The sequence below is a fragment of the Gossypium raimondii genome, chromosome 5, assembly GCF_025698545.1.
Source record: "Gossypium raimondii isolate GPD5lz chromosome 5, ASM2569854v1, whole genome shotgun sequence".
In the NCBI taxonomy this organism is placed as follows: Eukaryota; Viridiplantae; Streptophyta; class Magnoliopsida; order Malvales; family Malvaceae; genus Gossypium; species Gossypium raimondii.
Window position 1 is genome coordinate 22430805 of NC_068569.1, and position 72089 is coordinate 22502893.

At 33.4% G+C, this 72089-nt stretch overlaps 5 protein-coding genes and 1 long non-coding RNA gene across 11 annotated transcripts in view; 4 read left to right on the top strand and 2 right to left on the bottom strand.

Annotated features, from left to right (window-relative positions):
• The first annotated feature begins 17141 nt into the window (after positions 1-17141).
• On the top strand, positions 17142-17981 carry LOC105770862 (oleosin H2). Its single transcript, XM_012592214.2, has one exon. It carries the CDS (start codon positions 17209-17211, stop codon positions 17806-17808), a length of 600 nt encoding a protein of 199 aa, XP_012447668.1. The 5' UTR covers positions 17142-17208; the 3' UTR covers positions 17809-17981.
• A 13742-nt stretch (positions 17982-31723) lies between these two features.
• Positions 31724-33048, top strand: LOC105769996 (uncharacterized). The gene is made up of 2 exons (XR_008196018.1): positions 31724-32264; positions 32391-33048. It is a non-coding gene; the product is annotated as an uncharacterized LOC105769996 (long non-coding RNA).
• Positions 33049-35344: 2296 nt separating this feature from the next.
• On the top strand, positions 35345-40082 carry LOC105769994 (cyclin-B2-4). Of its 5 annotated transcripts, none has more exons than XR_008196128.1 (13): positions 35346-35539; positions 35721-35803; positions 35894-36029; positions 36303-36359; positions 36455-36500; positions 36585-36713; positions 36798-36932; positions 37019-37108; positions 37193-37414; positions 37498-37596; positions 37689-37867; positions 37949-39647; positions 39718-40082. XR_008196128.1 is itself a non-coding variant. In XM_012591013.2 (12 exons), the coding sequence occupies exons 2-12, from the start codon at positions 35749-35751 to the stop codon at positions 38085-38087; spliced, it is 1284 nt and encodes a 427-aa protein (XP_012446467.1). In that variant the 5' UTR covers positions 35345-35539; positions 35721-35748; the 3' UTR covers positions 38088-40082. The 5 variants fall into 5 exon arrangements, 3 of the variants coding, with proteins under 3 accessions (XP_012446467.1, XP_012446468.1, XP_012446466.1); XR_008196129.1 differs by having other exon boundaries at positions 37949-39576; XM_012591013.2 differs by having other exon boundaries at positions 35345-35539; positions 36801-36932; positions 37949-40082.
• A 35-nt stretch (positions 40083-40117) lies between these two features.
• On the bottom strand, positions 40118-44703 carry LOC105769995 (WD repeat-containing protein DWA2). The gene is made up of 13 exons (XM_012591015.2): positions 44539-44703; positions 44382-44465; positions 44132-44264; positions 43725-43836; positions 43520-43619; positions 42654-42781; positions 42268-42337; positions 41438-41526; positions 41195-41240; positions 40905-40978; positions 40743-40816; positions 40607-40665; positions 40118-40480 (listed from the first exon to the last, which is right to left on the bottom strand). Exons 1-13 carry the CDS (start codon positions 44581-44583, stop codon positions 40439-40441), a joined length of 1056 nt encoding a protein of 351 aa, XP_012446469.1. The 5' UTR covers positions 44584-44703; the 3' UTR covers positions 40118-40438.
• A 2439-nt stretch (positions 44704-47142) lies between these two features.
• Positions 47143-49087, bottom strand: LOC105770562 (uncharacterized). Its single transcript, XM_012591821.2, has 2 exons — positions 48687-49087; positions 47143-47400 (listed from the first exon to the last, which is right to left on the bottom strand). Exons 1-2 carry the CDS (start codon positions 48797-48799, stop codon positions 47193-47195), a joined length of 321 nt encoding a protein of 106 aa, XP_012447275.1. The 5' UTR covers positions 48800-49087; the 3' UTR covers positions 47143-47192.
• Positions 49088-64971: 15884 nt separating this feature from the next.
• The window catches only part of LOC105770000 (ubiquitin-like domain-containing protein CIP73), a 7569-nt gene continuing 451 nt past the window's right edge, over positions 64972-72089 (top strand). Inside the window, exons 1-17 of one of the 2 annotated variants that reach the window (XM_052631307.1) lie at positions 64972-65259; positions 66000-66151; positions 66281-66398; positions 67012-67119; positions 67224-67342; positions 67488-67568; positions 67944-68111; positions 68192-68258; positions 68337-68491; positions 68939-69103; positions 69187-69258; positions 69994-70114; positions 70228-70479; positions 70595-70683; positions 70771-70983; positions 71066-71620; positions 71810-71965. In XM_052631307.1, the coding sequence (XP_052487267.1) occupies positions 66023-66151; positions 66281-66398; positions 67012-67119; positions 67224-67342; positions 67488-67568; positions 67944-68111; positions 68192-68258; positions 68337-68491; positions 68939-69103; positions 69187-69258; positions 69994-70114; positions 70228-70479; positions 70595-70683; positions 70771-70983; positions 71066-71620; positions 71810-71965 (2568 nt within the window). In that variant the 5' untranslated portion in view covers positions 64972-65259; positions 66000-66022. Of the gene's footprint in view, positions 65260-65999; positions 66152-66280; positions 66399-67011; positions 67120-67223; positions 67343-67487; positions 67569-67943; positions 68112-68191; positions 68259-68336; positions 68492-68938; positions 69104-69186; positions 69259-69993; positions 70115-70200; positions 70480-70594; positions 70684-70770; positions 70984-71065; positions 71621-71809; positions 71966-72089 lie in introns of both variants that reach the window. The other variant, XM_012591020.2, reaches the window with a different exon arrangement.

Sequence of the window (72089 nt, forward strand, 5' to 3'; positions counted from 1 at the left end):
ATAATATGCAGCAAGTTAGATTCTTAAATATATATATGATCCGCCGGCTGACCTTCCAGCAATAGCATGTTCTACTAATATTATTATATTAGTGTTTTACTAATTTAAAACCCCTATACGTATGAAACAAATTTAAACAAAATTGAACAGTCGGTGTCACTACTTTTTTTTCTGCTTTTTGATTAATCTTATTCAAACCTCTTTGAACTTTAAGTAGGTTGTGCAGAAAAATAAAAAAGAAGGAAAAGGGAGGGTGTGAGTTTGAGCAGTAGCTTCGTAGGTGGTGAGACCCAGCTGGCTAGAGCTAGCTTGCTCCACCTCCCATTTCCATGGTAACAGGTATTTCAAACAGTGAGTCACAGTTACTGTCGTCATTGGATCCGATATGTAAAACCATTGGTTTACTCCTTGTTGCATGGAAGGTTTGTTTCAGCTTTTTCTTCCCCAGCCATTTCACTATTAGCAATTAGGATCCCCCCACATCACATTAACCTACACTACAACAGTAGAACCCCATTCACAAAAAGTCTCGACACTCTCTCTCTCTCATAATTTTGCACCCTTCCTGTTTATTTTTCTATTGGTTTATATATACTTTTTTAACGTTGTGATATATTGTTTTTTTGTTTAATATATGATAGGTATAGCCTCGCTAATAATATGAATGGAAGCCACAGGGAAGAAAGCCAGAAACTTAGGAAGCTTAGGGTTTTTACATTACAACACATCACCCTACGCTTATAGTTTTTTTTTTTTTTGTGAAAGGTCAGAAGAGGCAGTTGAAGCATCATATGTCGTTATCAAACAAATTAAACTGAGTTATGTCCTTAAAAAGGAAAAGGGGGTCTCACTCACTTTTGTTTTTCCTCCAAATTAACTAAGCTGTCGTTTTCAAAAAATTAAACCAATGTCAGCAAAGATTTTTGAAGACAATAATTATTAATTTAGGGTTTGAAGGGAAGGGGGGGTTGTTTTAAATTTTGATATCCTTGACTTTGGAATTTCCTTAATTTCTTCGACTGTCTAATTCATTTCATTTCATTTCATTGCCAGCCAGCCACACGCTTGCATTCATGTGTCGTTGTGGAAAGCTTTCATCAGTAAGAACGACGACCATCTTCTGGTACTCCCACTTTTTGTCAGCGCATACTATTGATCTAAATCTACCTGCCCACAGCTGAATGCTCAATATATCTCTCCTCCTATTCCATCAAACTTTCAAAAACACACATATATATTATTGCTGCTATATGTATCTGTATTTCTACAGAGACATAAGTACATGATAAGATACTATACTAATAAAGAAAAAGTTAAGACTGTCCTCTCCTCTCCTCTATCCCGTCTCTATCATTCATGGCCTCTGGGTCTGCCAGTTGCAGTGAGAGTCACGTCTTTTGTCCTCCAATTCATCGCCTCCCCATTCATCCCAGTACTGCCCACTATTTTAGTCCGTTATCATTTGGCCTCATTTCACCATTACCTTATACTAATAATTTTTTACATCAATAAAAAGTAATCATTATTATTAATTAAATTAAAAGAATGAATTTGATAGTTGTAGCTATGGTACTGTTAGGTTTCAGAAGGTACTCTGAGATCAGAGGGCAAGTAGGGCTTTTCTGAAGTTTAAGTTTATTGGAGTAAAGCTTTCTGTTCCACTTCTGCATATACCTGAAGAATGAAAAAGTCATTACTGAATTGAGAATCCATCAAACCTTACCCCATCAATCTTTCACTGCAAAACGTGAAAAAGAAGCAAAGAGCAGGTTAAAATTGACAGTGGGATTTCTTTTCTTAAAAAAAAAAAAAGGGGGGGGGGAATTGTAGCAAGGGAAAGGACAAATAAATACTGGGTGTGCGGGTCCTATTTAATTAAACCAACAGCCTATGCCCCCCCCATCCACACAAGAAAAACTCTTACAAATGGTTGTGTCCGGACGGGGAGGGACTCATCATTTGTATCTTTTAGGTTGGATGTTTTTGATGTTCCAAGACACTGAAAAATGTTGGGATTTGGGAATGTGGGTTCTTGCTTTTTCTATTTACTTACTGCATTCATTCGCCATCGAGATCATATATGATACACCAGAAGAATTTTTAAAAAATTAAAATTGAATAAGTGTTATCATCTCAATATTATATAACATAAATATTTTCAACAAATAAAAATACTTCCGCCAATGCATGGTACACTACTTATATAGCTTCAGCAAAGTTTCAGTTACTGGTATTTTGTCGGCTCCTACAGAAGATAAGTATGTGTGAATGACTAGCATTTACCCTATTAAGAACTTCATTTCAGATGTAAAATCAAGGTTACATCGAAAAAACGTTTCACTTTTAATTTTGATTTTATAAGCATAGATGGAAAATAACAAAACCGTGACATCACCACTAATTCTTTGACAGCAGGTAAAAGACAACACATATTCTTTCCAATAAATCTATTTGGAACAAATCATCAAAGAATAAAGAGATATTTTTCGGCGGCAGTTTGTAAGAGATTTACTTTCTGAATTTCTTTTTCTTCTTTCCTTCATAATTAATTCATCAATGCAATTAATAAAAAAGGAATACACTTTATTAATTTATTACTTTATGGATTGCTTCCGATTTCCAAAAGACCCTAACGTGTCTTCAGATGCTCATCATAAATTCATAATGCAATTTACGTAAATTAGACTTAGGAAAAAGGAAATATACCTAAACACTTGTCTTAACAAATATATAATCAAAAAAAAAATTAAAATGTGGGTCGTGATGGTGAAGTTAAACTTTGAATCTACCCTAAAAAATGTGGAAAACCATTAACAAATAAACTATGGGTCATGGTCCTTACTAATATTAATCATGTTACTCTTTTGTTCGCAACCGCCATTAGATATGATGCTGCAAATGCATCATTACCCAAATCTAATGGGCGTGCTTTTTTAAGTTTTTATCTTATTATATTTTTTAATGATAAATAAAGGATAGGGATTGTCCAGAAATTCAATCCGAGATCAGTCTACCATTTTTTTATTTTCTTAATTGAGTTAATGTATATTTTATACTCGTTTAATGAATTAGAGGATGATTCATCATCTAAAATTTCTAAAAGTAAACCTATTGATTATATATTACATTATCTAATTCACTTTTCGTGCCTAGCATTACAAATTGTTAGTACATTAAATATAAATATTTTTTACCTAGAAGAATTATGAACTCTACAGCCTGCCAATATTTTTTAAATAAATATTTTGCTTAATTAAAAAATTCTCTTAAGGATTTATTTATTAAATAAATTTTAAATAAAAGGACTTTACCTTATTAATTAATTACATTATGTAATCATGCGATTAATAAATATAATTTAGTTTTTACAAGTATAACCACAATTGTAATAATAAATATTGCATCTGAAATTATAAAGTATTATTAGACTTAAAACCAAAATATCTCTAAACCTAGACTAAAATAAATAAATAAATATATATAATATTCATATATTGTCATACAGGCCGAAAATTCATACATAATTTATGTAAAGTAAAACTTAAGCTTAACGTCTTAAAGTTCTTAAGAGTCTGTACAATAATAAAAAATAAGAAGAGAGTATATTTATTTTTATTTACAATTTAGTCAGTAAATAAATATTAAAGGGTTTTTATGAAACTTGAAAGCAATAAATGTATTTTATAATAAATTTGAAGGAGGTATAGAATAGGTGTCTTTTACGTTAAGCATGCATCTAAGCAACCTAAAAATGGCAGGGCATTGAGATACGGGGCGCATACAAAAGATACGTTGCGAAAGAGAAAGGATAAATATATGTGGTTAACTTTGTTTGTAGATTTCTTTATCATTTTACGATTAATTCTTTGTAATATTATAAAAATGACAAAGCTGAAAGGGCTTCTTTTGTCAGATTGCCAATGATGATAGTCATCATGGGTGTTATTACAACTAATACAGGGAGATTATGGGTTCAAAGAATTGCGCTTTTGTCGGATACATAACATATATATATAGTTTTTCAGTCGTCCAAATATTCTTTAGGGAAGCGAAGAAGAAAAGGGAGATCACAGCCGAATTGCAGTTCAGAATTCAGAGAGTACCATTTCTTGTGTTGTTATGTGAACATCTTATAAATAAAAGAAAAGCAAAAATAATCTGGATATGAAAGATTGCAAGAATATGTTGCAGCGGCGCTAGCTGAGTATTAATTATACTTGGGGAAAATGCTGTTTGGAAGCGAATAAATAATATTTAAGGAATGTATTTAATATTTCTCTAATCATATGAGCATAAAGTGTTAATATCTCGTCTCCTTCGATCGAATATGTGCAGGTTTTGACTTGGGGAAAGTGGCCTGCCCAGTGCGCATCAACCATAAAGTTGGCACCACTTCTTTTCTTCTTTCTATTTTTTTTTTTTTACATTTACATTTGTGATGTATATTATATTCAGTATAATTATAATTATAGTTATAATTTAATTTGATACGTTATCATATTGGTTCTATATCCATCCCATAACTATATTCCACTTGATTTTCCATTTGAAATTCATCATTGAAGCAAAGCATATTCTCTTCAACTTGTGAATTCTAATATCTCAGTTTTGTTTGATTTTAGCATTTTCCTAACGAACATTGCATTTCACAAGCCCTCCGGACCCTGAAATTTCAAGATATAATCTATTATTCTTATTAATCAATAGTTATTTGTTAATCGAGTTTTAATTCAGTTAATCACTATTGTTGTAATATCAAAGAGGACATGAGTTTAATTATGCTTAAGCATATTACCATCTGATTTAAAGAATAGAAAGTTAAGGATAATTTAGGAATTGTATCAAAAAAAATAATCAATAGTTATTTACACAGAAGGTTGGATTTCTCCTCCTCAAAACTCTAAAGCAGAATAATCATTCCTATATTGATTTCAAAACAACAACAACAACCAATGTCGCTCATTCACATCATATCATATCCTAGCATAGCACATTTTAGACCAACATGACACATTTCTTGAACTATCTAGGACTATACCTCAATCTATTTACAAAAGGGTGTAGGTAATCCATCCTAATTCACAGTGCATACCAAGGAAGATAGAGATTGTATCACCCAACCTTCAATACTTGTCTTCTCTTTGTATTGAGTGCAACCAATCAACAACCTTATTTGTATTACATCTGATCAGGTTGAAATCAAATCATCAATCATTGTTCATCGGCTTATCAATTAATTTCCTAGAAAATTATCTTAGCCTTTATCTTTGCCTCACTTTCTTCTTATTTTGTTGACGGTTATCTAAGAATCAATTTCCAAGATCATCTTATCGTGGTTATTTTGGTTAGCCAAATCTATCAATGTTTTAGCCAATGCATCTACCATCTTGGAGAATCACCCATCAAATTCATTCCTATTTCACCTAAAAATCTTCCATTAGCATCTTTTCCAGTCATCCCTACCCGTGCTTGCTTCAATTTAGAGTTGAACATACCATCATAGTTTATTTTAACCCATCATTCACTTGGCTTTTGCCATTGTATCATAGAAACATCTGCCTTATTTCCCTCAGGTGTAACGATCACTTTAGTAGCCTCTTAAAAATCCAACAACTCATGGGCAATCCCAACTTGGTCAAAGAAAGTGGAAAGTTCTATATTTTTCAAACATATTTCTATAATCACTCTTGATTTTGAAGACTTTGCTAATCACATGTCCTTTCTTATTCATTAGTCTTATACACAATTGTTTGAAAACCCCAAAAGATTTAGATTTCTCCTTCAAAATTCAACTGGACGTATAACGTAAGAGATCATCAATACCAACGAATACATACATTTTTCCACCGAGACTTTCTACTTGTATTGTCCCATAAAGGTCTATGTGTAAAAAATTTAATGGATTTGTTGTGTTGATATGTTGCAACACCTTATTAGACATAGGATATTTCTTTCCAATCATGCATTCATCATATGGACTTTCCACTACTCCACCAAGTTTTGAAAACCCACAGACTAAATCGTACCTAGCAATTTTATGAAGTCTTCTGTAATTCACATGATGAATGCGTTGATGTTGTGTCTCTAGATATTGTGTAGAAACTTTGTTGCACTACAATAAGTCAACAACTTTGTAGTTGTTACCGAAAGTCTTAACACCCGTTCTAACCTACTTGTTCACTCATTCTATCACGTCACAACCTTCTTTGATGAAATTAACATGTAGCCCTTGATCATGCAACCAATTAATAATGATAATTTAGCCTTAAGCCCTTCAACAATAAACACATTCTTTAACTCTAGGCTTTTTGTTGTGTTGCAACATGGAAGCATGTAACATATTGGCTTGATATGACCAATTACCTAGCAATAGTGAAATACATGTCTATTTCCTTTCTTAAGATGATTTACAACAAAAATTTGTCCGTTCTTCTTCTTCTTTGAAACTTTTACTACACCTTTGGCTTTTACAAACACAATGGTTAAATTAAATGACTCACTTATGTCTCTTAGCCTTTTATGGTTGTCCTGCTACTTCATGCAACAAGGATTTTATCAAGTTTTTCACTTCTAGATCTCATTTTCTTCAAGATGATTTAGGTAGCTACCATCTCCTTCTCAATTTCATTCAAATTGGTTCTACAATATGTCAATTAAACATATTTTCCTTCTACTAATTTAACCAGTCTCTAATTCTCCCTTTTAAACGAAGTACTTCCTCTTATAAATTCTCATTAACTTTACAAATAAGATCCCATTATCCATTATGTCTCTATAAGTTTCTTTTATCTGGATTTCAACCCTATCATCATCACTATCATAGTTAATGTTTGAGTCTATTTATTTGCATATTGCAATATTGGTAATTGTACTTGTAGTCATTCTAAGTAAAGCAATGTAATTGGTTATATGCTTTGCATTATCACTCTTTTTGTCTTTGTCACTTTAAGTTACATTAAATGACTTTTTTTTTCTTAAGGGTGTTCATTTATTCTGCTTAAATGTGCCATAAGCTTCACACTTATGGTATTGGGTTCCTTTCTTTTGTTTAGGCTCAATCTCTGTGCGTAGAGACTTCTGTCATGACGACACTCACTGTTTTGTAAAAGTCGTGAAGTCTCACAACTCCTCCTCGATAATTTTAAATTTTTTTATTTTAGTCCTCAATCAGTCTCAAGTTATCGAAAGAGCTTTTGTAAGCTTGTTTAAATCTCGGATATGATTATATAACATGTTGTAACTATGTATTGAACATAATAGTATATATAAACTATTGAATTGACACTACACCAAAACAGGTCTTTAGCGGCATATTTTGTGGCGCTTGGACGAACAACGCCGCTAAAAACCGAGCATTAGCGGCGCAAAGACCTAAACGCCGTAAAAGAACATCATTAGCAGCGTTTACCACAATACGCCGCTAAATCTCTTAACCAAAACGCTGTGTTTTCGTCTTGATGTATCTTAAAAGTAGTGGCGTTTACGCGAAACGCCGTTAAAGGACAGTAATAGCGGCGCTTTTTGGAAACGCCGCAAAATAGCTTAACAAAAACGCAGAGTTTGGTCTTGAGGTATCTTAGAATTAGTGGCGTTTATAGGAAAACGCCGTTAAAGTACAGTAATAGCGGTGCTTCACGGAAGCGCCGCAAACTATCTGAACCGAAACACATCGTTTTGGTCTTGATTTATACTACAACTAGTGGCGCATACGGTCAAACGCCGGTAAAGAATAGTATTAGCGGCGATTTGTGTCTAGCGCCGCAAAATATCTTAACAAAAACGCAGCGTTGTGATCTTAATGTATATAAAATTAGTGGCGCTTATGGTAAATCGCCGCGAAAGATATTAATAGCGGCGCTTTGTGAGAAGCGCCGCAAAATATTTTAACCAAAACGCATAATTTCGGCCTCGATGTATAGTAGAATTAGTGGCGCTTAGTGAAACGCCGTTAAAGCATAGTATTAGCGGCGCTTGGGTAAAAGCGCCACCAAATATCTGAACCAAAATGCATCCTTTTGGTATTGATGTATACTTGATTTAGTGGCGATTTCGGTAAAACGCCGCTAAAGCATAGTATTAGCGGCGATTTGTTGCTAGCGCCGCGACATACCATAAACAAAACGCAACGTTTTGGTCTTAATTTATACTAAAATTAGTGGCGCTTTGTTGAAAGTGCATAAAATATCTTAATGATTTTTGGGTTTTAACCATGCATTATATAATGTAGGTTACTATATATTTAGTTAATCATATTTGGTTTAGGTATAGGGTATTAGGGTTCATTATATAATGTTTAGTATTTTTGGATTACAGTGTAAAGTTTAAAGTTTAGGGTTTACGATGTAGGTTTAGGGTTAGAGTATTAGGGTTCATTATATAATGTTTAGTATTTTTGGATTACAGTGTAAAGTTTAAAGTTTAGGGTTTACGATGTAGGTTTAGGGTTAGGGTATTAGGGTGTTAATTTAGGGTTAGGGTATTAGGGTGTTTTGGGTTTAAGGTTTAGGAGTCTGGGGTATAAGGTTTAAGGTTTGGGGTTTAGGCTACTTTACTCATGTTAATAGGTTAATTATTGTTTCAGATTTTGGGGTCTGGTTATTGGTTTTAGGGTTTAGATTTTAGGGTTTAACGATTTAGCAGCTTAAGATTTTAGGGTTTAGAGGTTTAGAGGTTTAGGGTTAAATCCCAAAAGCATGCATGAACAACGGTTTAATGTTCAATTGTATACATGAACTTTAATTTGATCTAAATATTGTAAAATATTAACACAATTATTGATATAATTAACATCATTTTTCATTTATATATTGCATACATAAATATTTATATTTATTCAATATAAAAATATATTTTGATGTAAAAATTTTTATAGATCATGAAATAAATTTTTAAAAATGCATTATTCTCCCATTTTTTATTAATTGATAATTTCATTTTATAAATTTTGTTTTAATTTTGGATCAATTTGGCTTGAATCTTGGATGAAGGCATTAGCGGCGCTTGAGCAAAAGACGCCGCTAAAGGTGATGTATTACCGGCGTTTTATGAAGAAACGCCGCCAATTTCCTTAAGTGTAACAAAGACACGGTGCCATTTTTTGTTTTCATTTAGTGGCGCATTTGGAAAACGCCGCAAAAATTTATAACGAGTTGAGGAAACGGCGTCGTTTCCTATTTTTATTAGTGGCGCTTTTGCTAATGCGCCGCAAAAATGTTACGGTATATAAGTGAAAACGGCACCGTTTTATTCTGAACTTGGAATTTTAGTGTCGTTTTTATTTAAAACGCCGCAAGTGTGGACTCAATAACGGTGTTTGTTCTCAACGCGCCGCAAATCTGACTTAAAAATTTCTTAAACGGCGTCGTTTCTTAAGAGGACATTTAACTTAATACCTTTCTGTCGTCCTCCAAAAGCAGAAAGAGTGAATTTGCAGAAAAGTTAAGTGCAGACCTCAAGTGTCGAAAGGGAACAAATTTCAGACTTCTTACAAAGGAAAAAAGAAGGTCGGGTCGGTCTTGAAAGAAGTTTGGCATAGTCTGAGATTTTTCGATTAAATAGGTAAGGCGTTTACATTATTTTTGGATTAAATTTTTAGGGTTTAGGTCATCCTAGTTATTTGGGGTTTTAGGGTTTCAATTAAACAACTTCAACAATGTACTATTCCGATTAAATATGTAAGGCGTTTCTGTTAAATAGGTAAGGCGTTTCTGTTATTACAGCCACTTATGGATTTGAGTTTCATATTCCGATTTCTGGTATTGATTTGTGGTATTGAAAAAATTTATATTACAGCCACAATATTGATTTGCGGTATCAATTTACTATTCCAATTTAGATTATAGCAGAAAAGAGGTTGGCAAAATTTATATTCCGATTTAGATTATAGCACATGAATTGGAAGGGATGGATAAAAATAAAAAATGAATTGCTATGGATTCTCTACAGGATGTAAAATCCGAATTGGTTGGTCAATTAGAATTAGATTATGTTGTTATGTGCAGAAATAATTGAGTGGATTTGAAATAAATTTTTTTTGATTATGTTGTTATGTTCTGAAATATGCTTTGGATTTGAAATAATTTCTGAGTCTGAAATAATTTGTTTTTGATTATGTTGTTATGTTCTGAAATATGCTTTGGATTTGAAATAATTTCTGGGTCTGAAATAATTTGTTTTTGATTATGTTGTTATGTTCTGAATTATGCTTTGGTTCTGAAATCTGGATCTGGTTTTTGTCTGCGTTGCTTTCTTAGCTTGCTGGGTTGGAGCTCGTTTCATTGCTGCCAAATTTGGATATTCTTTGGTGTGGAGGTAAATTTTGTAAAGGTAAATTTTATGTTGCAAATAAAAGGTTTTTAGTTAATCATCTTTAGTTAATCGTCTTGCTGTTCGTGGTAGTTATATACCCGTTGCATTTTGGTCAGCCTGTCATGTATTATGCAAATCCCGAAATGGTTTTAAGCAAGTGGACTTTGTTTATTTAGCTATGCACATAATACTTTCATATTTTATTTGTTGTAGAAGTTGATATCTCACAGTTTCTCATCAAATGTATGCGAGTAGTATCGAATGCAAATTGTTTTAATGACCATTTGATCAATTGTTACATTTTTTGTAATATTCCTTTATAACATATTGGAAGATATGTTATGTTTTAACTTAATATATTTGAAACATAATATCTTATGCCTCACAAAATCCAATTTTGATGATTGTCTTATTTTAAATAATGCTTCCAATCAATGGTATGTGTATTATTTAAACAAAATCCACGAAATAAAAATTACTTACTAAAACTTGTAATTCAAATTTTAATTTCAAGTCCAAATTAATATTTTACTTAAATACATTACTTACAATTTAATTTAACTTATTAATAATATATATATTGTTAAGTAATAATTTTTGAAATTTATATCTTACATTACTTAAATATATATTTTTAAGTATATTTTACATGACTTACATTACTTACTAAAACATATTTTTACTAAAATTTACTTGAATGAAATTGGTTTAAATTTTAAATACATTACTTAAATATATATTACTTACTAAAATTTAAGTATATATTACATTACTTACATAACTTGTTAAAATATATTATCATTTCAATTTTTTTAATATTATACATATATTCATTTACGTTATGTAAGCTATATTTAAATTTTATTAATAATATTTAAACATATTTTGTTGTCAAATCAGTGACACATATACCTCTCCACTAATTATTCAGTGGAAGATTAGTTTAAAAGCAAAGATTGCTTATATAAGCTATATTTAAATTTTATTAATAATAAATTTATAACTTAAATAAGTATTACTATATTTTTAATATTATACATATATTCATTTACATAACACATAACTTACATAACCTACTTAATATATAACTTGCATAACTTAAATAAGTTACATAATAATACATAATACACAACTTACATGTGTAAATAATACAGAACTTACATAACTTACATACCCTACATAAATTAAATAAGTTACATAATAATACATACCCTACATAAATTAAATAAGTTACATTATAAGGTTTCTATATTAGTATTAAATTTATTACTATTAAATTTATAAATAATTATAAATATTGTTTTAATATCTATATTAGTATTATAAATATTGTTTTAATATAACCTATAAAATTTAAAAGTTTTCTAAATAATTATAAATATTGTTTAAATATTAAATTTATTAGTATTAAATTTTTAAGTTTTCTAAATAATTATATATAAGCTTATATATCTTACATAATACATAAGTACATAACAAACATAATAAAGAACTTACATAATAACACATACCGTACATAAATTAAATAAGTTACATGATACACCAAAAAAAACTTACATAACTTAGATAATATCCTACATAATAAATTACATAATAATACATACTTACATAAATTAAATAAGTTACATAATACACAATGACATAACTTACATAATACATAATTTACATAATACACAACCGACATAACTTACATAATACATAATTTACATAATACACAACCTGACATAACTTACATAATACATATTTTACATCACTTACATAAGACATAACTTACATAAGTTTCATAATACACAACCCACATAACTTACATAATACATATTTTACATCACTTACATAAGACATAACTTACATAAGTTTCATAATACACAACCGACATAACTTACATAATACACAACTTACATAAGTTTCATAAGACACAACTTACATAGCTTACATAACTTACACAACTTACATAACTTACATAATAAATAAGTTATTCCTAAATCCTAAACTCGTGCAATTTATTGTCAATGTCGACTTCAAGAATTAAGAAATGGACCGTTCTTGGATGAATTTGTCAAGGGTTAGCAGTTATCGAAATGGGGTGCAGAGTTTTCTAAATTTTGCATTTCGATATGCAAGCCAAGAGAACATGATTCTTTGCCCATGTAATAAGTGTGTCAACATAAACTGGCATTACCGTGAGGTTGTATACGAGCATCTAATTGTTGATGGGTTTGTTAAGGGTTATAAGCAATGGCTTTTTCATGGAGAATGCCCTAGAAGTACTTCCTCTTCAACGATGGATGTATATTATCCTGGTACTGCTTACCATCAGTCTGATAGAGGGGATGACATGGAAGGTATGTTGCGGGATGCATTTAATATCCACAATCATGGTGTGCAATCGTTCCCAAGGGATTTTATGGCATTTGATGATTGTAATATTGGTGGAACTGCTTTTACCGAACCGGGAAGTAGTGTACCTCATGAAGAGCCAAATGGAGAAGCGGCGAAGTTCTACGCTCTACTTAATGACATGAACGAAGAACTGTATGAAGGATCAAAATTTTCAAAAATGGCCTTCTGTGTTCGTCTTTTTCAGTTAAAATGTTTGGGAGGGTGGACCGGAAACTCGTTGACAATGCTATTAGAGTTTTTGAGAGAGATGTTCCCGTTTGCAAAAATCCCTCAGTCATGCAAGGATATGAAGAAAATGATAAAAGATTTAGGCCTTGGGTACAACAAAATCCATAGTTGCCCAAATGACTGCATGTTGTATTGGGGTGATCGGAAAAACCAACAGTGCTGTCATGTATGCGGCCAATCCCGTTGGATAAATAAAAACACAGAAGACGGGAACGACGATGAAAATGATGCACAGTCGAGGAAGAAGCCAGTTAAGATTTTGCGGTATTTTCCTTTGATACCAAGGCTTCAAAGGCTTTTCATGTCATCGAAGATAGCGGAGTCAATGACGTGGCACCATGATGGACGAACCGATGATGGATTACTAAGGCATCCGGCAGATTCTTTAGCTTGGAAAGCATTTGACAATAAATTTCCAAACTTTGCAAGTGATCCTAGGAGTGTGAGGCTTGGGCTAGCATCTGATGGATTTAATCCTTTCAAGATTATGAGCACTACCTACAGTACTTGGCCAGTAGTGCTTGTTCCTTACAATCTGCCTCCATGGATTTGCATGAAGCAATCTTCCCTTATCTTATCTATGATTATCCCTGGAGAGAAAGGACCCGGGAATGATATCGACATTTATTTACAGCCACTTATTGAAGAGTTAAAACAATTATGGGCTGGTGTCGAGACATACGATGTGCTAAGAAAGGAGAACTTTAATTTACGTGCAGCTTTGATGTGGACCATAAATGACTTTCCCGCTTATGCCAATTTATCCGGTTGGAGTACTAAGGGTCGTTATGCGTGTCCTTGTTGTGCTGCACAAACATGCTCGCAATGGTTGTACAATGGGAAAAAGTTCTCTTACATGGGGCATCGTCGGTGGTTACCGGAAAATCATAGATTTAGATTTCAGATTTCTGTATTTGACGGCAGTGAAGAGTTCAGAGAAGCTCCTTCCCAGACCAGTGGCTCTGAAATCGTGTTCATGTTGGAAGATATGAATTTCATTTATGGGAATATGAACCAACCACCAAACACGCAGATCAGAAACAGAAGATCAAATGATGAAGCCGATGAAAGCTCCGACGAAGAGGGCGATCCTAATGAGGCAGACTTGTGGAAAAAAAAGAAGTATTTTTTTTGAGTTGCCTTATTGGGAGCATAAGCTTTTACAACACAATCTTGATGTTATGCACATTGAGAAAAATGTCTGCGAGAACATTGTGGGTACAATTTTGAACGTCGACGGAAAATCAAAAGACAATCTTCAGAGTCGACTTGATTTAGTCCAAATGGGAATTCGGCCTGATCTACATCCCAATCCACTTTCGAATGGGAAATATCGGTTGCCGCCTTCTATTTTCTCAATGTCCAAGACGGAGAAAGAACTATTTTGCATGGTGTTGAAGGATATAAAGGTTCCGGATGCGTATGCATCAAATATATCTCGATGTGTTAGTGTTAAAGATCGAAGATTACTTTTAATAAGCGCCGCTATAGAACATTACTTTTAGAGGCGCTTTCTTCCAAAGCGTCGCTAAAGAACATGATCTTTAGCGGCGTTTTTTCCAAAGCGCCGCTAAAGAACATGATCTTTAGGGGCGTTTCTTTCTAAGTGCCGCTAAAGAGCATGATCTTTAGCGGCGTTTTTTTCTAAGCGCCGCTAAAGAACATGATCTTTAGCGGCATTTTTTTATGTAAGCGCCGCAAAAGTTAGTGACGTTGTCATTAGCGGCATTTTTTGTGGCGCTTCTATAAGCGCCGGAAATGGAGTTAGTGGCGTTAAAAAGCGCCGCTAAAGACCTAAAAAAAGCCGCTAAAAACCTGTTCTGCTGTAGTGTGAATTTCTATTAAGATCATCGTTGCACCAACAACAAATGTAGTATCTCGTAGCTCAGACCTGACAATCGGGTCGGGTATAGGGTGTTACACTTTCCCTTATTTCTACTTGTAAAATGGCCACTATTGTCACTCATGTCCTTCTTGGTAAACTTCTTAAAAGCTTTGTTGAATTTTTTTTGTAAGGAAAACTAACAATTCTTCTAAATCCTTTACCGAGATAGTTGTTGAAGTGTTTATTGCAAAAACTATTTTGGTATTCAATGCCACACTCTTTTCAACCTTGACTTTTTTTCTTTTTGGTTTCTTCTAGGTTCATTTCAAAAGCTTGTGAGGGACCAATTAGCTATGCATTCTCATTGTGTTAACATCTTTTTTCCTCTTTTGTTATTGTGCCTTTGATTTCAAATCCCTTAAGATCTCAACACTTTTTAAACCTTTTTCTCCTTAGAATATCCCTCACAGAGAGCAAAAACCTATTTAGTGATATCACATAATTTAGCATATAGTTCAACTAATATTTCATTTTTCTATATCCAAAGAATTCCAAACTTAATCTTAAGCATCTGTAATTTTAAAATTTTCACTCTAGGAATTCCCTCATTATTCATCTCGAGAATCATAAATCTTCTTCGACAGATACGAACTTAGAAATACATCTAAATGCTTGAGGATCAACATTATTGAAAATGGCATTTAGAGCTTTTGAGTTATCATTTGTAGCCTTGTCCTCATCTGTAGTCCATGTTGCTCTAGCTTTACCACTCAAGTTCATTTGTATTTATAGTGTAAGGAGGCTCCCAACCAGTCAAGATAGCCTTCCAAGCCTTTTCATCAATGGACTTGATAACACTTTCATTTGAGCCTTTTAATAGGCATTGGTAGAGTCATCTAATATGAGTGATCATGAGGTTGAGCTTCCATCTTTCATGGAGTCCATTTTTCAATAACCAAGCATAACACACTAGATAATTTAGGTGGTAGGGTCTAATACCAAATGAACAATGTCTAATTTTTGGATTGTTGTGCATGTTGTTGCAACAAAGAATGAAAGAATAAGGATGAATAAAGTAACCAAAAAATATAGATATGAATCTTCACGATTGAATCGCAATACAAGCTTTAATTTAAGCCCAACTAATCCAAGGATTGTTGCAGATTTATCCTCATATACTTGGTATAAATTCTCTCCCCAACACTCAATTTTTCCTACTAAAAGTTGTGACACAACTCTCAAAAGGATAACGAGAAGCTCAAAATAAAATGTTACTTTAATTTGAATTGAATAGTTCTCCCTCTAAGTGTATCAAACAGATGCTTCCTCATACAAACTTTCTTCTTCGCTTAAAATGTAGGCGATATACCAATCTCTTAGAAACTAGGATAAGATAGACTATGTTTGAAATCCCTCAATTTTTTCGATCACCATCTTTTCAAGGATGAAAAGTAGAAACCCACTAAATTGTGCTACTGCTAAAACAAGGATTATTCTAAAAAAATTTACAAAGTCAAAGTTGTGGTTGTACTGTTGCAACAATAGTTTGCAGTAACATACATCATTCAATACATTGTGCTAGAAAGTGATGCTATTCTCAGTCAAAATATGATTTTGATTTCCATATTATATTTAAATTTAAGATTTAATTTATAATAATTTTATCCTCATTAATGATTTAAATAATTAACACTATTAATTATTTCAATTCAAATAATTAGTCTAAATCTTAAGTTTGAGCAGTAATGACGTTGCAATTGCAATGGGCTGATTGTGGGTAAGAAACCTTCTATTGATAGTCCAAATTAATAAACCACATATGGAACAGAATCCCAAGCCCACCCAAAATCTTGATCACATGACTTTTCAGAGTTGCCGAAAAGGAGGTTCTCCTACCGGAAACTCTCGTAAGCGTAACATCATTTGAGCTAATCAAGCAAAAAGATTAAAAGACTAACAAGTATACTTAATTAATATTTAAAAAATAAAAAATATACAAATATCTTTAATTAATATTTAAAAAAATTAAAAATATATAATTAAGAAATCTGCGGATCATTTAACCTACCACCAGTAAGTTGATTCATTTTACAGATAGAGGCGTTGCACATTGTACAAGACAAGAGGTTGAAAATTTTATATTCATGCATTAATGATCTATGTATTTCAACAAAGAGTCGAGCAGTACCACTTCATCATAAAATATTATTCCTATTTATAAGAAACGACAAAGCGGCAGAAGATACTTAGGAACACATGTTTTCATGCAGACCACTTTACACTATCTATCAAACAACTGTCGTCAAACTCCACGCGTCAACCCCCTTTGTTTCCTTAAATCCACTGCTCATCCGCTCATTCCCTCACCCTTCCTTTTTTATTCTATTTTCATTTTAGTGAAGGACAAGAAAAAAATTTAAAAAAAAAAAAAAAAAACCTCTGCAGCCATGGCTGAGCATCGCCAGCAATTGCGCCGAACTGATGACATGAAGAATTTCTTCCATGAAAATGGACCCTCAACATCAAAAGTTCTTACGGTTGCCACCCTCCTTCCTGTTGGTGGCACCCTTCTCTTGCTTGCTGGTTTGAGCCTTATTGGATCCCTCATAGGTCTTGCTATTGCCGCTCCACTTTTCCTGATTTTCAGCCCTGTTTTGGTACCTGCTGCTCTTCTCATTGCGGGTTCCATAGCCGGATTCTTGACCTCCGGAGCATTTGGGATCACTGGACTGTCATCGCTGTCGTGGATTGCTAATTATATTCGTGGAAGCAGGATCTCTATGTCTCAGGGCCTAGACCCAGTGAAGTGGCCCTTGCCGGACACGGCAGTGAGTATGGAGCAGAAGATCCAGAAAAGGAGCCAAGGAGGAGGAAGGATCTCTGAGGGAGGCAGAGAACAGGAAGGTGGCAAGAGTACGACACAAGAAGGTGGCAAGAGTACGACACAAGAAGGTGGCAAGAGTACGACACAAGAAGGTGGCAAGAGTAAGACACAAGAAGGTGGCAAGAGTAGGACACAAGAAGGTGGAAACAAGACTGTGGGTTGAAGTTTCCTGTTGTAGCAGTCGGCTGATATGCTAGAAAGTAATCTATCAATTTTGTTGCTCTGTTCTGCTTCTATGCTTATGTCCTTGTGCTGCTCTATGTGGTTGTATATTGTAACTTGTAAGCAGCTCTCTGTATTCAAATAAATTCCTGGTCATTTGCTTTTCGTTTTCAATTTCTGGGTTGTAATTCAAAGTAGTTGCACTACAAAAGCTGCGTCTCTTGCAATTTGTCTTCCATTTTAAGCTCAATCTCCGACAAGTTTTTTGACTGCCTTCTCAACATTAATCGCTGCTAAAAACGTCTTAGGTAGTTTAGTGATTTATTTAATCTCATATTGCTGTTATATTATTTAAATATTATTATTTATCTAAAAACTGGCCAGTGAGTTAACTAAGAAACTTTTTATTAGTTATTAGATACAGTTTTAGATATGAAATTGTAGTCACATCTGTCTTGAGATAGATTTTAGAAAATCGTAAATATGGTAGAAAATTATAATGAGATAATTACAATTACTTGTTTCCGAGGGCGTTCATTTTTAACAAAGAACTTACAAAGGATTCTTATGAAGGTAAGTACTATAACAAAACGAATGGATGTAAAACTCAACTATAAATATCGGGTGCAAGAAGAGAGCACATGAATGATAAAAAAAAAAAGAAGCTTTTTATCAACATTGTAATACGATTCTTTAACCCTCTAGTCACTTTGTTTTTGCTATAACAGTTAAGTTATAGAGAGGGTTAGGGTGAACAATGATCGTAGATGGTAGACGGTGGTTCACCGCAGAAGACACTAAGGATGATAGTTTGAGTTAGAAGTGGTATTTGAGTAAGGTGTAGGTTGTAGAGTTCAACTTGTTCTCTCCTCTTCTTGTTTCGGTGTTAAAATGACGTAATTATGGAGGAAAGATGGGCTCGATGTGGGTCTTATCCGTCGAGCAATTCACTTCATAGCTACCTTCACTTGATACTACAAACTTCACTTTATAGCTGCAAAAGTTAGAGCAGCGAATATGAACTAGACACTATTGGAATCGACATGAGGAGATTAAGTGAGTTGTTTAGACGTATGTCATTAAATCTAGGGAGGTGATGAATTAAGAGATGCTAGAGCTTTTCTCTATATATCTTTTTGGTAATATGCAGGCCCATTTTATTGACGTGGTGCTCTAGTGAGATGATATTAATGTTATCCTCCTAGCAAGGCCACAAAGTGAGCTTCACCAAGTTCTTCTATTGTTGGGGCATGACAATTGTCCCCATGGACGAAAGGCAAGATAAAGGGATTTGGGTTTACTTGAATCTTGGCTAAGGCTTTTAGGGGTTATGGTGAGGCCTAAAGTGATTTTAAAATGTCATGATTATTGTCTCTGTCATTGTGTCTTTGTATTAATTAGTTCCAAAAATGTGCTTGCTTTTCATTGGAATTAAAAAAAAAAAAATTCTCTTGGAGTGTGGTTTCAATTTCTCATCTAAATATTTATAAATAGGGCTCTATTAGAGTGTCACTTCTCATTTTCTTCAATCTTCTTTCTTTGTTTTTCACCCAAGAATTTTTTTCTTCTTATCTCGTCTTTTTGCTTTTGTTGTCTTGCGTTCGAAAATGGACAACAATTCTTTGAGATTTCAAGTGAAATAGATGACAACCATGTAACACCCTAAACTCGGCCTAAACATTAGGGTCAAATCTGGTGATTTCACATTATAACACATCTTACCCGTATTCAACGCTGGAATAGGGTACGAGGCATTACTAGAATAAATACACTTATAGACATATTAAACCGAGTTATAAAATTTTATCCAAATTAAAAACTTTCAAATTATTATCTTCGAGTCGCTAATTAGGGTATACGAGGCCCAATACATACCCATTCATATGCTCAATATATTCGTTAAGTCAACCCAATATTGAAGATGTAACACCCCTAACCCGTATCCTTCCCCAGAATAGGGTTATAGAGTATTATCGGAGTTTACAAATTAATTTTCAGACATTTTATTTCATCAAGCATTCATATTTATAACCAATCAAAATCAAAACATTTATGAGCTAACATTAACCAATTTAACTTATACAATAACCAGAATCAAATCATCCAAAATTTTCGATAGAACCAATAGATTATGTGATATATCTCCGAAAAGCTTCCAACCCAATCGAGCTTCCGATAATCATTTCAAAACATCCAATAATAATTCATTCCAAACACACATATATATAATATTCATTACCAAATAGCATTCAATTCAATTAAAATTATACAAAATATAGTTCATACGAACTTACCAAGATAAATTGCAGAAATATCAAAATTCGGGGACATTTTGAAAAATTTCTATTTTTCTCGAATTTCCACCCAATATTGATCTAAATTAATATTTCATTCAATTTAGTAATTTAAATAATAAACAATTCATTTCATGCAATTTTGGTCATTTTTTGACATTTTTCCAAAATTGCCCCTAAAGTTTTACTTTTATTTAATTTAGTCCTCGAGCCCAAATCATGCAAATTAACCATTTGAAATGCAAATTCATGCTAGCATAATATTCATAAATTTATTTTCCTCCTCCTCCTCTCCATTCCACATCCTTAATTTACATAACATGCTTATAAGTAACATTATCTATAATTTCACTACTTTCTTGTAAATTTATTCAAAGCTGTCCATTTGAGTCATAGTCACTAAATCATTTATATCTTGAGCTACAGAAATCCAAATTAAGATCCGTTAATTTTATCTGAAACTAGACTCACATATCTTCTTGCCATAAAATTTTCAGAATTTTTGGTTCAGCCAAATAGTACAGTTTATTCTTTAAAGTTTCCCCTATTTTTCTGTCTAACAGTTCCGACCACTCTTCACTAAAAATGAATTATCTAATTGTACAGAATTTGGATAATGTTTCCGTTTATTTCATTTGAAAATAGATTCATTAAGTATTCTAATCATATAAATTATAACTCATAATTATTTTTATTCAATTTTTTATGATTTTCCAAAGTCAGAACAGGGGAACCCGAAATCATTCTGACATTGTCTCACAAAATTTATTATATCTCATGATTTAAAATTCTATTACTTACACCGTTTCTTCTATGAGAAACTAGACTCAATAATCTTTAATTTCATATTTTATTCATATTCTAATTCAATTCCCACAATTTTGGTGATTTTTCAAAGTTAACCTACTGCTGCTATCCAAACTGTTTTAGTGTAAAATATTGATTACTAAGTTTATAACACTCTTATTTTCTTTCTCTACACTATTTCTCATCACTTTCTCTTATTTTCTCTTCACTAACATACCAAGAACATAAAACCTTATATAATAAAACTCTACATTAACATCAATTTCATACCTTTTCAATAATATCAAACTCAAAAATATATTGAAATCTTGATGTTCTTATCTTGCTCAATTGATTTCAATCTTTAACTTGATTTTCTCTCTCCTCCAGCTTCTATTTCTTGAATCTAACTTGATATTCTAGCTCCCCATAGTCTCCTTGTTATCTTTCTCTCTTGATGGATATGGAAATTCTTTTGATTTCTAAGTGAAAATGGTGAATTTTTTATAACAGGACCAAATTGTAAAGAAAAGAAAGTTTCTTTCTTTCTTTCTTTCCTCTTCATACGTTGGTTGCATGGGGAAGAAGATGATAATTCCTCATCTTTCCTTTCATATATATACTAAATAGAATAATAATAAATTAATAAAATATCATTTAAAATCATATTAAAATATTAATAAATTAATATTTATTTAATTAATTAATCTAAAATATCACCAACATCATCATTGCCTTCTAGATTTCTCTCTCTTCTAATTGACCATTTTTCCCTTCATAATCTTTTAAAATTTCATCATTGAGTCACACTTAATTTGGTAAAATTACGATTTAGTCTCTCATAATTCTTATCTTATTCAATTTGGTCCTAATTCATCCATTTTCCTTAGTTTCTAGATCATTCCACCCTTAAAATATTTACACCTTTGGTCCTTCAACTTTTTCATATTTACACTTTAACCCCTCAAATTTTGAGTATTTACTCTTAGGCAACAATACTTTTCTCACTTTTGCGATTTAATCCTTCCTTGCCTTAATATGTCATAATATACTTCTCAATGTTGACATAACTCAAAATTTCCCTTTTTGTTACTTTATTTCCTTATTTTACTATACCAAGGATAATATCTTACTGTAGAAATTTTTAAAATATTACATTTGTGGTCCCGAAACCACTGTTTCAACTAGGCCAAATTATGGCTATTACAGAAGAATCCACTTTATGTCAGAATCAATATTAATAACAATTATAAATCTTTTCATGTTAATTTCATATATCACTTACCGAACTTCGAATGTTAATTTACTAATATGTAATTCACTAACACATTCTGGTATACACAATGTTTAATTGATGAAATCATTTAATTGAGCTAAATTTCATGTTCATTCCAAATTTTCTTCTAAATCCATAAATGCTTCCACTTACCATTTACCTAATCAACTTCTCGAACCAAGCTATTACACAACAATAATACATCACTTGTGCTTCATGAATTCAATATTCGATTCTTATCACCATCAAATACATGTCATTCGAATACTTAAAGTTTATTCAAGCATATATTATTATGTTTCATATACCAAGCATATGTCAAAATTACGAATACATAATTAATTCATTTGTCATTTATTTGACTAGCAAATTAACCTCAAAATTTATAACATTCCATTACTTAAGATATGCCATAAAATACTCCTTTAACAAAAACTAGCACCATAGCGAATTTTCATTATGCTATTTATTACCCTTTTCCGAATCACATAGCAAAATATTACAAATATGTATATATTTGAATCCTATAATTATGCATCAACTTACCAATATGAGTTAATTCATGAGTCACTCATGACATCACTTCATGCCAAATATACTGTAATACCCGAAAATCTTTACAAGAAGATATTATCTATGATATAAGAAAATAAGAAAATAAAGCGTCAAAAAGGGGAAATTTTGGAGTTATGTCAACATTGGGTCGTGTATTATGACATATTAGTTCAAGAAAGGATTAAATCGTAAAAGTGAGAAAAGTTTTGTTGCCCAAGAGTAAATACTCAAAAAAATTAAGGGGTTAAAGTGTAAATATGAAAAGTTGAATGACCAATGGTGTAAATATTTTAAGGGTGGAATGATCTAGAAACTAAGAAAAATGGATGGATTAGGACCAAATTGAAAAATGTGAAGAAGTTTGAGGGACTAAATCATAATTTTACCAAATTAAGTGATGACTGAATGTGGAATTTTAAAAGATCATGAAGGGCAAAATGGTCAATTAGAAGAGAGAGAAATCTAGAAGATAATGATGATGTTGAAGATATTTTAGATTAATTAAATAAATAAATATTAGTTTATTAATATTTTGATTTGATTTTTAAATGATATGTTATTATTTTATTATTTTAATATTTAGTATATATATATATATGTGGAAAGAAAGAGGAGAAGGATCGAACCCACCATCTTTTCCATGCAATTCATGTTAGAAGAGAAGAGAAGAAAGAAAGTTTTACTTTCTTTACAATTTAGTCCTTCCACCAAAAATTCATCATTTTTATCTAGAAATCAAAAGAATTTCCATATCCATCAAGAGAGAAAGATAACAAGGAGACTATGGGGAGCTAGAATATCAAGTTAGATTCAAGAAATAGAAGCTGGAGGAGAGAAAATCAAGTTAAAGATTGAAATCAATATGACAAGGTAAGTACATCAAGATTTTAATATATTTTTAAGTTTGATATTATTGAAAAAGCATGGAAATGATGATCATGTAAAGTTTTTGTATATATGGTCCTATGTTCTTGACATGTTAGTGAAGAGAAAATAAGAGAAAGTGTTGAGAAATAGTGTAGAGAAAGAAAATAAGGGTGTTATAAACATGGTAATAAACATCTTGCACTAAAATGGTTTTGGACAGCAACAGTGGGCTCACTTTGAAAAATCACCATAAATTATGAAAATCGAATTAGAGTATGATTAAAATATGGAATTAAATCTTATTGAGTCTAGTTTCTCATAAAAGAAACGGTGTAAGTAATGGAATTGTAAATTATGAGATATAATAAATTTTGTGAGACAAGGTCAGAATGAATTCAGGTTCCCCTGTTCTGACTTGGAAAAATCATTAAAAATTGTACAAAAATAGTTATTGGTTATAATTTATATTTTTAAAATCCTTAATGAGTATATTTTCAAGAGAAACAAATGGGGACATCATCCGAATTCTGAACAAAGAGATAATTAATTTTTAGTGAAGAAGGGTTGGAATTGTCAGACAGCAGAACAAATGTGACTTTAAAGAATAAACTGTACATATTGGCTGAACCAAAAATTCTGAAAATTTTATGGTAAGAAGGTATGTGAGTGTAGTTTCAGGTAAAATTATCAGGTCCTAATTTGGAGTTCCGTAACTCAAGATAAAAATAATTTAGTGGCTATGACTCAAATGGACAGCTTTGAATAAATTTACAAGTAAATTGTGAAATCATAGATAATGTTACTTATAAGCATGTATTATAAATTAAGGATGTGGAATGGAGAGGAGGAGGAGGAAAAATATATATATGAATATTCAGTTAGCATGGATAACTTGCACGTTTTAGACTTAGGGACTAAATTGAATAAAAGTAAAACTTTAAGGGTAAATTTGTAAAATGTCAAAAATTGATCAAATTGCATGAAATGAATTGTTTTATTATTTAAATGAGTAAATGGAATGAAATATTAATTTAGATCAAGATTGGGTGAAAATTTGAGAAAAATAGAAAACTTCCAAAATATCCCTGAATTTTGGTATTTCTGCAATTTAGTATGGTAAGCTCGAATGAGCTATATTTTGTAATAATTTTAATTGAAGTGAATGCTATTTGGTAATGAAAATTATATATGTGTGTGTATTATTATTGGAATTAAATTATTATTGGTAATATGTATAATTATTTGATACATTTAGCTGAGTATCGGAAGCTAAATTGGGTTGGAAGCTTGTTGGAGATATATCACAGTATCCATTGGTTCTATCGGTAATTTTGGATGATTTGATTCTGGTTATAATGGCATGTATAATTTAAATTGGTTAACGTTAGCTCATTAATGTATTGATTTTGATTGGTTATAAATATGAATGCTAGATAAAAATGAAATGTCTGAAAATTAATTAGTAAACTCCGGTAATGCCTCATACCCTATTTTGGTGTCGAATACGGGTAAGGGGTGTTACATATACCACACACATATGCTATGAAACTTTATTTTCTCTCATGAGCGTACTATGATCAGTAATGCACCAATATAAACATCACTCCTATTTCAACGTTTATCGATTATAATTAGGCATATAACCAATTATACACAATTCATTCATATACTTTATTGTCCTCCTCCTCCTCTCCATCTCACATCCTTTATGTATATAACATGCTCAAATAGCATTATACATAATTTCACTATTCACTTATATTTAAATTCAAAGCGGTCTATTTGAGTCAGAGTCACTAAATCATTTTTATCCAGAGCTACAAAGCTCCAAATTAAGATTCGTTAATTTTTCCTGAAACTAGACTTACATATCTTCTTACCATAAAATTTTCAGAATTTTTTACTAGGCCAATTAGTACAGTTTATTCTTTAAAATCACCCCTGTTTCACTACTCAACATCTCTGACCTCTCTTCACTAAAAAGAATTATCTTATTGTACAAAATTCAGATGATATTTCCATTTGTTTCCTTTGAAAATAGACTCATAAAGGATTCTAAGCATATAAATTATAACTCATAATTATTTTTGTACAATTTTAATTATTTTCCAAAGTTAGAACAAGGGATTCTGGAATCAATCCGACCCTGCTCACTAAAATTAAAATATCTAAAAATATATAACTCTTTTGCTTGCTCTGTTTCTTTTATATAAAAATAGACTCATTAAGATTTCCTTTCACATCTTATTCACTCTCTAATTCAATTTTCACCATTTTGGTGATTTTTCAAAGTCACACAACTTTTGCTGTCTAAACTATTTTGTTGTAAAATGTATTCTTTCATAATTTCACTTTTCACTATCTCAATTCCATTGAATTTTTCACATCTCATTCCAATAGTTCATTTCAATTCATATACAATTCATTCAATTTATCACTATATTCAAAGCAATCCAATTTCTCATTTCCAATTTCAAGTCAATCTTCAATTCAATTCCACATATATTCATCACTCAATTACACTTAGTCAATTTCCCGATGAACACTTCGGAATAATAACAGATACACGGTGGAATCAACACATAGCAATTACCTTATAATAAATGATACCCGGTTCACATAGTAGACTGCACATAGTACTACAGATGTGACCATTTTCATCCAACACACGTAGTAGCCCGCACATATTACTACACACGTGATCGAAGCTATCTGGTACGCATAGTAGCCTGCACATAGTACTACACATGTGACCTATCATTTCGGTACACGTAGTAACCTGCACATAGTACTACACACGTGACCTAGCAACTTCACTCGTATCTCTTTCATTCTGAAGGTTCAACCGGGAATTTTCACTTTTTCTCACTTTTTTTTACCAATCAATGTCAATTTCTCTTCTTTCTCGATTTATAATAACATATTTAGCTTATATAACATCCAAATTATTCAATCCAGTCCAAAAATCACATTTTAGAAAAATTACATTTGTGCCCCTAAAGTTTCACAAAATTACGATTTTGCCCCTAGGCTCGGAAATTAAACTTTATTCCACTTTCTTATGTTTTATAACATGCTGAAAATTTTTCCCTTCTATAGAAACATCAAATTCTTGTATAACATGCACTTATAAACAATAATATTTTTTTACCGATTATGTCGTTTCACTTGTTTTCACTAAAAATCGCTTAGCAAAAATTATTTAACACAATTTCAAGCTTCATATTCTACCATAAAACATCAAAATAAACACATTTCACCTATGGGTATTTTTCCAAATATAAACCCTAGGTTAAATTATTGCTAGAATAAGCTAAATTAAGCTACCAGAAATTCAAAAACATAAAGAACATTAAAAACGGGGCTTGGAATCACTTACTATGGATCTTGGAAGCTTGAAAACCCTAACCATGGTTTCCCCCTTGCTATTTTCGTCCATCATGGAGAAGATAGACAAATTTTTGGCTATTTTGACCTTTTTAATTCTTTTAATTACTAAATGACCAAAATGCCCCCAACTTAAAAATATCCTATTTCACTTATCTCTTGTCCATTTTTGTCCAACAAGTTAACCAATGGTCTAATTCCATTTAAGGACCTCCAATTTAAAATTTCATAACAATTGGACACTTCTAACATGTAGAATTCAACTTTTGCACATTTTACAATTTAGTCCTTTTGGCTAAATTGAGTGCCCAAACGTCAAAATTTTTGAACGAAATTTTTACAAAATTATTCCGTGAAATTTAGACCATAAAAATATAATAAAAAATATTTTTTTCCTCGTTGAATTTGTGGTCCCGAAACCACTGTTCCGACTAGGCCTAAAATCGGGCTGTTACAAACCATGCTGCAATTGTTGTGTTTCAAATCTCCTCAGTATAAATATTATTTCTTAATTACATCAAGATCATAGAATGAGCTAAGGTACGATCAATGGGAAAGGCTTTTATTTCTCGTTGTATTCGTTGGAATGGGGCTTTCTCTTGCCTCTTTATTCATGGTTTGTAGAGAGATGTCGTGACTGTACAGTGTTATCTCTAACTACTATCAAGGACTATCAAACGCTTACTGGTATACATTTTTTCTTGTTGTTGTAAGAAGTGTTGAGAAGAACCTTCTTCAATTAGTTTTGAGAACATGTTTACCCTTACCTTTGAGGGTTCTCCTAGCGTATGTTATTTTGAGCCACAAGAAAATTTCTCAAAAGTATTGTTGGAATATTTTTCTTCTCTCTTGAGTGGAGTCTTCCTTTATATGTGTTAGCACCTATGGCGAATTATCAATGTAAACTAAACTGAATGAAACTAAGCTAAGTATTGAAAGAATGTATTGAGTAAAGAAATAATTCTTTTGTATTTAGTCTTGTATTCTGGTATGTACATCCTAACAATAGTACTTATAGGACATATGATTAACTGTTATTGCTTAACAACTTAACTTTTTGAATAACAAACTAACAGCTAGACTAGGTGAATAACAGATATAGGTAGTACTCTTAACATTCACCTATCTATTCGACAGGTAAAACCTGAAGGAGATCTCGAAATCTAGCAAACAACGACACGAAGAGTGGCTTGGTACGAATATCAGCAACCTGTTTACAGGCAGGAACTTCACCAACAATAATGGAGCCATCTGCTACCTTTTCACGAATAAAAAATAGATCAAGCTCAACATGTTTGAATTTGGAATGTAAGACAGGATTAGCGGCTACAGCAGCAGCACTAGAATTGTCACACCAAATGGTAAGAGGATCGATACTTTGAAGGTGTAACTCCTTTAGAAACGAGACCAACCAAGTAATATCACTGGTAGCTGTAGCAAGACTTCGATATTCAGCCTCAAATGTAGACCGTGAAACTACCTGTTGTTTCTTGGAACACCAGGAGATAGGGGTGTGACCAAAATACACACAGTATCTTGTCGTAGAGCGTCGATCATCAAAGTCAAGCCCCTAGTTAGTATCTACATAGCCAACTAACGAAAGCCGGTCAGACGGATGAAAAACAATCCCATAGTCAAGTGTACCACATAAATATCGCAGGATTCATTTTAAAGCAACTAGATGAACAGTAGTAAGGGCATGCATGAACTGGCAGATACGATTTACCATATAGGTAATATTAGGAGGAGTCAAGACCACATACTGTAAAGCACCTGTAAGACTTCTGTAAACAATCTCCGTCATTCTTGGACAGAGTAGACGAGCTAATCATTGGAGTATGAACACTCTTCGTATGAGACATAGAGCTCCTATCAAGTAGATCGCGAATGTATTTTTTCTGACAAAGATGAAGACACCCTGTGGACGAATAAGTAACTTTAATTCCTAGAAAACAATGAAGATCACCCATATCTTTAAGTGAGAATTCTTCATTCAACTGTTGAACAAAATTATTTATACAGTTAGGCATATTTCCAGTAACGATAATGTCATCCACATACACAAGAACATAAAGAGTGGAGTCAATCGTAACTTTAACAAATAAAGATGCATCAGATTTGGATATAGCAAAGCCAACAAAAAGCAGAAAACACTTCAATTTATCAAACCAAACACGCGGAGGTTAACGAAGTCCATATAGAGCTTTCTTCAGACGACAGACTAGAGGTCTTCCATTTGAATTATATTGGACATACCCCGGAGGTTGTTGCATGAATACCTCATCAACAAGAACATCATTTAAAAAAGTATTATTCACATCTACTTGACGGAGTTGTCATCCTTTAGAGACTGCAATAGACAGATGACGCGAATAGTAGCAGGTTTTACCGCTGAACTGAACGTTTCTTTGAAATCCCACCCAGGCACTTGAGAACACCCTTTTGCTACTAACTGAGCCTTTCGACGAACAATAGTACCATCAAGATTTTTTTTTGACTTTGAAAAGCCATTTACATCCGATTGCCTTGCGAGTGGGTGGTAACGGAACAAGATCCCAGGTGGAATTATTAATGAAAGCATTATATTCTGTTTGGGCTGCATCACACACTCTGTGGTGAAAAAGGCTTCTTTAATTGTGTGAGGCGAAAGAGCCTCAACAGACAATGCCTTGGGCTTAAAAATGCCAGCTTTAAATCGAGTAATTTATTGAAGGCGTAGAGGACGACAGAACAATAGGAGAGGATGAAGCATCAGTGGTAGGTTCAATAGAACTAGGAACGCCACCATCAGTGGGTAAGGAGGAAGATCTATGTGGCTCATGTTCAAAGCCCACCTCAGTCTGAAGATTGGCAGGGACAGAGGGTGAAGGGCAGAAACCAGGAGATGAAGATGATGCAGGCGAAATAATAGGGGAAACCTCCAGAGGCTGAGAAGGGACAATTTTAACAATAGGAACAAAAGTCGACATAGTACCAGATGAAGTCATTAAACCACTTGTAGCAGGCGAAGGAGCCAAGAACCTTTGTTCACCAAATACAATATGACAAGAAATAATCATCTTACCATCTAGCATAAGACATTGATAACCTTTGTGTTGAGGACTGTATCCCAAGAATGTACACAGTTGAGATTGAAAATCCAACTTATGACGCAGAAATGGTCGTAAATATGAAAAACAACAACACCCAAATATCTGTATATGATCATATGTGGGATCCTATCCATAAAGAGCCTTATATGGAGTCTGGCCTTTCAGAGCTAAGGTAGGAAGACGATTGATGAGATGAACAGCATAGCAAAATGCATAACCCTAATATTTCATAGAGAGATTCGCTTGCGCCAAAAGTGTGGTGCCCATGTCAACAATATGTCGATGATTGCGTTCAGCCACCCCATTCTATTCGGAGGTATGTGGACAAGAAAACTGATGAACTATCCATTGAGTTGTTAGAATCGACGTAAAAGCACGAAACTCGTCGCCTCAATCACTTTGAAATTATTTAATATTTTTCCCAAATTGAGTTTTGACTAATTACTAATTACGAATAAGATAAATCCACGTAAATCGAGTGCACATATCAATAAAAGATACATAATACCAATTATGACCACATGCAACTGATGCATGCCACCATAGATCGGAGACAACCAAAGTAAATGGATCACTATATTCAGCAATAGAGTTGAGAAAGGGCAATTTATGATACGTCCATTTTTTACATGTAATATAAACATTATCAAAATAAATTTTAGTAGAAGCAATATTACATTTATCTAAAACAGATTTAACAACAGAAGTAGATGGATGACCAAGTCATTTGTGCCACAGAAAAGACAGCTTCATTGTCACATTTATTCGGGAGGAGAACAGGAGGATCAAAAGAAGCTTCAATAGGCTGAACAATCCCAACTGGCAGAGAAAAGTGATAGAGCCCATCACGAATGTAGCCTCTCAGTAAAATATCCCTGGTCACGATGTCCTTAGCAACACACTACGTCGGATGAAATTTAAAAAATACGTTATTATTAGTGGGATACTGATATATAGACAGGAGATTCTTTCGTATATTCGATACGCACAAAATATTAGATAACTGTAGCAACTTAGACTGTGTAGGTAAAACTGAATTATCGATGTACGAAATTTTAGTGAGAGTCCCGTCACCCATTAAAAGAGAAAAAGTATCTGAGTATGGTGTAAAGTCATGCAAAGCAGAGACGTTGCGACATACATGATGCATAGCACTTGAATCGGGATACCAAGACGCAGTTTCAATGGGCATAAGAATATAGGAATCAGTGTCGTCACAGTTTGAACCTAATTGAGTGGCATTAATATGAGACTCGGTAGAGTCAAAAATGTCAGAAACATGCAAGTCGCGTAGACGAGGGAGCCCAATGCAAGGGTCGGACCCAGTGTACACACGAGCCCTTGGTTTGGTTCGTCAAGGAACAGACGGCCCAGGCACATTACAAGCACCAACACCCAAGTCCCCAAGGTCTCGTCTATGACCAAGAGAAGCAACAAATTCTACACAATTTAAAGTTGGCCCATTTAGAGGTGGATGATCTTAAGGCCCAAAAGAAAAGGAAGATCTGCCAAAATCTTGACTAGGGCCAGACGGTAATAGCCCATTATAACAACCAGGCCCAGTCGGCCCAACATGAATATGTCCATTAAATGAACTAGGCCCAATCGGCCTAATAAGCAAACCTAGGCACATGGTACATGTCATGCTCAACACCACATTAAAATTTTGACCCAGCATAGAGCCCACCATAATGACCGTTAGTTCTTTGTAAAACAGGATTAGAAACCTTGTGCAGTCAAGATGAAAATGGCGCAGCTGACGGCCAAAAATATCCTCCCACATCATTATCTTGCATCTCTGCCGAGCCATGAAGCATACCAGTCGACAACTGAAATGACACACCAGGACCAGAACAATCTACTGGATTTGATGCTCGAACAATCGACGACGACAACGGGCCATAATACTCATGATTATAATGAAAGAAGTATCTCTGGGCTAAATGTTCGAACCTACCGCAGATCTGACACTGGATGCGAGACCGAAACCCTCTCTCGCGGCCTCCAGACGGTGGATGACCACCACAAACCGAACCCGCCTGCGACGAAATGACTTCCAAAAGATTCACACAAATAGGTACATCCTGTATCGCACACACCGACCGACTCTCATATTCTAGCAGCACATCAATTAGACGCTAAAGCGGCAGAGGCTCCGACGAGAACAACGCGAGGGTGATGACAGCATCGAACTCTGGAGGTAAGCCCGCAAGCACGATTTCGACTTTCTTTGCCTCCGAGATCCGAGATCCAAAATCTTCTATCAACGCACTTGTGTTTTGAATTTTCGCTACATACTCCTTTACTGATAAGTTGCCTTTTTTAGTTGAATAAAGGTCAAGACGAAGACGAGAAAGTTTCGTACCTGTAACGACAGTAAAGAGACAAGCGGTGGTGTTTCAGACATCACACGCCGTTCGAGCCTCTATAAAAGATGAGGAAGCGATGAATTAATTGTAGAAAGTAGCCAGGAAATAAGTAACATGTCCTGTTGAATAAACGCCGAGGCATCCAGATTCGGAACGAGCGAGCCCTCTAGAGACTGCAAAAATCGCAGTGGAGCAGGTACCGTTCCATCCAAAAAACCAGTTAGCTCGTATCTTTCAACTATTAACCTAACATGCTGCTTCCACTGAACGAAAGTGCCTTCACCCAATTTGACAGTCTCATGACGCGGAAACGAGTAAACGAGCCTAGCACCTGTGAACGCTGAACCTCTATGTTCGACGGCGGCAGAATCAGCAGAAGCTATGGTGGTCATTAACGCAAACAGAAAACAGGTCTTCAGCACCTTAGACGACTGATACCATGTTAGCACCTACGGTGAATTATCAATGTAAACTGAATTGAATGAAACCAAGCTAAGTATTGAAAGAATGTATTGAGTAAAGAAATAACTCTTTTGTATTTAGTCTTGTATTCTGGTATGTACATTGTAACAATAGTATTTATAGGACATATGAGTAACTGTTATTGCTTAACAACTTAACTGTTTGAATAACAAACTAACAGCTAGACTAGGTGAATAACAAATATAGGTAGTACTCTTAACAATCTGCACAACATTTGGCTCCTTCGTTAGATAAATCATCACCGAGATTTAATACCATTGTCTGAGTTTAAAGTTCAACAAGGTATGGTACTTAAGCAACTTTTGGAGGTTTTGTTTTATTGGGTGTAGCTCCAATGGTGCGACCCCAGAAAAAGTAGCTAGGCTTTTTTATATGTTGAATGATAGCACTTGGCATATTTTCAATCTGCAGTGAGGACTTCTTCGCAAAGCTTGCGTTAAATTAGATTCTAAGTACTTGAAAAAAAATATATCTCAATAAGTTATGTTATTATAAAAAAGTATAGAACCCAAATAAAAAAATTTGTTTACAATATTTTTGTATGTAATATGGTTGTTAAAATAATGAAAACAAATGAGTATTTCGAATACAAGTTTATCAAAAAATATAGGCATAGAATAGTTGGTTAAAATAGAAATACCTAACGGTGAAGTTTCTAAATTAATGGTTTAAACATCTAAAGGTATAAGTACGTTAGGATACAAATGGATAGTTTTGCGAAAAACACGGTAAGGAAAATGAAGTTTTAAGATATAAACTACAACTTATAATATAAAGATTTTCCCAAATCCTTACATTGATTATAAAAGGATATAATGTTCTGTTGTAGTTGATACAATAATTTTAAATATTTTGTTAATATAGCCGTTCATGAAAATTTGGCATGTGTCGATGAATGTTTATCTGGTTTTTAAAATTTCTAAAGGGCATAAAATATTGGAAGTATATAGAATTTTCCAAAAATTGTTAAATACATTTACATAAATATTTATATGGTAAAGTAGACTAAGTGAAAAATAGTTGAAAGAGTCTAACATGTCCATACATACTTTTATAAAAGGATCATGGTTAGAATTTTTCTTTTAATAATTATTATTGGAATTCTTCAATAGATCACAGAATAATAAGTTATTTAAATAAAATATTTGAGAAATAATATTAAAAATTAAAATTTTATCTAAACTAGCAAATCTAGCCCTTAATGTATGAAACTTTCAGATATAAATTGATATATACCAAAAGACCTAAAAGAACTTAATATGAATAAAGCATGTCTATTAAATACTCCGTAATTATAAAATTACTCGATATAAATATTGTTTTTAAGAGAATGAGTAAGAAACCTTTGATCCATTAGCATCATATCTTAACTAGTTTAGAAATATTATATTGTAGTTCTATTATCTCATTTGATGTATTAACGGTAAGAAAGATTATTGTATACACGTTCTATTATCTTATTTGATAGGAGTATTATCTTAGTTGAACATTAATCTCATTATATGTTTCTTTTGATACAATGCTTAAAATTATTTATAACCCCTTCTCAACCCTTAAACAGTAGGATAATGCGCTTCAGCGCACTCGAACTAAGTCTTCCCACACTAACAACAATATCAATGCTAATCGGGTTAAAATTCAGTCTTCTTTTTTTTTACCAAACTTTAAAAATTCACGTTATTACAACTATTAGAGTATTTATTATGTATTAAATCAATTTTTTGTTGTGTTATTGCACAAATTAGCCAAAGAAGGTATAATTATTTATTCTCAAACAAAGGAATAAATAAAAGATTAGTATTAGATTAACAAACGAGAAACAGGAGTCAGTGAACTTACTGACAAACCTACCTGCTAATTAAGTTAAACCCTAACAAACAAGGATTGATTAATGAAAAGACACGTTATTAAAATCATCCGTCGGTAGACAAATGGTCAACGTGGCAGAATATTATTACTTGGGTAAATAAATGCTTAAAATATTAGTTTCTCTATTCTTTGTCTTTTTATTTTTACAATTTTTCATATTATAAAGTTTAGGTCCGATTATTACTATAATTAAAGTTTTATTAGATTTGTTGGTATAATATTTTAAATTAACAAAAACGTTCACTCTGTAGTTTTATTATAAAAAAATGAATTTTATTTTAAATATAAAAATAGGAGATTAAATTTTTGCTAAATTTTAAATATACAAAAAGTAGGAGGAGGTAAAGCATATTATAACCTAAATATACAAAAGGAAGTTTTTTTATATATAGAATAAAAGAAAGAATAACGGTATAGTCATATTGGAAAGAAGCCAGAAGGGGAAAATTTGAAAGCACATGATAAGGTTACCGTTGAGGATGAAAGTCCATCTAGAAATCGAACGGCTGAGATATGCTAGCCGTTAGTTTTAAAAATAAAAATGTGCCGACAATACATATATCATCCGCTCATTGCGTCTCCTTTTCTCTGAGTCAAAAAGCCTCACCTGCCCGATCAAGAACAGCAAGACATACGTTCCATTGCTTCGCTGCTGCTCAGCCTCTCATGTCATTCTTTTGACTAATCTCTTTCTCCTTCTCCCAATTCGAACGGCGTTTTACAACATCGTCCGGCTAAAACTCTTTTCACAAAGGTTCTTGAAATTTTCTCCTCCTCTTTTTTTAATCTTATTTCTTTATTTCTTTCAGTTTTAAATATTTTGACCAAAAAAAAAGAGAAAGGGATTAATTTTAATTTGGATTAAAGGGGTGTCTTGATTATCTTTGGCTATAGTTTGGGGATATCTATCTTAAGCGGATTCTTGTTGTTTGCAGTTGTTGTTGTTTGTACATACCGGAAATAATGTCTGTATCGGACGAGAACAATCCTGGAGTCATCGGAGCCTCCCGATATCAAGGTGATTAGCTCAACCCCATTTTCTGTACCCTTTCTTTTAATGTTTAAGTAGAACTTCTAAATTAAAGTAAAATTTTGATAAAAAAAAAAGGGGGCTTACATGCTGGCGAAAGAGGGAAGCTCGTGGCGGCGACTGGGCAGAATCGAAGAGCATTGAGCACTATTAACCGGAACCTAATTGAAGGCCCACCTTTCCCTTGTGCAGTCAGTAAGAGACCTTTATCCGAGTGAGTACTTCATTAAAATTCTCTCTCTGTTTTACTGCTGAGAACTGAAAAAAAGTAGATCCTTTTGAATTAATTTTTTTTTTTTGAAACAATCTTTTGAATTAATTATGTAAAATGGGGAAGGGGTGTTTTGTCTTGGTATTTCAATGATCCAAAACAAGACCGTTTTTTTTCACTTTTAAAATATAACTTTTTTCTATTGCTCTATTTCTCTCAGCAGCATGAAATTGAAGTTTTGATTATCACTTCCAACGTTTTTTTTAATCTTGTCAGAAGAAATGCAGTCTGTGATAAGATCCCACCCATACCTCAGCATAGACCAATTACTAGGTTAGCACCTCCTTTTAGTTTAATGATGTCTCTTTTGATTGCCAAAACAATATCATCTTCTTGATCCTTCTTGTTTATGGTTCCTTTTTATTCAGGAAGTTTGCTGCCCAGATGGCTAACAAGCAGCAAATGGAACCTGAGGTACCATTTTTTCACAATAAAAAACTTTGGTATCATCCTCTATTATTCTGTCACGTTATATAAGTAGTTAATTACTCTTAACAGGAAATTAAGAAACCAATCCAGTCAGTGCCAGATTCAAATGAAGATTGCAGCATCATAGATGTGGATAACTCGGATGTGCCAATGTTTGTGCAACACACGGAAGCTATGATGGAGGAGATTGAGCGGATGGTAGGGAAACAAACCTCCTTTACTTTTTCTTTTTCTTTTTTTTATGGTTGAGAGAATAACATTGATTCTATGTGTCCCCTGCAGCAGGAGGTTGAAATGGAAGACGTGGATGATGATGATGATGATCCTCTTGTGGACATTGACAATTGTGATAAAACGAATCCGCTTGCAGTTGTTGAGTATATTGATGATTTATACCAATTCTACAAGAAAGCAGAGGTGATTCACGTGTCTGATTGCAACTTAAAAAGAAGTATTTTTATTGGGGTTGATTCACTCAACTTCGTTTATTTAATTTTTTGCAGTGTACTGGTTGTGTTCCTCCAAATTATATGGAACAGCAATATGATATTAACCAAAGGATGAGAGGTATCCTCATTGACTGGCTGGTAGAGGTAACATACAGATGATTTGCTAATTTCCTTGCATCCTCGTTATAGATGAAAAACCTATCATTAATGAGAATAATGGGATGCCAGGTTCACTACAAGTTTGAGCTGATGGAGGAGACCTTGTATCTCACGATCAATCTAATTGATAGGTTTTTAGCAGTTAAGCAAATAGCAAGGAAGAAACTTCAGCTGGTTGGAGTAACAGCCATGCTTCTAGCCTGCAAATATGAAGAAGTTTCTGTTCCTGTTATTGAGGATCTGGTTCTCATTTCTGACAAGGCTTACAGTAGGCAAGAAGTGCTTGATATGGTTTGTAATTTAAACCCTTTTTTTGCCTCATTTTAATGATTTGATGGCTCAATAGGAAATAGAAATGACATATTGATTTGTAGGAGAAACTGATGATCAATACCTTACAATTCAATCTATCGGTCCCTACGCCGTATGTGTTTATGAGGAGATTTCTCAAAGCTGCTCAATCAAACAAGAAGGTACGGTGACAAGGAACTTTGACATCTTTGCATCTATTATGCATGTATCCAACAATGTTTGAATCTGAGATGGGTTTGTTGAAACCTTGCAGCTTGAGCTTCTGTCATTTTTCATGATCGAGCTTTGCCTAGTTGAATATGAAATGCTTAGGTTCCCACCTTCTCTATTAGCTGCTGCTGCTATTTTCACTGCTCAGTGTAGTCTTAGTGGGTGTAAATATTGGAGCAAGACCAGCGAGTGGTATACTACCTACTCGGAGGAGCAGCTTATGTAAGTCTCTTTGGGTTCTTTTTCTGTCTCTTTGTTGTTGTATTTGCAGTTGAAACTAAGTGTAGCAAATTTCATCTGTAGGGAATGCTCAAGAATGATGGTTAGGTTTCACCAGAAAGCAGGGACAGGGAAACTTACAGGCGTACAAAGGAAGTACAGTACATCTAAGTACGGTTATGCTGCAAAAATAGAGGCACCAACTTTTCTATTGGAGTCTTAAAGTTTCTAGCACAGCTTGCTGCTTAGCATTGCCATCCTTTGATAAAAATCCAGCCTAACTAGGAATTGTGCCCCCTCCTGCAACTTAAGTTGCCCCCCTCCCCTTGAGTTTATAAATATTTCATTTCTTTTGAAAATATTGTAGAAGTGATGATATGGTTTGATGTTTCATTTCTTTGGTACCAACTTCATTCTTTTACGTGTCAATGCCACCATCCATCATCACTAACGCCAGATTTTAACTTCTGCAAATAATGAAAATTCCTTCAAATATTTTATGTTGTAAGCGAAAGTTGTTACCATCGGTGCCCATTTAAGATTATCCTTGGAACGAACGTGGTGTTAGGATTGACAGCTAGCCAAAAGCTTTAGACTTTTTGTAAAGCTGGAAAAAAAAAGTCTCAGATAGCCGTTGGTGAAGCAATAAGAGGAAACAAAGGAGCAATTAAAAGTAAATGAAAAGTTGTCATTGCTGGGGCACATAAAGTGATTCCCAGCTTATGCCGTGGAGAAATGCAGTGTGGTATGACACTGATCAATTGGAGAATTTAGAGAGAAAATAGGGTTCGAGAGGTGAAAAGATTGAGAAGAGAATTGCTGATTTCATTTCATAATTCTACTTGTCCTTACAAGGAAAATGCTGTCGTACCAGGAGGGTTATTTTTATACAGCTGGCATAACAGAAAATAAAACAGCTAATAGCTGAGTCATCAATAACTCTGGACCGTCTCTTTTTGTTGGACTGAGCCCATCAATAGATCTGCTCTAAATAGGCCCATATCTCAGTGTTGCGTGATCGATCAACTGAAGGCCCTCTTTCTTCATTTCTATCAAATCCCTAATTCCCTTTTTACTCGATCGATTAGGGTTTTTTTTCCTCCAATTTCCTTCCACCTTTCTTCGTCTCTCTGATTACTTTCCAATTTCGTGACATGCAGCACAAAATTTATTAAAAGTATAAGCATGTCAAAGATTTGAAATAAAGTATTTTTATTTGCGTACCAGATGCTGGCGTTTATTGTGGCTTTCTGCATTAAGATTTGATTGTGATTGAAATCCACTCCCCAGCAACCAACATTGAAGGCTATGCTTAAATTCATTCACAGTGGGGAACTCAGTATTGAGGACTTTGGTACCTTGTTAATTGTTGCCCCAGTTCCTTCCGTTGTCTGACAAAAACATGGAATCTCTCTTCTTCGTCAGGACTGCTGCAAAATGCATTTAGAATGCCTCTAACAGCTACCTTACTAATTTATATGCTCTGAAATAATTTGATTTGGGTGTTTCGCTAGAGTCATGCATATATCTTTGGTTATGGTTTTTTTTTTTTTTGGTATGAATAGAAATAAAAGAACCGGCGAAGTAAGCTGCGGTTTCTTTGAGTTCGGTAAAAACAAGAAGAGATCCCTTTTTATAATAGCCGATTATAAAAACAAGATGTGTACATATTACATGCACTGCAGGGATGGAGTTCCTCCAAGTGGAAGATGGTAATACAACATGAGTTTTTATCCATTATGCACAAGTTCAATGGACAGGAAGTAACCAACATTGCTGATATGTTAGTTTCCCTGCAAGTGAGCACAATAAGGCTGTTGTATTGTGTAGCTAACAACTGAACTTTGCTGCAGGACTCTGCCCCTCCAATTCTTCAAGTGAATTCATCAATCCCATCATGTAAACTCGTCCAGAAAACTTGTGAAAGGATTTCTGGAATGCACTTTGACTACTGCACAACTTTTCGGAATATTATTCTGGTGGGTAAGTTTTTTGTAAGGGTTGCGTTTGCTTATTAAATTTTGTGAGTGGGAAGCAGTGAATGAGAGTGATAAATGTGCAAAGAATGTGTAAGCCGAGTCGGTATGCATCATGGATTGCAATTGGACCAAATGCACTGCTTCTGCTTCCTCGAACACTAGGGGTGACTTCAACTGATCATGTATTTTTTTATGAGTTTTGACTTGAGAGAATCCACTCTTCTATATCGTTTACTTCATTTTCTGTTGGCTTTTAAACTTTAGAGTTCCACAATTATTAAACTTTTGTTATGTATTATTAACACAAACATAACAAAACAACAAAAGCATGATTCAGTATTCACGGAAAATAACAGATGTCAGATGGTCCTGATTATAAGAAGCAGATATACTATCTCGACAGGAAAAAAAAAACAAAAAAAAATACAGTGGCCGGGCTGGCAGGCCAGCAACAAGTCATAAAAAACACTTAATTTGAGTGCTAATGCTACCCCTCTTCATTTCAAGTCACTTTGAGCACTGCTGTTGCTACTTGGAAACTTTCCACAAAAATTGCCATAGTAGCCCATAGGGACAACAAATAACACCTTCATTTTCATTTTCTTGAAAGGAATGGCTTAACTGATTCTACCACCACCTGGATTAAATGAAAAGCCATCATAAATCAAATTGATTTTACAACCCAACTGTTACTCTTGTATTAATGGTTTAGGGTTATATATCTATGTTTCTTCTGGCTTCCTGAGTTGCAGAAAGTTCTTACCCTGCCATCATACGATAGAGAAGCAAATATCCAAGGCTCACGAGAACTCCAAGCAAGGCCTGACAATATGGTTGTTAGATTTCTATCATCTTTTAAAAGCATGGCATAAAACACAGGTGGAAGTTAGGACAGTTACCGTATACACTGTCTTCATAATCACTGTAGGAATTAAGCAATGGGTCGGCCTGTTGATTGAGTGGTTCAGTTATGCTGTTAAAAGATAAATAAAGTATCAGAGTCAACCAACCAATAAAACATGAAGTCGTGCAAAGCTTCAGACAGGGGCTAACAAAACAACCTTTCAGATGTTGCTTTATCTTCTGCAGATGTAGGAGCTTGCCACAAGTTAACAGTTGAGTCTGTGCCAGCACTCTGCAGAAGGGAAATTCTTGTCCAAGAATTTTCAAAATATACCATAAACAACAATTTGCAGTTTCTATTAGAGTGGTATCTAAGGATATGCCTAGTTGATTCAAATGAATATTTTGTAATCAGTTTAGTCCAACTGAGACCCTAACGCCCATACCTAAAAACTAATCTAGTTAAGATGAATGCTCAGAGAGAGAGAGGGAGGGAGAGAGAGAGAACCAGAATTAGCCCATCATACTCAGGGTTACAAGTGACAGCCCATGTCCTGCCAACATTATCAAACATGTCACAATCAGTGAACTAAAAGTACCTGAACTTAACCCATTTCTTTCTAGGAGTCAAACAACTCAAAGCATAAACTGAAATGAAATTAACTATAAATCAATTAAGTAGGAAATACAAAGAGTAAAATTCCTTAAACATAAATAAAAAAGACCCACAAGAGAGGAGCAAGTCAATTACCAGTGTGTATGTCCAGGAAGCTCTTTGGCAGGACTTTTGGGCTTTCTAAGATCCCATATGTGTATCCCAGATTCATCTTCTGCAGTGACCTGTGATAAAAGAGACCATAACTTAGAAGTAGTAACCAGAAGAAATACCATCTCACATAAATAGGTGCATTCACAAATCACAGTCACCATTTCTATATTATTCACCATTCTTTTACTGACCTCAACAGCTATCATTTATAGGTGAGTGTCTCTTATGATGGATAAATGCAACGGATCAACTTCATTCCATTAAATCCCCACATACCAGTAAAAAAATAATAGCGTGATTCAAAATTGCTAAATATCCTTCTAGAAAATGGAATGAACATCTGAATAGTCGATATGTAGTTTCATCTATGTAAATCATTCAGGTGCAAATTCAAAGTGTCGTAGGTGCATTGTGCATGGCAGATTTTTGACAGGGAAGTTCCGTGCTTGGCCACGGCTTTGACCAAGTTCAAAGTATAGCTTAATTGGCCAGTAAATCCTTGCAATTTCTCAACCTTACCACATCATATTGACAATCATAATTTATATTACCAGTGTATACATATATTATCTAGGTATAACAGGTGAAAGATCTAGAATTCACATGGAAGTTTTGTTTGATAGAAAATAGCATTTTAAAATGCCAACTCATCCCCCCCCCCCCCAAAACACACACACAACAAAAGAAAAGGTATTCTAAAAATCAAGGTTGCAATAGAAATAACAAAAATGGCAATAGAAAAGCAATAACGCAATGACCAGTAAATTTTTATGATGATGTTAAATAGTAAAATATTCAAGTTATATCCTTACAAGTATATGACTTTTCTTCATATCATAGTTAGCATTGCGGATGTGGGCACGCTCAATTGCATTTGTCTTCCTGTGAATACATAAAATTGTTGTCAAGTACAGCATAACTCTAAGCGCAATCAATAGCTTAAGCATTTTAAGAAAAACGATCTGCAAAGAAACTAAATAGTTAAAGGTACAAGCAACGACATTAGTCCTCCCTTACCCTCATTTCTTCAGTTAGTGGAAGACAGGTGATGAAATAGTAAATATTTGAATTATGGTCCATGAATTTTAGAAGGACTCAATTCACAAGGGAAATGGAACACCAAATTAAATGACCAACAGCATAATAATTAGACAGTTTTGAAATAATCAGGAAACTAAGATATGCAGAGACAACATACTTCATTGTACGTAGATCCCAAAACTGGACTGATGATTCACAAGTCGTCGCAACAGCATTCATGTCATGTGGATCCCATGCACCACCAGATAAGTAATGAAGCATACCAGATGACTCTTTAGATTGAACCTAGATTTCCACAATAAGATCTGAATAAGCATCACAAAGAGACTCAAAAATTATACTATGTTGTAGCAATCAATGTTACATGGACTCTGGTTTGGATATCCGACACAGATTAATCTAAGGGACAGATATACCGTTTGCTAAAATAATCATCTGCCATCTTTAACCACTGTCGTATTTTCACCAAATTTCACACACAAATACTGCTTTGCCTCCTATTTCCATTTTGCCACTTGCTCTTCCTCAGTTCCTTCTCACCACTTTGAAACCCCAAAACGTCCCCCGCCACCAAGAACAACCTCTGCAATGTTGTTGGTTGATATGTTGAAATACACAGCAAGGAGTCCAACACATTTCATGTTGGTACCCATGTCATGTCAATACAGACATGACACCCTAAAGAGCTGAGCCCATGTAACATAGATAGGCATTTAGATAATTTTGTTTTTAATAACAGCCACTGATGTGTGGCCAATGTCTTTGCCAGTTGGATAAATGCAAAGTTTCCAATTGTCAAAATATTTACTATCAGACACTATGAAGCGATATTAAATAATTGAGATTCTAAAAGATTTGTGAGAAAATAATGCTACCAATTACAAATTTATGTCAGTTGTGTCTTTGAAGAAGGTATTATATTAACTATGTACTAATTTCACAAATGTAAAACCAACAGGTTGAGCATTCACATGCTAGTACAAATATCATGGATTTTAAGAAGAAATACATGCAGAATCTAACCTGGGCAGCCTTTTTTGAACAATCTAAAGTCCACAAGAAAATATTTTCATCATCAATGCTGAGCAACTTATCATGTCTTCCAGATGGCCACCAGAGAACACTGTTAATAAGTATGCCAAAGTAAATTTCACAAAAATGACCAGAAGGAAATGCAAAGAATATAGAGTTTTAATAACTTAGGGGAAGTTTTGAAGCAGGAACTTACCAATTAATCTTAGCAACATGTGCATCAAGGGAGGCAATTCGTTCCAACTGTGGTGAATTTAACTGTCCATATAATTCAGGTATCTGCCATATTGCAGCCCCATAAGATTCACCTTCAACAACAAAAAAAACCTATCAAGCCAGTCTCCCATCTTTAAGCCACAAAACTTTTGTTGCTGTTTCTAATTAACAAATTACTGCAACAGCTAATTCAACTGATAGTAAAACTAATACATACAGAAAAGAACAGTCAAGGTTCCTGAAATGGCCTAAATAGGGGGATCTATTTGTTCTTCTATCGCTTAGCCTTAAAGTCACAAAAACCAATGAACTAATACTGGAGGCAGACAATATCAAGTGCACCAAAATATGGAAGAAATAGACGTAAATCAAGGTCAAAGAAGCTACCGGTTGAAAAAACGGTGGAGAAAATCCGTTGATCGAAGGGACAGGAAGCTAGGTCCCAGATCTCGTTAGGGTGGGAAAACAAGCCCTCACAAATGAGCTCGGTTCCACCAGAAGATAGCCGAATCAGATGCACCTGGGCAGATTTCAGTTGAATTAGCTAATATGACATTTAGAAAGTAAAAAAAAAAAAAAAACACAGTGATCATGAAATTTAAACCAGATCAAAATTAATTCAGAAGCAAAACCGAACCTCATTTTCTTCCCTGAGACTGAGGGTTCCCGTAATGAAGCTGGTATGATCCGTGTCTGCTTTGACATCCGAAATGCATCTTGCCTGCCAGCTTAAAATTATGTAAGGCTCTTAAACCTCGAGATAACATAGTAGAATTGAGAATTTGAGGGTGAACCTGATACTTGAGGCCGTAGCCGATGCCAGAAGATCCTCCTTGCATCGTTGCACCACCAGGAACACCCGGATTCAACGAGCAACCGCTGCTTTTCAAGTGCTTCGGTTCAACTCCTCAATTTCTTGCTAAAACGCACGCGTTTTGCCTCGGCTGGGACAATGGGACATAGATGCGCTACTGCTTGGAGAATGGGTTATTTGTTTGACAGTCCAATTGGAGCCCAATAGTCTTCAAAAGGTTATTGCAGAGACTTAGGCCTGTAGAACGGACTGAGTTATTCACCACTAGTTTTTTTCATTACATGCATTTCAATTTATATATAGGACTTAGAAAAAAAAAACTAAAAAATCGAAAATTAACATAAACCGAACTGTTTTCATGGTTTACGAAATGTTAATTTAAAACTCCAAAATCAAATTAAAATTTATTTTATTTAATATTTTTTATTTTTATTATATAAAATAAATATTTATATTTAAAATAGTGAAACTAATATGAATTTTTTAGATTATTTTTTAATATTTATGAAATATGCTTCAAAATTTTGATAAATAATTTTAAAAATCATAAAATAAAACTCTTTTTTAAAATAAATCTAAAAGTTCAAAACCAAAAATTATGATAGAAAATTGAAAACTAAACTAAATTATTATGATCGATTCAAAATTCGACTAGATCCATATCACCCTCTTAAAATAATCACCCACTTTAAAAACCACTTTACTCTCCTTTTAGAATATAATTATTTTAAAAATATTTAATTTAATTTAATTTATATTTTCTAAAATACATATCTAAATTTATTATTAAAAATTTTCACCAACAAAGTTTATATTTTCAAAATATCATTACTACTTAATTTTTGCATTAATTAATTAGCGTCATGAATTAATGGTTATGAGTTATTATTTATTTGTTTACTCTTTTATGTACAAGGTTTATTGGATATTCCTAGAATTCGAAGTGAAGGTTACTTTGTTTTACTTCAAGGTTTTCTTCTGATCTTGTTTAATATGATTGTCACTTTAATATATATTTTTGTTTATGTATTATGTTCTTTTGAAATTCATTTTGTTACTTTTAAATTCTTTTCAATGAAATTGCATGAGTACTTCATTTTCAAAATTCAAAAAGCTATTATGTATGCAGGGAAATCTAGAAATTGTTTAGCAGGATCAAATTTTAATTATAATCTTTTCATAGATCAAATTATAAATTTATTATATATTAATTTATAATTTTATCATTTTAAAGGACTAAACATAAATTATTCTATTTTTATGGGAGTTAAAATGTAATTTTACTATATATTATTGTAAGAGGACTGAATCTTTTTTTCATTTTAGAGGGTCAAAGTACAATTTTACTATGTATTAATTTATAATTTCTCTATTTTTTTTCATTCGGCTCTGTATGCATGTATGTGTATGTGTACATCCGCATATTTGTGGATGTGTACGTAAATGATGAATGCTTTTATGTTTGTGAATACTAAAAGCTTTTAACGTGAATACATTATTGTTAACAGCTTAACTTAAGCCATTATTATTGCTCAACTTCTCGGCTTGAACTCCATTATTGTTAAGAGGGGTCTATTATAGGTTTCTTGGTCAAATTTATGAATAGTCCCAGTACTTCACTCAAGTTGTGGAATAATCCCTGTACTTTGCTCCAAGTTGTGGCACTACCCTTCTTGCCAAGCTTGGAAGCAATCACCATGGCATATCCCAGTCAAATTTAGGTGATAGTCAATAAGTCCCACAAATTTAGTCCACATTGGTGCCTCAAACGGGGAGAGGAGCTTTAGGAATCGTCTCAGTGCTTGGTGACTACTGAAGCAATATGGAGCATAATCACCAAGGGAACAGTCACTTCTTTAAACCTCATTCAGCAATGGCTGCATGATCATAGTAGAACTTGCTTTTCAAAACTTACCTTGAATATGCCCGCGACAGTGAGTCAAAGAAGCAACAATGTCAAATCTGTGCCACTTCTTTGAATGTATTTTACAATCCCTGTGCACTGGCTCGAGTATCCTATCATTCGTAGGCCTGAAACCTTGATCCCATGATTATATCTTCAATTAACTTTCTGAAAATCTGTGGATACTAAACTACATGCCCCTTGAATAGACAGATCCACTCAAACAAGAATTCAAACCGCCTTCAGAACCCGTAAATCGTGCATATTAGAGTTCTGTTACAAATCAACTGTATGGATACACCAACTGCAAAAATGTTCCAATGACTCAGCACCGAGTTCTTTCCTCTGACGTCTTTTAAACTACAACCAAAACTAAACAAATTACAAACTACAGCAAATATTATTCACTGCATTCCCACCTGGATTACGATTCCAGTATTGTTACTCGGAGTCATGTATGCATCTCAAAGGTAGTAAGGAAGACACCATACCTTAAAACTCATAGTTCAATTAGAACATCCCAACTTTTCATCTCAAATCACTAGACTAGCCATGGTTCACTGACATTTGAGGTGAACATACCAAAGCATACTCCTTTGTCTGCTTGCTTCAAGTGCAATTACATATTTCAGTAGACCAAACTGAGCATGGGCCAGATGCAATGATCGAGAATTTTCAAAATTACACAACAAGCTGTCTCCTTTTAGACAAATTCATTATCATTTTGTGTTTTACATAGATAATGGAAGCAGCATCCTTCTTTTCTTTTTCCCAGCCAAGCTCACTTGCTTTGTGATTTTCATGCACAGAAGCAATAACAATGTGATGCATACTAGGATAAAAGCAAGTTGCATATGCCTAAAATATAAAGAAACGGCTGAAAAAACCAGAAAAGCAAATATAACGAGTTCCCATATAACAAAGGCCACAACATCCACTCTGCACCCAGAAAACAGTAAATAAAACACAACTATTAGAATTTATCTTGTACTGAGATAGAGAAGAGCAAAAAACACAACAATGGCCAAAACGAATGGACCCCAACAAAGCTATAGGTCTTCGAGACATCACATTCTTTAATTTATTTTGCCCAAAAATAAAAAGTTGCAATCTCCCTCCCATCGAATTTATGAATCTAAATCGTAACTCTAAAAACATGTCAAAACTGGTTGGAATTAGGATAAAAGTACAAACATATCAAGGCAATGAATATTTTCCAGGCACAATTAAAACAAAAACCTCAAATGTAAAGGCCAATAGATATTGTTTTCAACTTTTGGCACAAAGACTCCTAGCGTAAGCCCCTATAATTTGAGCAAATTGAGACAGTTCTATAATGCACCAATTGCCAGCAGATTGGCAATTATTCTGCTCTTATAAATACCTCATAGAGGCTCAGAAAAACTTGAGATACACATGATAAACAATCATAAAAGCCGATTGAGTGGCAAGATCTGTCTAAGCACATCCATATACTCCTACCATCATACGGTTGGTTTACAAAACCAAGCATCCAATTCGGTCATTTGAAAATATAAATTACAGAAGTACGAGTAGAAAAACAAAGGTCAGCAAGACAATAGCAGTATAACAGTATTAAAGTTGAATTTAAACAGTCGTTACAGAATTAACCAAAAGCAATAAACATCTCCTTCTTAAGCAAGGAAATGCCTCTAATTCTATCCCCCATTCCAGTAGCAGGCTTCTTTCAGCCACCTAAATATCAGTTTCTGATGAAAATTAAAATGAATCAACAATTTTTTTTTCTTTCCTTTCAAAGTTTCGGATCCACATCATAAGGAATCAACAGCACTTTATAAGAAGATCCAGAGTCAATTTATCTTTGTTTGGCCACCTGAAGTTTTAATGTATTGTCAAACGGATAATTCAACGACGACGACTACTATTACTACTACGAGTCTTTCAAGGTATTTTTTCCTCCAATTCTTAGTATGTGAATTGATTGAGAAAATGAAACGAAAGATACATTTCAAAATTAAAATATTCATAATCTCCACATCTGAATTTTTAACCAAATTATCCTATAAAAGCCTATCCTATCTAAGTAAGCTCAAGTGAAAAAAAAAATATCACGGAAAGCACGTTATACACGAAGATATCGAATCAAAACCAGGGAAAAAAACAAAGATTTCCTACCTTATATTCAAAACATGAAGAGAAAAATATAACAAAAAAAAAATAGCAAACAAAGGAATTAGGATTACCTAGAAGTTGTGAGATTAGAGGTTGATGCGAAAAACGAAACAGAGGCCCAATCGTGCTTAGATCGAAGCTGATACTCTCTTAATTGATCTGCTAAATTGGATCGCGTTATCATGGCTTCCCTTTTCCTATCCCTGCCTTTCGATTTAAAGCTTTGTTTGGCTTTGGAACTCTAGAGATGGTGAACGATTGAGAATTCGCAGAGCAAGGTGCGAATTGAAGCCAGAAGAAAGGCAAGGGATAGCATCGGGGTTGGATGGGCCTTGGTTCGTTACGTTGCGTGTACCTCCTAATTTACTCTTTTTGTTTTTCCTTCCCGCCCCGGCTGAAAAAAATAATAAATAATGTAATGAGAAAACAACCCGGGTACTCGGGAGCCGCCGTTTTTTGACGGGTTTTTCATCTAACTACTATCCACAAGACCCTGTCGGGCTTATATGTGATGAATGGGTGCTCAGCATATTTTATCTCAGCAACGTATGATTAAATTTCAGGTAAATTACACCATCTTTTATTTCAATAATAAAATATTTACTCAACTTTCAATTCATTTATTAAACTAAATTTTGAAAAACACCTGTTCAAAATAATAATTTCCACATTTTCGCGAGGAGTGAAATAAAATAAACCTACCATACATTCTCGATTGTACGCCTTCAATTGATAAATTTTGAAAAACAGCGATCAATGACACTTCATCATACCAACTATATTCAATGAAGTATGTTATCGTGACCCACCACAAAAAACCAGATAATTGTTTGAAAGCTATCTTGTACTCATTGAGAAGATGATAGAAAAAGGGATGGAAGGGTAAATGAAAGCCTGCTTCTATCACGTGCAGTGGAAGTAAAAAGCTACTATCGTTGGTGTCACTCAAACGATTTGACCTTTCAGGAATTGAGAAATCATAAGTGAAGCTCGATATTTCAATTTCCCGAACAGCTAATGCTCTATTCATTTTAGACCTGTCCATGGGCCGGGTGGCCTGGCCCGACCCGATGGGCCGCCCGAAATATGGGAGGGTTCGGGTAAAAATATAGGCCCGAAATATGGCTTGGGCAAAAAAACGAGGCCCGTTTAAAAAATGGGTCGGGCTCGGGCTCAACTTTTTGGCCCGAGCCCGGCCCGGCCCGGTCCGAATATAATAAATATATATTTTTTATTTTTATTTTTATTTTTATTTTTATTTTAATTTTTAATTTTTAATTTTTAATTTTTAATTTTTAATTTTTAATTTTTAATTTTAAAATACTTTAAAAATATTTTTATTTTTTTATTTTTAAAATATTTTTTGTGTTTATTAAAAATCGAGCCGGACCGGACCGGGCCGGGCCGGGCTCGGGCTTATTATTTTTTCGGGCCGGGCCCGGCCCTGCCCATGGACAGGTCTAATTCATTTCTTCCACCTTCGTGGTGCAAATGTAGGCCTTAGCTTACACTGGACTCCTCGCTTCACGATGTCGCAAAGGGATGTTCTAGGCAACGTGATAGTTCCCTCTAGTCCTAGCCATGGGGTGCTAACAAAAGCTAAAAAGAAAAATTGAAAGAATAGTGGACATTTTAAGAAGATTACCTCTGAAATCGCTCTCCTCAACCATCGTTTTTTTCAAAGTCTCAAATTCAAATAATGAGATTTTTAGGGCTTTGGTAACTTCCTTTTAAAAGTTTAACAGCCTGATTTCAATTGTGTCGGAAAGAGTGGTTTCGGAACCACAAATTTGACGAGTAAATCCGTATTAATTATCATTTAATTCGTATGAGTCCATTATAATTTGATATTGAATTTTGATTTGGTGAATTTTAGTTAACTGAATAAATAGTTAGGTATAAGTGGTTGTTCCGAAAGTCAATTAGTTTCGAAATATGAGATATCAAGACCTCGTTTATGAAAACCAAGCCTATAAATATTTTTATTAAATAATTATGGAGCTATTATATTAGCATGTGAAAGTTCGGTTCAGATATTTTATTGTTGAATTAGTTAATTAATTACAAGGACTAATTTGTAAAAGATGTAAAAATTAGTTATTATTAAATTTTATTGATTAAATTACTTAATTAGTAAATGAGGAAGGATTTATATGGAAAATAATCCATTGTTATTGTTGACACCATTTTTTTGATGGAAAACGGGGTCGACTTGGGTTTTGAAAAATGAAACGAAAACGGGAGTGATTGGATCACCTCGAAAAGTGGTTGTTTTTAATAAACGGTTTTAATTTTATTAAAACAACGATTTTGGTCCACGAAATTCAGAAAAACGGGTTCGGGAGTCGGTTACGCACGAGGAAGGATTAGCACCCTCGATACGCCCAAAATTGGTACCTAGTTGATTACTTAATGTCTTAATGTCGAAAATTGAGAACTTTGAAGAATTTTTAAAAATACGATCCTTGTATTAAAACGTTGAAAATTTTCAGGAAAATGAGTATATTTCACGCTATTCGAGAAAGAGAATCATATCCAGTAAGTTAGGACACAATGTCTCGAATTCTCGATACGCGAATGAAAAATGCTTATTTAAAAGATATTTAGTTATCTCAGATTTAAAAAAAAAGGATCATGACCAATAAGTTAGGACACGATCTTTTTTATTCCCTAGATCATTTAAAACTTAAGTTTGAAAAGATTCGTGTAATAAAGTTTAAAAGAATATTCAATTGTTTAAATCAAATGAAGAAATCGCAACTCAATACGTTAGGGCACAATTTCTCAAAATATTAAACATTGAATATTGCATTTATTTCGAAAAACCCTCGTCTCGAGAAAACAACGTATCACATCCAATGCGTTAGGATACAACGTATTGAATTCTTGATAACGAGCTTTTTTCTCATTTTTTAAAAGAGTAATCTCGATTATTTAGGTTTAACGAAGAAAATCGGAACCCAATACGTTAGGGCTCGATTCTCTCGAAGATCTAAAATACCGAATATTACTTATATTTTTAAAATTTCTTTTTTTGAAATCTAAATAAAAAAAATGGGTGTAATGGAATGATGATGATAATGTAAGTAAAATAACATGAGCGAGATAAAAGATAAATGAATAATAAGACTAATATAAAAACAATCATGCATGCACAATAACAAATAATAAATAGATAAAAACTAAAGCAAGAAAAATAATAGTAGCAGACATGTACATAAATAAATTAACAAAATTATAAAATTATAGAAAATAATATATATATATATATACACATATATATGTGCGTAAAATTATGAAAAAAATGAAAAGCATATGTATGTTCACATTTTTGAAACTATTATACATAAAAATATGTGGAAGTATGTATGCATGAATATATTTCAAAATTCTTAAATATAAGAGGCATATATATATATACGTCTACGTATATGAGTTATAGAATAAAGAATATATGCATATAGATATATATTATAGAAATGTATATATACACGTATATAACAAAGTTTGTAATAAAAAGAATAAAAGGACATAAATAAACAAACAACAATATAATGAGACAAATATCTTGAATATTTAAATAAGTATACATAAACAACAGTAACAAATGATAGTAGTAGTAATAATAATAAAAGTAATAAAAGTAATAATACTATAGTAATGATGACATTAATAATAATAATAATACTATTAATAATATAAATAATATTGCTACTAATAATAAAAATAACGATAAAATAACAAAGATATGAAAAAAAGGATTAAATTGAGCTAAAAACAAAATTTCGGGGCAAATTCAGAATAAATAAAAAAGGAAAAAGACCAAAATGAACGCGAAAAAAACTAGGAGGGGCAAATGGGAAATAATCCCATTATGCAAAACGCAGAGTTCTAGTAGGGACTAACTTGAAAACGCAAAAACAAACCGGGGTAAAATTAAAAAAAATAAAAAGGCTTGATTACAAAAACATTAAAAAACAGAAGGGCTAAAAGCGCAAATTTCCCTTCCAGACAAAACACGCGGACCCTTGGTGGAGCGGGTCGGGTTGACCTGATCCGGCATCAAAACGACGTCGTTTTGGGGGGCCTAAGGACGCCGACCAAAACGACGTCGTTTTGTTTGGTTATAAAAGGCAAACTTTTTCCAAAAAAAATATCATTCCTTCCTTTTCACACCAAAAAAAACTGACATGCTCTCCCTCTCTTCTTCTCCGTTCAGAATCCGGCCAGAGGACGGGCCGACCACGGCCGTCTTGCAAGCCATGGATCCTTAACAGCGGCGTCGCCATCCACTTGTGGCGAGAAAGTTGAAAAGGTGCGCTTTTTTCTTTTTTCTTTTAACTCCTTTTCAATATATGCATAATAGTTAAAAAAAACTAAAGAAATATATGTATGTATATAAACAGTTTCAAAAGGAAGGAAAATAAAGAAAGAACAGAAAATAAATAAATAAAAGAGGAATAGATCTTATACCGAAAACAAAGTCCTTGAATGTGTTTTTTTTTTTTACTTTTTATTTCTTGAAATCGTTTCCCCTTCTCCTTTTACAATGGTTTTTCAATCGGTTTTACACCGAAAATCCTCCTTTAGATCTGTTTGAATAGCTTTTTTCATTTTTTTTAATAGCCATTTTACAACACATTCGGCTTTATAGCCGAAAGAAAAAACGATCCCTGAAAATCTCTCATTGCTACTGCTTTCTTCTGCTTTGCGTGTTCCTTTTCACTTTGCAGAGACTGATGGTGGCATAGCAGTGAGTAGGTGCGCGGCGATGGGACGGTGGCAGGTGGTGGCAGAGGTTAGGTGCGGCGCAACAGGGGGCTAGGGTTTCTGCTGAAAAGTTTAGGTTTGGGGCCAACTGGGCCTTTAGGTTTTTTTTTTTAATATTATTAGGTTTTGTTATTTTGTTAGGTTATTTGGGTTTGGGGCGAAATGGGCTTGTACAGTTATTTTAGTGCACGAATTGTGGGTTTATTTTAAACATTTTCTTTATATAAATTTTGTTTTTAAGTTAATATAATAATAAAACATAAGAAATGAATTAATAAATAAAACATCATCTTTCTCATGGTTTACCACCAAAAAACAAAACCACTTTCCTCCATCGAAGGAGCTTAAGGTTCGGCAATGGTTTAACACACTTGCATGGTAAGAATTTTTGACCCGTTTTTAATAATTTTTATATTTTTGAGATCGTTGTAATTAGGTCCAGCTAACTCGTACATCCGTTTTTAAAATTGTTAATGATTTTGGATTCTACCATTAATGAATCTTAATTATTTTTTTATGGTAAATGGTGAATTTGTAGCCATTGTTGTTTATTTAAATTAATTTGTAAAGAGATTTTTGTTAGTTTTTAGTTAAAGGATGAAATTGATAAAATATTAAAATTAAATGGAAATTTTGTGAATTGTGAATAATTATGGACTGTACTAGTCTAGAAAGAAATCCAGCTAGCATGGAAAATTATTAAATATTGTTCAATTTGGAATTTGGATTTAGAGACTAAATTGTGAGAAATATAAAAGTTTAGGAAAATGTATAAATAATAAAAACTTAAGGGTCATATGCATAAAATGAGTTGGAAGATGTATTTGAATTTGATATATTGAATTTAATCATTATATAGATCAAGAATTGAATCATACGAAGGTTAATCCAAAAGAGAAATTTACAAATTTGTCCTCATGAGTAAACCAAATGCATAATTTAGATAAGTTCATGAAATTATTGAATAATTTTATATGTTTGTAAATTATGTTATTTTATTTTTAATTATAAATTGTATTGATTGAATACTTAGTAATAAAATTTAATTATGAATTGTATATAATTATGTATAAATTAAAAGTATACTATTCGGAAATTGAGAAATGATTGTGAATTATGAATAGCATTATCTCGAAATGGATGAAATACATATACAGTATTTGTACAAATACTGCGGAAGTGCCATTGATTTTGTTAATGTGATGAATTCAGTTTAAATTCCCGTTTGAACGTAGTAAACGATTAAGATACGATTGACATGCCAATAGGGTTATTTGTGCACTGTACAGGATATATGTGATGGTACGGATATATTATTAATTATACCGAAATCCAACATTTGTTACAGATTACCTAGTTATATTGGTGTGGTGGAGGGATGTATTGATACTGATTATATGATGCCAACGGGCTTTACACTTCAGTGCTCTGGTGAGTTGTATTTTGAGCTATTACGAGCATTCTGGTGTGGTGTGGTTACCCTTGTATCTGTTTATTATAGTTCAATGGGCTATATGTTAAAAATATATATGTATTGAATTCATGAATTATTTGGAGATGATGTTTTTATATGAATATTGAAATGTTAAGTGATGAAATAGAATAATTAATAATTATGTGTTTAAGAGTTGTTTGAAACGATATCAAAACAACTGGAAAGTTTATAGTTATATTTATGAAATGCTTATCTAGTAAATGCAATATTGGTGACAAAGTTGTGTGTATAAAAGAAATGGAATATGAATATGAATTGACATGATCAATTGGTTAATACAATGTTTATGTTGAAATTTTCCTAAATGAATGATACAAAAACATTTGCATTGAATGATTAGGAGATTATACAAATGATATGTGAAACACTCACCTTATTGTTGTAAATGTCTTGACAGAAATACGTATTAAATTAGTTATATTTGTTTACTTAATTGTAAACTAAGATAAGAATTTTGTTTAAGTAATTATGAACTTACTAAGCTATATAAGCTTACTCTGTTATACTTATTATTTTATGTAGTTTTCGTTTTGTGGAACTAGTCAAATAGATCAATTTCAAGGTTCACACTATCAAGCTTCTGTTTCGGTATTTTTGTAACATCCTTAACCCACATCCGTCGCCGAAATAGGGTCTTGGAGCATTACCGATCAAACAAACATAATTTCAATGCATTTCATATCATATAATATTCAAGACAAAACCAATCAAACTCATACATATTGTCCCTTATTCAAGCCATCGAGGCCCAAATTACGTGTTAGAAACAAGCCGGGACTAATTCGGAAACTCAGAAAAGTTTTCGAAAAATAATAAAAATTTTCAAAGCTGCAGTGTTCACACGGCCGTGTGCTAGCCGTATGTTTCACACAGTCCAGTCACATGCCTATGTGTCTGGCCGTGTGGACTCAAAATGTACCTTAAACAACAAGTTTACCATTCCCTACAAGCTTGAGCAATAAGCAACTCAAAAATCATTCATTTAACCAATTCAAAACACAATCAAACACATCCAAAACATGTCAAAACAATCATCCTAGGTGCCGAACCAATGTACCCTACCACAATTATGTCATCAAAGTATATCATCAAAATATCATTCAAGTCCAAATTATAAACATATCTAATTTAATTCATTTTACTTAGCTTATGAGCACTTAAACACCAAATTAGCATGCCAAAATAAAACTTCAAACACAAACACATGTATATATATACCAAACCAATATTAACTTTATTTACATTCAATCCACAAAATAACTATTAATTAGACACCCTAGGTACATGCCGACACATTTCAAAAGGATAACATCACCATGTTTGAGTTCGGGACCATTGTTGGATGTTGAATCGGCGATCAAAATTTAGTACCTAACCTGCGCACGGAAAACAAAACCGTACTCTAAGTAAAATCAGTGATATTTCTATAATTCGAATAAAAAAAATATGAAATCACAAATATACAATCTAAATATTTCAATAACCATATCACATTTCATTTGTTTCGCAATATCTCAATTCTCATATTTGCTATATAAACAGCTTTTCACAATATAATACACATATAATTTAAACAATAATTTTGTTTATTCCATATCCAATTCATGAATACACAGTTCATGTGTCTCAATCCATATTTCAATTCATTGTCCCATTTTCATTTCACATACAATATCATCTAACATCAATCATAATGCAATTTCAATTAATTACCCCTATTAACACAACTTGGACTCGGACGGATACACGGATCCAACCAAAACACACCATTTTGGCACCCAATGCCTCATCAAATAATTCGAAGTAATAATTTGACACCCAGTGTCTTATCGGCTAAACCGGAATAAATTGGCACCCAATGCCTTATTGAATTCATCCGAAGTAAATAATTGACACCCAGTGTCTCATCTACTCGAAGTTGAAGAAATCCCTGAACTCTTCCAATCCTATGGCATGCCATCTATATCCGACTTAGCCCGATACAGTTAATAGGGTTTAATTTCACAATTCAAAAACAACAAATATCCAATATCAATTTTTCATATAATCACATATACATATAAATTCAATTCAATATCAAAATGCCAAATACTCACCTCAATCACTTACCATAAACATTTAATCAAATTACAACAATTAATAATTAGATTCGGATTATAGAAATACAAACCGGAAATTGCAAGCTATTCCTCGTCGACTTTATCTTTTCCCTTTTTAGTCGAGGGTTCTGGTACTACGTTAGCTACGAAATTATAACAATTAAAAAAATTATCAATACAACACAATTCAATTTCATATTGAATATTTTAATTTTTGCTCAATATTTGTCTAATTTTCAATCTAGTCTCTAAACCGAGACTAATTTTATTTCTTCACAATCAATCTTATATTTTCATGCAAATTCCATTTTAAACTAGATTTAACTCCCTAATTTCACTTAAATCCATAAATTTCAAATTTTCACAATTTAGTCCCTAATACTCAAATTTTATAATTTATTCTACAATTCAATCCTTTTCATTTCTAACTTAAAATCTATCAATTTAATCCCTAATACTAAAATTATTCAACATAGACAACACTTAAAAACTCAATAATTTCTAAAATTTTGACATGGGTCGGGTAGTATTTAATATCAAAATTCTAAAAATATAAAAATTACAAGAAAATGGACTAATTTGACTTATCAATTGAGCTTTAAACTTTGAAACTCTAATTTCTCCTTTCTTTCTTTCTCTTTTCTTTTCTTTCTTTCCCTTTCTGTTTTCGTTTCTATCTCTTTATTTTTCTATTTCTTTTATCTATTTATTTGTTTTGTTTTATTATTATTTCATTTACTTATTATTATAATAATATAATATATATACTTAAATATTAAGTAAGTACAATTTATAAATAAATATATGTATATAAATTTTACACATGTACTCAACAACACCATCCACTTGTTGGAATAAGGCTTAATTGTTTCTTTAGTCCCTTTACTTTTTCTTTAATCTATAATTCAACTTTCACTCTTTATGCAATTTAGTCTTTATATCTAATTACTCTTAATTCATGCAAATTCACCTAACCAAAACCTAATTAACTACACAACTAAAAATATTTACGAGTCCGTTTTACGAAAATAAAATCTCGAAAATGTATTTTTTGACACCCGTGACTATCGGGTCGTTACAATTTTTGACTTGGTTATTTCAATTTGTGGCATGTATATAGGGTTTTGAAGTTGTCAAATTTAAAATTTTGGTTAAATATGTAAAATAAGTGGATGTTGGTATATGATGTAAGCTTGTGTTTCATGTTGACCTTGTGATGAATATGGAGTAAATAGTAAAATTGTCATGTTGATCTTACTTGGTTTGAATGTCTTTTGTGTCATTTGATTGGCAGGCATGTTTTGGTTTTGATATCTTACTTGTGAATTGATATGATAATGGCTATTTAGTATTGGTAAGTTGTGGTTCTGGAAGTGAGTATATTTGTCTTTGTTAAGTAGCATGAATGAGTGATTTTGGTAATTTGGTATTTTGAACCTTATTGGTGATGAAATGAATTTCACATGATTATTGCATTTTCAGTTAAATTGCTTGTATGTACAATTGAGTTTATGTCTGAATTTTGTTTGTTATGGTGCCAAATGGAATATTTGTAACACCCCTAACCCGTATCCATCATCGGAACAGGGTTACGGAGCATTACCAGAGTTTACAAATCAAATAAACAGACATTTCAAATCTTTCATATCATATAATATTCATGTTAGAAACCAATCGAAATCAAACATATTGTCCTTTATACGAGCCCTCGAGGCCTAAAATACGCGTTAGAAACAAGTCAGGACTAAATCAGATACTTAAAGAATTTTTTAGAAAATATTGAAATTTTTCAATATTGCAGGGATCACACAGCCGTGTGGTCAGGCCGTGTGACTCAAACGGCCAAGAGACACGCCTGTGTCTTAGGCCGTGTGGACATTCAAAATAAGGACACACGGCCGTGTCCCAGCCCGTGTCTGTGTCTGTGTAACTCACTGACTTGGGTCACACGACCAAGCCATACGCCCGTGTGCTAGGCCGTGTGAGCATATTGACTTGCATTTTTAAGAAGATACAAGGGACACACGGCCGTGTCACTTGGCCATGTGTCACACACGGCTGAAGCATACGCCCGTGTCTTTACTCGTGTGGATGAAAATAGGCCATTTTACAAGCCACATTTCTCACCCAATTTAGCATCCATTTATACTCAACATTTTGTATATATACAAGTCATAATTAGGCATCCAAAATAAGCCAAAATTAGGCCTTAAACATGTAAAATCATCACATACAACCAATATGCCTTTAGGCACTTCAAATGACAATATGCAAATATGTCAACCATGTACCCCAAATTTACCTAAGTGACTTAATACACATATGCATAATTGTACCAAAACCTATCATGTAGATCATTTATCAAGCTCACCCATTTGGTACCAAATATACCATTTTAAACCAATCATCAATATACTTATAAGTTTTCCATCATTCAACCATATCAAACACACATTAAATATGATAAGGCCACATATATATACATCAAAATATACCAAACACAAGCCAAATAAGTGATTAATCTCAATAAAACACTTATATGCCAACATTGGCTAAATTAACCTATACATGCCGTTATAACTGGGACGAATTAGCCGAAAATACCAAAAGAGCCGATGGATAGTGTGAAATAGCTCTGACAAGCTTCCAACCCGAACGAGCTTCTGAATTACTATAAAATACAAAAAATAACACGGAGTAAGCATTTAAGCTTAGTAAGTTCGTATAACAAAGAAATTAACTTACCATTTAATCACATTTAAAGTAAGCATACAAAACATATCCAAACCAATTTGGCCAAAAGCCTAAACACATATCCTCAACAACCATGTTAATCATGTAATTCAACCACTTTTCAAATTCCATATACATGTAACATCTATATCATGTATCTTTATATCATATATAAATCATTTCCATGTAATTCATGTAAATACCTGTACTAGTTCGTATTGAATTCTTATAAACTCGTAACAGAACTATGCCCGTTGAACCATTTAGAATATCATTGGATACGCGGGTAGTACACACGAAGTGTACTGAACTGTAATCCGTCAATTCATGTACATGTATCCTCATACGAGCTATGAATTGGTATGCTCTCACGAGCTGTGAATCAATAAGCTCATACGAGCTGAGAATCAGTAAGTTATCACGAGCTACAAATTGGTAAGCTCATACAAGTTGTGGTGTGTCCGCAACACATACAGGACCTCAACCAAATCGGTAGCCCTAATAACATGTCATTTATATCCTATAAATTCTTAAGGTTCAAACGGGACTCGGTAATCGTCGGATATGCGATCGGTATTTATACATGGCAATTATACAAAACACATATATATAATTCAATTTAAAACATATAAATATACAATTTAATTACACGAACTTACCTCGACGAGTGTACGTAAATGCGGAGGCGACTAATCTGATATTTTCTCTTTACTTCGATCTAACTGTGTACGAGGTCTGACAGGATTTATACGAATAAATTTAACTCATTTCAATATAATTCTCATTCAATTTAATCCAACATGGAATTTTGGAAAAAATATCATTTTGCCCTATACTTTTAATTCCTCTGTAATTTAGTCCCTAGGCTCGAAAAATGAAATTCATACAATTTAATTCTTACTCAAGCCTAGCCGATTTTTATACATATTAATAGCAGCCCATATATTTTAAAAAATTCACAATTTTTACCATAAATTTATCACCTTTTTCAATTTAGCCTCTATTTAATAATTTTACCGAAAATCTCTTTACAAAAATTATTTATCTAACAACAACAATACATTTTCTATCATCAAATTTCAAAATTCAAGCATATTCACCAATAAAAACCCCTAATTCTTTAACAATTTTGCAAATTAATCCCCGAGCTAGCTAGATTAAGCTACTAAGATCCTGGAAACATAGAAATCATAAAAAACAGGATAAAATTTCATACCTAATTGAGCAAAATAAGCTTGCTGAAATTTTCAAGCTTCCATGGCTAGGTTTTTTTTTTTTTTTTCTGGTGAAAGATGATGATAATGAATGATAATATTTTATTTTATTTTATTTATCATTTAATACCTATTTACTAATTTAACCTTAAAAATAAATCAAAATTTCAATAATAACAACCCACACTTATCCACTTACAACCTTAATAGCTAATTACTATATAAGGACCTCCACTTTAAAAATCTATAGCTATTTAATACCTTTAGCTATTAAAACACAACTTTTGCACTTTATGCAATTTAGCCATTTTATTAAATTAAGCATGTAAACAAGAAAATTTATTAGCTAAATTTTTATATGGTATTTCTATCATCTGTAGTCCATAAAATAATAATAAAATAAAATTTTGACTTGAATTTGTGGTCTCAAAACTATTGTTTCGATTTCACTGAAAATGGGCTATTACAATATTAGTTAGCATTAGGATAATGATACCTAATTGCATACTTAGTTATTAATTATAATAGCTAAGATGGTTAATAAATCATGGTTGAATCATGACATGTTTGTAATAGATTGAGTGAGTTTTATGTAGGTCATACGTGTACCTATTTGTATCCATGAATTGAGTTATAGGTTTTGGCATGAAATGAACTTTCAAACTTGTGATTTTGGACCATCAAGATAAAAGTATCAATATCAAGGACCAAGGTATCGATACTTGATCAAATGAACAGTGTTTTCAAATTACAGAATGCCAAAATGGTATCAATATCAACTTTGGTATAGATACCTACCACAAAAAAATCTATACTTATTTCCTTGGTATCGATGCCTAGTTCAAGTTTTGAAAATTTTATAGTTTGGTCTTTTTTCATGCCCGAATCTAATCTATTGTATTTTAAAGCTCGATTTAGTCTCGTTTTCATTTTTTAATAATTAATATGTGTTTTTATATGATCATTCAATGTTTTAAATTGCATGTGATTGTTCCGGATTTATTCGTAGCATCTCGTCGCTCAGGTCCGACAATTGGACCGAGTATGGGGTGTTACAAAAAGGGTTTTTCTTGGCACTTTAACGATTCATATGACCAAGAATGATGACACAATCAACTGCACATAGTTGTACTCTTTCTTCACTCGTGGCGAAATGTACGTTGCAAATTAAAATATAAAATGTACTCAATAAGTTTTTCTTTATGTTATTTCTTGCTTCATAGAACCATGTTTCAAGAAGAGTCACTGTATAACTCTTCTTCGAACCAGGCGGGGGACAAATTGTTTTGATACTTACTATTATTTATCCATAACTAGAATATCGAGCTCACACATTTGAGCTCGCGTATCGAGCTCGCATGACACTAAGTGTTCGCAAGAAGAGAACTTGTAGCTTCCCGTGAGATCACACATGAGATCGTACATGGGATTGTGCGATGTGGGTTTGCACGTCACTACATAGGTGAACCCCTATCGTATAAACACGTGCTAAGTCTAGAGTAGGGTACATGTTGGCATGCATGGAACCTACCTAGGATATCACATCAATGAATAGTAACCATAACATATAAATATACAATTTTACCATCTGAAGAAGATAGAGAAAAACACTTAATAGAAATAAAACCTATTAAATTAAAAATAAATAAATTAGAGTTATTGGTTGCACCCAAAGTATATTTACATAAAAATAAAATATAAAAATATTTTGATATATATTTTTAAGAAAAATAAATATTGTAACCTTCTTCACTCGGCCTAGACGTTATGGTCGAATTTTGAATGCTACATTTTCCACTGAAATGGCCTAGTAAAATTATTGGAGCTTTAAAATAGTCCTTTTTAAAACATTTTCTTACCTTAGAAGAATAAAAGACTTAGCGTGTTGTCTCTTTTTCACTAAATGGTACAAATTTTCAGAAAAATGATTTGGTTTTCATGTTAATTTCTCAAAAGTTGTTTTTCAATTTATTTACTACTCAAAAACTCATCCATAATGTTGCAGCGAAAAAGTGATAATTGACAAGGTTTTGTTTTAAAAACCAAATTTCATGCATCTTTAATTAAATTCTAAAATTCAATAACCTAACCAACTTAAATGTCATGCATGCCAAAATTAACCCAAAATTTAAGTCTCATGTCACAGTTCAGATAAAGCAATACAATTTCCAAATAACATAAATTATAATATTTGTAAAATACTTTTATTGGAAAAAAAACTATTCGAGACAAGTTCTCTGAATGCCGAGTCCGTGTCCTAACCTGGTGGGTTATCTGTAAATAAGAAAATTAATGGGGTGAGCTTATGAAGTTCAGTATGAGTCTATACACAAGAAAATTTTCAGAATAACAATTCATGTTTAATAAAAATTCTTAGAATAATCACAATTATACACAATTATATAGTAATATAGAGTTTGATAGTTTATTTGAGCATGCTTATGAATGCCAATGCAATTCATGTTTAATAAAAAAATTCCTACTCATACTCCGCTACACACCACAATAAGAGTTCCTTATAATTCATCAATCCCTACACACTGCATTTTAGACATATCTAGGGTTAGTAAACCTTAAGGGCAACACAAGTAATTTTTCCAAGCTTGCCGAAAATACAAAAGAAAAATGAATGAGAGGGACAAGGCTGGAACCTAAGATTTTTAAGATGAATATACTAACACTTAACCATTAAGCTCATAGCTCATTTCATACTTAATTTAAGCACCTAATCACTAATATATCGGGGCGTGACAAATATTGACAAATTTACTCATGTTATTTGCAAATAATCTATATACCTAATATAGGACCTTCCTTCATTTTACACTCGGAGCATTCGACCAACTTTTTATTTTATCATGATTTTTTGCATTTTACAATAAAAAGTTAAATTTTAATTTTAATCCCTTTAATATGCTTAATTTTGAGGTTTGGTCTATATATTTTAATTTTTAACAAAACTTAGTATCTATATTTTATAATACCATTAATTAGTCTTTACACGTGGCGCACCCAACCATTTTCCTTTCCTTTCTTTCTTTTTGCATTTTATAATAAAAGGTTAAATTTCAGTTTTAGTCAATTTAATATGCCTAAATTTGATATTTAATCTATATATTTCAATTTTTAACATAATTTGACCCCTATAATTATAATAATGTTATTAATTAGCCCAAATAGTTAATATATAATTTGAATACCATAAGAGTCTTAGAGATTGACACGTGGCTTCCCATTTCTTTTAGGTTTGTCTCGCTTTTTTCGGCATCATAAGATAATGGTCAAATTTCAATTTTGGCCTCTAGACTATGCTGAAACTTGATATTTAATTTATATACTTTATTTTTTGACATAATTTAGTCCACCTACTTTTATAATGTAATTAGATAGTCTAAGTAATTAATGTTGTTAACTATTTCAATCTAAATGTGGACAACAATTTTTCTTAAAGACAATATAATTCTAACAAAGAAAAAATTATCTTGCTGATTCAAATGAATACTTTTAAGAAAAATCCTAATAAATGTTTTCAACCTTATTTTTATTGTTACATAAATATTAAGTGATTTATTTTAAATTTTAAAACGTCACACTAGATAATTTAATAGAAGAATTTTACTCATGGTAAGAAATGAATCTAAAATTTTAAATTAGAAAAAGTAGAAAACTATGTTTTTGAAAATAAAATAAAAAATTAAATTTCAAATGTACGAAATACACAAAGAATTAAAACATATTTTAATATTTTATTTTTTAATTAACACAAATAAATAATCAAAATTCGTTAACAACTTTGAACCGTTCCAGTAAAAATTTAAAAGGGGGATATGTTGCTAGTGCAAATAAATATTTTTCCATGGAAAAGAAAGCTTATAACATTTCTTGTGTGGGTTCTTCATGGGCTGGGCTTTAAAATACCATCGGATTGGCGCAATAGTCGTTGCATGCAATTTGATAGATTTCCTTAAGCCCAAGAAAACGGAGTGAAAGTGGAAGACGCGAAAAGCTGACAAAAGAAGAGAAGAGAAGAGACGCGACACGAGTCACTCACGACTCACGAGCCACTCGAAACGACGCCGCTGGAAATTTCCATCCGCTTCATGGGATGCTGATTGGTCTAGATTCTTCTCGAATCAAATCTCTCTCATATCATAAACAAGCCACATAGGCATCGTCGTAGCCGAACTCAGCTTCCCCGGGACGTCGCGATTTGGAGAACCCTAGAAGCAACTCCTCCGTTTCCGTTGCTTTTTGCCTTTTTCATCCATCAATTCGAATTCTTAGCTTCCTTCGGATTTTCGCTATTCGATTTAGACGTCTGCATACTTTTTAGGTTCGTGCTTTTGGTTCCATTGTTACTTTTTATTTTCTTCTATGTTTATCGACGTGAACCTTCCGTTTTCTAGGATTTGATGGTGAGGATTTTATTTTCGGTCTTAAATGATTTTGATCTTATTTGATTTCCTCTAGGTTCTTCGATCCGACGATTGCTATGTAATTGTTCATTTATTGATGTTATCGTCGTTTCTGATTTATTGCATTTGACATAACATCTTTGTTTATTATTATTCTGCATTTCCTTTCACTTTGCCTTTCCTTTTGTTTTTTTTTTTGAAAGGGAAATTTGAATGCATTTTGGTTGTGTATTTGGTTATGCAAACAAGCACCTTAAAATGTAGGAAGTTTTGACTTTTGTTGACCATGGCTAAAAGAATCGGTTGTAATGCGTTTTCTGGACTTGTATTATTGTTATAAACGAAATGAAGATCTATCTTAGTGCTCAATTAAATAAGATTCTAAAGTTGTGCCAAGCAAACTTCTTTTTTTTTTCATTTTGAGCAAAGATTTTAATATTATTTTTATCATGTTACTCGACAACTAACTAATGTTGTCTTGGTAGTTAGAGAAATTAGCTAGACAATTATTCTTTTCTGCCCTTGGCTGCTGATTTGTTGTGATTTCAACAGCTTTAAGAGCTAAGTACTTTTGGCCAATGATAGTTTACTTTGTGAATTTGAATTAGTTGAAAATCCTAATTGAAATAATATTATTACTGTCCTTTCTCTGTTCTAGGCATTGGTAGCTGTTGAACTTCCATGGCAGATCAGCACTCCAATGAAGGTTCGAGCATGGGCAGCACTTCTGGAGAGTCTTCTGATTCACTTGTAGAGCTAAAGATCAAGACTTTGGATTCGCAAATTTTTAGTTTTCTTGTTGACAAAAAGGTAAGTGCTTGTTTCTAAGCATTTGCATTCTCATAAATTTCTTGCTATGCAGTGCATCTCTTTTTTAATAAAATGATTTTGAGCCTCATCGAGCTTTTAGCTGATACCTTATTACTTGGATGAACTCAGGCACCAGTTTCATCGTTCAAGGAAAAAATAGCTAGGGAGCTTGGTGTCCCAGTTGGTCGGCAACGGCTGATTTTCAGGGGAAAGGTCTTAAAGGATGATCATCTCCTTTCTGAATATCGTATCCTATCATCTGTTTGCTAGAGAACTTCTTTGCCTTAATTAAATCAGATTTGTTCTATATTAAAGATCTACTGTACTGCAGCTTGCTGCAGGACTAATCATTACTTACATAGATGCCATGTTCATGAGCAGAATTATCCCAATTATATGGATTAAAGCATGACCATTGCATGCAAGTATAGATTGGTTTTGTTCCTGGAAAGTAAGTAGTTTGCTAGTGGTTGTAACTGCTTTTGATTGAGCCATTATATATACAAGAAGTGAGTCTAAGTTTCAAAGTTTTTACCCTTATATTCTTTTGCTATCTCTTTAATACTTGTGCTTATATTTTCCTATTCTATCAAATTTGCATGATATAGACAACCCAACATTGTCCAAAATGAGCACTAATTAACCGGCTTGAATACCTAGCCTGTAGCATCAAATATATTACTTCTTAGTCACTTAATATTATGCATCATAAGTGTAATTAGAATTGTAAACTAGTAGTTGTAACTATCAAAAGAAGGGAATCAAGATGCTGTCTTGTCTACTTCCTCAAGTTTGCTGTTTGCGGCAGTTTCCTTTGCTATGGTTCACTTTATGCGATATATCCTTCACTGGATTTTTAGATGTTGAGAATGGGCATACATTGCACTTAGTTGAAAGGCAGCCTGCCCAATCACAGCTTTCATCTGATGCAAGTTCAGGAGAGGCAGATGGAAATAACAGTAATAGAGGTATCAATACATATGGTGGTGCTTGTCTGGTCTTTGAAATTCTGCGCGTTAATGCGTTTTACTAAAAGCAGTAGATATCAAGAGTTAATTGAAATAAATGGCAGGAAATGATGCTGCTTCAGGCATCCCTCGTAATCGAGTTGGGCAGATTTCGCACAGTGTGGTTCTTGGGACCTTTAATGTTGGAGATCAAGGTGATGGCAGTGCTCCAGACCTTAGTCGGGTGGGTGCTTTTTCTCTTTTTACTTGTGAAGCATTTCAACTCACCTTTAAATCTGTTTCATAACCTGAGTTCTTTAATTGCTTGTACGTCAATGTGTGTGAAGCAATGCTGAGTATTATTTCATTGTTTGTTGCTTGACTTATAGGTTATTGGGGCAGTTTTAAATTCTTTTGGAGTTGGAGGCCAGTCTACTACTAATGGTACCATTACACAGTCTTCAACCTCTGTGAGTAATGCTTGATCAAAATTTATCTTTGCTTAAAGTTTAACAAATTAAATTTGAATTTTTTGTGGTATTGAAAAGTCTTGATTAATTGCCTTCATTGTTAGTTGTAACAGATGCACATATTTCCACCTAAGCTTCCTGTTGGCAAATGCTTTGGGTTTAAAAATATTAATTCTTTTCAGATTTTCTTATGTATACTGTTAACTCTAATGAATATGTCAGTGATTCAAATACAAGAGGGAAACTCGAAAAAGTAGAAAATAATGTGATGGCTTAAGGGTTAAGTAATAATTGATATTGCTTTCAGTTTCTCAAGGTGGTTGCAATATAGAAGGATCAAAATAATTTAACGATAAAAATAATGCTTCCTTTCAGGCTCCTCAAGGGAATGAAACAAATGGAGTGCGTGGTGGTGGTGAGAACCAACAAGGAAATCAGACACAATCTGCACCATCATTTCCTGGTCAATCCTTTCAGGTTGCTCATCAAGTTATGCCAATTCCTCTGACTGCAGCACAAGTATCTATTCCATCCCTTAATACGGTAATACAATTAAACTTATTCATCTTTTAGCAGATTACAATTTGATTGTTATCTAATTCCATCATTCTCCTTTTCTCCAGCCAATTCCTGATTCTTTAAATGCTCTCTCGGAATTTATGAACCGCATGGAGATGCATTCTCCAAATGGTGATACCACTAGAAGCATTAACTTAAAATTTTTTTTTGAAAGTAGTTGCAATAACTAATTGCTACTGCATTATTCAGGCTATCAGCCACACACATCTACAACTAACACAAGGGACCAACCAAGGGTAGCATTACCATCTGATGCACGAGGTCTGCCGACACCTGAAGCATTGAGCATTGTAATTCGAAATGCAGTACGGCTTCTCAACAGTCATGCTATTGGTGCATTGTCTGTAAGTACCATGCCTTAGTATGTTTCCTGTAGTTACCATTTTCTGGAAACTTTTAGGCTTTTGATTGTTATTAAATGTTTAACCAAATTCATGTTGAGGTTGATATGGTATGTGGAATACTAGTTTCCTTCTATAATTTTTAAACTGTATTAGAGTTGTGCTAAAATCTCTGTGAATTCTTTTTCTCATGTATAATTACTGGCTTTCTATGGTGAAAATTTTGTATGTTATGAAATTCCTTAAGTACGTGTAGATTGAGGAAGATAAAGGAGAATTTTTTCTGTTATATGATTTACTAGGCATAGTTTAAGTTGCAGTGGTTTTCATGAAGAAAAAGTATTATATATTTACTCCAAATAGATTCCACATTCTTTTTATTTCTACCTTTCAAGTTTGAAATTTTATCATCTGATTCTTTGCATCTTTAATATGCTGCTACTTTTGTAGCACATTGCAGAACGTTTAGAGCAAGAGGGGGATTCTTCTGATCCTACAGTGAGGGGGCAAATTCAAACAGAATCAGTACAAGCAGGTCTTACAATGCAGCACTTAGGTTCCGTTCTTTTAGAGCTTGGCCGAACCATATTGACGCTGCGTATGGGAAATTCTCCTGTATGGCCTACAATCTCTTGTGTCCTTATTTCCTGTTCTCTTTGAATAATAACATGTCACTAAATGTTTCATGCAATTCACAGGCAGAATCTTCAGTTAATGCTGGACCTGCAGTTTACATATCTCCTTCAGGGCCGAATCCTATAATGGTTCAGGTATGCTAAAAGTTTGTGTGCATCATATCAAGTTATAAAATAACTGCAAAATCCTGCTAATATATTCTATTTATGTATGGTAATATTTAGATATACTGATTGTCAGATAAACTCTGAGCACTTCATTCAAGTAGCAGATTCTTAATTTCTGTGTAGTATGTATTTTATGTTGATTGCTATTCACAAATAGCTTAACTGAAGAGTATGATACATGGTAATATCAAGTTGGTAAAATTCTGCAAAATCCTGCTAATATAACCTATTCATTTATGGTAATATTTTGATATCCTGTTTGTCTACTCTGAGCAAATCATTCAAGCATTTCTAATATCTGTTCTTCTATCTATTGTTATTCACAGTAGCTAAATTGAAGAGAATGATATCCATCTGATCTCTCTAGGTGCATATATCTAGCTATAGAGATGTTCCTATGCTCTTCTGACATAGAAAGCAATTATTTTGAGGGCTTAGGATTAACAGAAAGGGATGCTAGGGTGCAAAAATGAGAGAAATTGTGTTTACTTTTGAAAGAAGCAGGGAGTTTTTGAGATGTAAAAACTTGTATTTTACCATCTTAACATGTTATTGTTGGTTGTTTTTCTGTTTGGCATTTTACTTCACCAGTTGCCATGAGATGTGCTGAAACAATTATCGATGATCTTGCTTAGTTTGTTCAAGTGTTTAACTCTCTTTAGGATCCTGTTCATCACGCATGCATTGATTGTTTATTTGCAGCCTTTTCCCCTTCAAACCAGATCCCTCTTTAGTGGTTCCCATTCTCCATCAAATTCTCTGACTGTAGGTCCTGTTGGTGTTGGAAACGCTCCACGGCACATAAATATCCATATACATCCTGGTGGGTAAAATCTGCTTCTAGCCAGGCCACAATTTCCCTTTCAGTTGTACTCTGTTTTTTTATTTGTAACTGCAAATTATTGTCAGGTACTGCACTGTCACCGGTGGTTTCAGCTGTTGGTAATAGAACAAACAATGGGGAAGGGAGGCAAGGGGAACGTGGTAATAATGCTGGTTCTGGTTCAATGCGGGTTCTCCCTGTGCGGAACACTGTTGCTTCTGCTCCCCAAGCACGTGCCACTGCTGCAATGTCCAGTGCTGCACAATCTGCTCTCACCGAGTCTTCACTATCCTCTATGGTTGCTGAAATCAATTCAAGAATTAGAGACTTAGTTAGTATGCAGGGAGATAACCAGGATGCGTCAGGTAGCTGGCAGTTAATTGTTTTCAGATGCTAATAACTACATTGTTGTTCGTATGATTTCTCTGGTCTTTAAAGGTCAAAGTAGAATTGTAGAATTCATGTTTGTAGCTGGTGCAGGTAGTCAGCAGCCTAATAATATGGTTGCTAGTGGAGCTGGGGATTCTACTGTTGCTTTACCAGCAAACCTTGAAACTGAAGAACTGAAGGTGTGCTTTATTCACAATAAAATGATCTCAATTAGGAACTATCTGTTTAGTATCTCTGACGAGTACTCTGCTACTATTAATAATCAGTCACAACCTGAACATGCTGAAGGAAGAAATGATAATACTGAGAGTGGTGAGAGTTCACAGGATATATCACTTGGCACAGTTGGATGCCCTCCTAGTTCAAGTGGAGAACCTTTGGTGAAGTTGGAAGATCCATCAGGAAGTGCTCCTAGATCCAGTGAGGAAAATGCCAAACCTGTACCACTTGGATTGGGGTTGGGGGGTTTGGAACGCAAGGTGTGATGATAATTTTTCACTTCATTCGAATCTGTTTATGTTAAAATTATTGACAATGAGCATATGATATCTTTCTGGTCAGAGACGAGTCAAACCAACAAAATCTTCAATTGCCGGTGTTAATGGAACAGCTAGTTCTTCACTTGATCAAAATCTGAGTGCTAGAATGGCTGGTCAACAGATTTTGCAGTCACTTGCTTCTCAGAGCTCTTCTCTGAATAGGGTAGATTCTTCCTCAGGTAATCAAGGTGTTCTGGGTAGTAGATTATCAGGAGGGCAGGGTTCAGATGATCAATTAGCTGCTGCTAATGCTGTCTCTCAAGTTCTTCAAAGTCCTGCATTGAATGGCCTATTGGCGGGGGTTTCTCAGCAAACTGGTGCTGGTTCACCAGATGATTTTAGGAATATGTTGCAGCAACTGACTCAAAGTCCACAAATCATGAACACTGTTAGTCAACTAGCTCAGCAGGTTGATAGCCAGGATATTGGGAACATGTTTTCAGGTTTTGGAGGAGGCCAAGGTGGTGGTATTGATCTGTCACGGATGGTCCAACAAATGATGCCCATTGTTTCTCAGGCGCTTGGTCGTGGGCCATCTGCAACTCCATCCTTCCCTGCTGTAGAATCTAAATCACAGGTACAGTGTGATGGGTGGAAGTCAACTGCCATTGATAAATCATGATATCATGATTTCAGGTTTTATTTTGGTTGATAATGTGGATTTTTTAACCCCCCCCACCCCCCAATTTTTATATAACGTGTAATTAGCATGTAATATTGAGATGGTGACATGGAGGACTATTGTGCTATCTGCTGTTTCTTCCAGGATGACATTCAACAAATTGCTCAGAGGATCGAGCAGTCTAACGTACCAGATGACGTCTTCCATGCTGTTGCCGAAAATGCAGTTCAGGTATATGGCAATGGGAGGAATGCTGAAGAACTTCTAAATGAGTTGTGTGGTGATGAAGGTCTTGCCAAGGTAAGTTGTCAAAGATTGAGTGCCTCTGCGTCTTGGGTTTCTTACCTGTTAAAGAAGCTTGTGGTTGAAGTGCCTCCGTTTTGGGGGAGAAAAAACTGGTTTAAGCAACATTGTCTTTTTAACT

Coding starts and splice junctions, on each gene's coding strand:
- LOC105770862 (XM_012592214.2), top strand. CDS start 17,209: ATGGCTGAGCATCGCCAGCAATTGCGCCGAACTGATGACATGAAGAAT.
- LOC105769994 (XM_012591012.2), top strand. CDS start 35,749: ATGTCTGTATCGGACGAGAACAATCCTGGAGTCATCGGAGCCTCCCGA. Junction 35,804..35,893: donor CGGAGCCTCCCGATATCAAG/GTGATTAGCTCA, acceptor TAAAAAAAAAAG/GGGGCTTACATGCTGGCGAA. Junction 37,868..37,948: donor TACTCGGAGGAGCAGCTTAT/GTAAGTCTCTTT, acceptor TTTCATCTGTAG/GGAATGCTCAAGAATGATGG.
- LOC105769995 (XM_012591015.2), bottom strand. CDS start 44,583: ATGCAAGGAGGATCTTCTGGCATCGGCTACGGCCTCAAGTATCAG. Junction 43,837..44,131: donor CTCCACCGTTTTTTCAACCG/GTAGCTTCTTTG, acceptor TTGTTGTTGAAG/GTGAATCTTATGGGGCTGCA. Junction 42,338..42,653: donor TGGGATCTACGTACAATGAA/GTATGTTGTCTC, acceptor ATGTATTCACAG/GAAGACAAATGCAATTGAGC.
- LOC105770562 (XM_012591821.2), bottom strand. CDS start 48,799: ATGATAACGCGATCCAATTTAGCAGATCAATTAAGAGAGTATCAGCTT. Junction 47,401..48,686: donor TCTAATCTCACAACTTCTAG/GTAATCCTAATT, acceptor TTCTGGGTGCAG/AGTGGATGTTGTGGCCTTTG.